The 70579-nt window shown below is 32.4% G+C and overlaps 7 protein-coding genes and 1 non-coding gene across 11 annotated transcripts in view; 6 read left to right on the top strand and 2 right to left on the bottom strand.

Moving 5' to 3' along the window:
• Positions 1-142: 142 nt before the first annotated feature.
• LOC110429287 (Protein kinase superfamily protein) lies at positions 143-2577 on the top strand. The gene is made up of 5 exons (XM_021445250.1): positions 143-681; positions 963-1168; positions 1270-1459; positions 1672-2063; positions 2206-2577. The coding sequence occupies exons 1-5, from the start codon at positions 552-554 to the stop codon at positions 2575-2577; spliced, it is 1290 nt and encodes a 429-aa protein (XP_021300925.1). The 5' UTR covers positions 143-551.
• A 1554-nt stretch (positions 2578-4131) lies between these two features.
• On the top strand, positions 4132-4229 carry LOC149527666 (small nucleolar RNA Z157/R69/R10). Its single transcript, XR_016350816.1, has one exon. It is a non-coding gene; the product is annotated as a small nucleolar RNA Z157/R69/R10 (small nucleolar RNA).
• Positions 4230-14969: 10740 nt separating this feature from the next.
• Positions 14970-18834, top strand: LOC110408792 (EamA-like transporter family). 2 transcript variants are annotated; one of them, XM_021417877.2, is made up of 4 exons: positions 14970-15054; positions 15354-16097; positions 16194-16620; positions 18289-18834. In XM_021417877.2, the coding sequence occupies exons 2-4, from the start codon at positions 15513-15515 to the stop codon at positions 18603-18605; spliced, it is 1329 nt and encodes a 442-aa protein (XP_021273552.1). In that variant the 5' UTR covers positions 14970-15054; positions 15354-15512; the 3' UTR covers positions 18606-18834. The 2 variants fall into 2 exon arrangements, with proteins under 2 accessions (XP_021273552.1, XP_021273553.1); XM_021417878.2 differs by having other exon boundaries at positions 14988-15054; positions 15697-16097.
• A 380-nt stretch (positions 18835-19214) lies between these two features.
• Positions 19215-22919, bottom strand: LOC110408793 (PPPDE putative thiol peptidase family protein). Its single transcript, XM_021417880.2, has 5 exons — positions 22768-22919; positions 22125-22207; positions 21856-21953; positions 20376-20692; positions 19215-19876 (listed from the first exon to the last, which is right to left on the bottom strand). The coding sequence occupies exons 2-5, from the start codon at positions 22131-22133 to the stop codon at positions 19476-19478; spliced, it is 825 nt and encodes a 274-aa protein (XP_021273555.1). The 5' UTR covers positions 22134-22207; positions 22768-22919; the 3' UTR covers positions 19215-19475.
• A 2234-nt stretch (positions 22920-25153) lies between these two features.
• Positions 25154-32538, top strand: LOC110429098 (transcriptional corepressor LEUNIG_HOMOLOG-like). Of its 2 annotated transcripts, none has more exons than XM_021444985.2 (19): positions 25154-25404; positions 25508-25564; positions 25838-25878; positions 26018-26115; positions 26381-26490; positions 26591-26883; positions 26992-27067; positions 27203-27314; positions 27931-27980; positions 28078-28344; positions 28867-28953; positions 29152-29370; positions 29706-29838; positions 29930-30039; positions 30513-30662; positions 30858-31013; positions 31138-31254; positions 31395-31592; positions 31992-32538. In XM_021444985.2, exons 3-19 carry the CDS (start codon positions 25847-25849, stop codon positions 32133-32135), a joined length of 2352 nt encoding a protein of 783 aa, XP_021300660.1. In that variant the 5' UTR covers positions 25154-25404; positions 25508-25564; positions 25838-25846; the 3' UTR covers positions 32136-32538. The 2 variants fall into 2 exon arrangements, with proteins under 2 accessions (XP_021300660.1, XP_021300658.1); XM_021444983.2 differs by having other exon boundaries at positions 25498-25564.
• Positions 32539-32785: 247 nt separating this feature from the next.
• On the top strand, positions 32786-36607 carry PRT1 (proteolysis 1). Its single transcript, XM_021444986.2, is given in 8 exon segments — positions 32786-32994; positions 33087-33115; positions 33196-33375; positions 33778-34134; positions 34229-34432; positions 34706-34827; positions 35646-35905; positions 35907-36607. Coding segments are annotated over 8 exon segments (1389 nt in total). The 5' UTR covers positions 32786-32854; the 3' UTR covers positions 36004-36607.
• A 27185-nt stretch (positions 36608-63792) lies between these two features.
• LOC110409220 (cyclin-dependent kinase inhibitor 3-like) lies at positions 63793-66974 on the top strand. The gene is made up of 3 exons (XM_021418493.1): positions 63793-64460; positions 66141-66344; positions 66499-66974. The coding sequence occupies exons 1-3, from the start codon at positions 64030-64032 to the stop codon at positions 66566-66568; spliced, it is 705 nt and encodes a 234-aa protein (XP_021274168.1). The 5' UTR covers positions 63793-64029; the 3' UTR covers positions 66569-66974.
• A 2340-nt stretch (positions 66975-69314) lies between these two features.
• Positions 69315-70579, bottom strand: part of LOC110409979 (BSD domain-containing protein) — a 3177-nt gene continuing 1912 nt past the window's right edge. Inside the window, exons 4-5 of one of the 2 annotated variants that reach the window (XR_002444627.2) lie at positions 70204-70546; positions 69655-69795 (exon numbers count right to left, since the gene is read on the bottom strand). Coding sequence is in view for 1 of the 2 variants with exons in the window: in XM_021419525.1 (XP_021275200.1) it covers positions 69657-69795 (139 nt within the window). In the remaining variant the exon portion in view is untranslated. Of the gene's footprint in view, positions 69796-70203; positions 70547-70579 lie in introns of both variants that reach the window. The other variant, XM_021419525.1, reaches the window with a different exon arrangement.

Raw genomic sequence — 70579 nt, 5'->3', positions numbered from 1 at the left:
GAAAACATACAATCTCCACAAACAAAGAGAGGATCCCACATTTCTCTCCATTTTCCACGGATACTTTCGTTTCATTTCTAACCAACAGAGACAGTAAATACGTTTTCTTGTTCGTTTCTATTAAATGGTGAATATTTAATGTTCCATGGAGTCTAATGATCTGGGATTTCTCCCTGGAACCTCCTACAGTTTGGTTTTGTTATAGTCTAGATGTTGACGTAGTTTTTGGGGTTTCTTATTTTAAATAAGGAGAGAGGTTTAGTTGATTTTGTTTTTCTTCTTTTATTTATTAATTTTCTATTAGTTAGGAGCTGGCATACGTTGAAGATGTTACAGAAATTGCCAAATCCAAGTCGATTTGGAGTTGGCTTTTGTAGGCCATTCATGTGATTAAATACAAGCATTCTATGGATTCCATGCAGCCACCGGATTGCTCTGATTAAATCATAAGTTTCAGATACATATTTATAGCTTTATACTATAGCAAGAAGGGGAAAAGATTTAGAAAAAGTTTCCCAAAGGAATTCCACCTGAATTCGGAATCCTAAGAAATGAGTTGTTTTTCATGTTTTTCTTCTCAAGACAAGAAGGCTAGAAGGCTAAACAATCCCAGCAGAAGGACGCAGACTTCTTATTATGCCGCCCCCCCAAGAGAAGCTCTTCCTCCCCAGCAAAGCCTCGGTATATATGCCACAATTCACCCCCTCCTGAATTTACAATATGGAGTCACCCTTTGTTTTTGTTTTTTGTTCTTGCTTCTATAGGTTTTTTAAGGTTTCTTTTATAGTTTTCTTGTTAGCTGAGGCCAAAAATATTTATTTCATGTTGAAGCAGTTAGGTGCAACAAGGAATGCAATAATCAATCATAATAGACAAATACTTCCTTTTTCTTTTTCGTATCTCTCCAACGCAAAGATAAGGAACAGAAATTGAATTCTTTCTTTCTTTCTTTCATCCTCCAGAGAATAATCCTAAGCCAAAGACCTCGGCACCTGAGCCTACAAAGAATACTGATGCCCCTAAAGCTACCGGTAACAACAACATTGCAGCACAAACTTTCACCTTCCGAGAATTGGCCACAGCAACCAAGAATTTTAGACAAGAATGTTTGATTGGGGAAGGTGGATTTGGGCGGGTTTACAAGGGAAACCTCGAAAAAACAGGCCAGGTAAAAGATTTTGCTTCATGTCTATTATATATGGTCTTCCGTGGCTTGTACAATTTTTTGAAAAGAATCTGTGTAGTCACATTTGAGTTACTTCGTTTTAGGTTGTAGCTGTAAAGCAACTTGATAGAAACGGATTGCAAGGAAACAGAGAATTTCTTGTTGAGGTGCTGATGCTAAGCCTGTTGCACCATCCAAACCTAGTCAATCTGACCGGATACTGTGCCGATGGAGATCAGAGGCTTCTGGTTTATGAATACATGCCATTGGGATCTCTAGAGGACCATCTACTTGGTACCATTTTTCTTTCATTTTCTTTTTTGAATGGTACAACATGTTGATGGATACGTACAGTTACACGAGGAATATAAATAAAGCTATAAATTATAGGAAATATTTAAATCTTAAAGGAAAGGATGCATTCAACTGCAATAGCTAGCTTTCAATATCAGTAAAAGAACTAGACGACTGACTGTTTTTATTATGAATTATGTGTCAACTTTCAGATATTACACCGGATCAAAAGCCATTAGATTGGTACGCCAGAATGAAAATAGCATTAGGTGCTGCTAAAGGTTTAGAATATTTGCATGATAAGGCGAATCCCCCTGTCATCTATCGCGATATGAAATCCTCCAACATCTTGCTGGATAAAGGGTTCAATGCAAAACTCTCCGATTTTGGGTTAGCAAAGCTAGGACCCACTGGGGACAAGACACATGTATCTTCCAGGGTCATGGGAACATATGGATATTGTGCCCCTGAGTATCAAAGAACAGGGCAGTTAACAGTGAAATCCGATGTTTACAGTTTCGGAGTTGTCTTATTGGAGTTAATTACTGGAAGGAGAGCCATTGACACCACAAGACCAAACAAAGAACAAAATCTAGTTACATGGGTAGGTCACTTTCTCCAAGCTCTTCAATCATGTTTCCTTTGTTCTGCTAGGAATTTGTTACCATAATATCTAGAACTGTTAGCGATTAAATGTTTTCATTCTTTTACCAGTCCTTCCTAACATAATCTTTGACCATTAACAGGCTGAACCATTGTTTAAGGAACCAAGGAGGTTTCCGGAACTCGCTGATCCACTTCTTAAAGGAGATTTCCCTGTAAGAGGCTTGAACCAAGCTGTCGCAGTTGCAGCCATGTGCTTGCAAGAGGAAGCATCCGTACGTCCCTTGATAAGCGATGTGGTCACTGCTCTCAGTTTCCTCGGAAATGGTCCAGATGCCAACACTGCTACTTCCTCTTTTCCTTCTCTGGAATCTGATCAGCAACCAATATTTGGAAACGGAGCAAGTTATATTGAAGATAGTAAGAAAGAACGCCAACGAGCCGTGGCAGAAGCCATAGAATGGGGTTCCTCTTCGAGGAACACACAATCACAAACTCATAGTTCGTTGTTGTAGAATTCGCCAACCATAAATACAATGTTGTCTCCATGATATGTATCTCCTCCCTATGGTTCATGTTCCTCGCGGCTTTATCCAACACCAATTTTTTTTTTCTATCCTTTTCTCATCCACCCGTAAGGATGTTGTTGAAACAAGATATTGAGTCAATATAAACGAGGATTCACAGATGAATGTGTATGAGGTTTTCATCAGATTTTTATGTTCTGATTGTGGGATGATCATGTTCTACTATCAATTAAATACCTATGTGGCAAAATGTTGCCTCTTCTGATTATCAGTCCAAGTGATTTGTTGCATAAAAAAGTTTTTTTTTTATTTTTCCTTTGAAGAGTTGTGTTGAGGTCAAAATGGGATGAGGGATGGATCTGACCAGTAGGAAGGCTTTCTGGTTGGTTAGATGGTTCTCCCAATAGAGTTGAGGACAAAACCTGCAAAAATGGGTTATCCTAGGTTTTTGATCATTCCCACAGTGCTGTGTATGTCAATAGGATTTTTTATGAGGAAGAATAAAACTGAGACAAAAAAAAATGAGATCATGTCCTTTGGGATATGCCTGGCGTCTGATATATGTATCTACTATTTTGACAGTACATCTTGCATTCTTATTAACAACAGGAAAAAATATTTTATCTAATATTTTTCTTCTTGTCAAGAGTGTCTACGTCTACCCTAGTGCCCGTAAGCCATTGAAGGAGCCTAACGGGCCTTCATTTGATTGGCCTTCAAGCCCTTGGTATAACAGGGTGCCTTCGGCCGAAGCTTCAAGTCAATACTATGATCTCGACCTGAAGAAGTTGCAGGTGATGATGAATTTCAAAGATCAACACCAAAGTATTTAAATAAATATAGTCATATTAAGTTTTTATAGAATCCGATTTGACCACCTTTTTGGCTAATTTTTCATATTAGTTTCTAACTATATAAGGGTTCTTGTGATTGGAAGCGAGTAGTGTTGCAAATAAGTAAAATAAGATTTACAAGAGGTGGCTGAAAGGACGAAAAGAGCAATCTTTGAAATATTGAGTATTGCGGTAGGTGATGATGAACAAAGGGTTGAGAATAAGTAAGTGATAGAGTAAGACAGAGAATAGGTAGGAGAAGGCTAAGCAGAAGAAGATTTGAGAGGGAATATTTAGAAAGAGAAAAAGCACTAGTAGTGAAAGTGTATTTGTTTTTGTCAAAACAATCTTGTTACTCTAGATGAATTGTCAAAGCGATATGGGGGCATTTGGTTCAACGGAAGTGAAAGACATTTCTTGTAATTTAAATAGTTACAATGACTTTATAGCTTTTGGTTTGTCAAAATTGAATTGAAGGACATTACAATAGGCGAAGGGAATGACATTCCCTTAGCTCAAGGAGGGAATGTTACTTTCCCTCAGCTGCGGGAAAGCTAAATTCTTTTTTTCTTAAATTATCTTGGCTTCTTTTTTCTTCTTTTTCTTCATTTTGCCTTCTTTAAGCCAATGTTTGTTGAAAAAGATGGGTGCAAGGAAGAAGGTGAGAAAAAAGAAAAGAAAAAGAAGATAAAAAAAGGGAAAATGGAAAAAGAGTGCGGTGATGAAGCAATTTTTTGTGGACTAGAGTTTTTGATCTGGGTTTTTCCCAATAGTTGAAGACTAACCCTTGGCTGTTTGAGTATCTTTCTTTTCTAGAAAAAAAAAATGGTGGAGTTTTGTGTAAAAAAATTAATTTTATTTGTTGAGTTAAATAACAAATAATTAAAAGATTATAAATTAATTAATTGACTAATTTATTTATAAAATAATTTAAATTAACTAATTTAATTCTTTACAACTTAACTAATTTATTAAAAGTAATTTTTTTATAAAATAAATTTGAAAAGAACAACTATAAGAAAAATATAGAAAAAAGAAAGTATTTAGAGGGAAAAAAAGTATTTAAAGAGAGTAAGAAGATCTTATTTAAGTATGTATTTACAAATAAAATGAGAGACCTATTTATAGGCCAACAACCCCTTGAATCATAATCCTAATCTAATTCTACTAAAGAGTTCGAATCATATTGCATTTCTTGTATCTTGCCTATTGGGCTGTTTGATATGGTTTGCACTTCTTGGGTCATAATATAATGGACATTTACATATTTATTCATAACACTCTCTCTTGAATGTCCATTATATTAAGAATATGCCTCGTTAAAACCTTATAAGGAAAAAACCTCATAGAAAAAAAATTCAAGTGAAGGAAAAAAAGTACATAATCTTTTTAAGAATATGCTTTTGAAATACTACCTCATTAGAAACATTATCAAGAAAAATTCAGTGGGAAAAACCTTGATGAAAGAAAAAAGTATAATGCATATTTTACTCCTCTGATGACTACATTATAGAGATCTTTAAAATGATACATGTCAATATTTTATACCAACTTTTCAAATGTTACAGTAAGAAAGGCTTTGGTGAACAAAATTACTAGATTGTCACTGGATTATATTTGTTGAACACTAATTTTATCATTTTCTTGAAAATCATGAGTGAAGAAGAATTATGGTGAAAAATGTGTTTTGTTCGAACACCTTTAATATATCCTTCCTTTAACTGTATTATGCAAGCAGTATTATCCTGATATAACATTATTGAAATTTCCTTCTTGGTTGACAAGCCACACGTTTTTTAAATATGTTAACTTTTAGATCTTAACCAGATACATTCATAACTTGCTTATGAGTTGCTAATATTTCTGCATGGTTAGAGGAAGTAGCAACTATAACTTGTTTTACAAAATACTATGAAATAGTCATACCTTTACCTATGAATAAGAAACCTGTCTAGGATTAAGCTTTGTGTGAATTAGATAAATATCCTACATTTGTATAACTAATTAAATTTTATTTTGATGCATTTGAATAATATAAGCCTATATCCATTGTTCTTCAGAGGTATCGAAATATATGTTTACTTCCATTCCAATGTCTTTGAGTTAGAGAAGAACTATATCTTGTTAATAATTTCACAACAATTGATATATCAATTTTTGTATTGCTAACAAGATATATTAGTGCTCCAATTGCAATAAGATATGGTACTTCAAGACTAAAAAGTTCTTATTTATACTCACAAGGTCAGAAAAAGTCTTTTTTTTCACATTTAGCAACCTTACAACCATTAGTGAACTCAATGGATATGCTTTCCTCATATAAAATTGTTTTAGCATTTTTGAGATATAATTTGATTGATGGACAAAGATTCTATTTGCCAAGTGTTCAATTTGAAGACCTAAATAAAACTTTATTTTTTGCAAGGTCTTTCATCTCAAATTCTCTTTTTAAGTAATTCATGGCTTTTGATAACTTTTCAACAGTTCCAATAATGTTCAAGTCATCAATATAAACATCAATTATAATAAATTCATATATAAACTCTTTTATAAAATACATGAGCATATAGGATTATTTTTATAGCTTTTTTTCAACAAATATGCATTAAGACGATTATACCACATGTGTCTGGATTACTTTAATCCATATAAAGATTTATTTAATTTATTCAAGTAAATTTCTTGAGAATTCAAATTTTTGTGCTTGAGACAATTTAAATCCTTTAGGGTTTTTCATATAGATATCGATATCAAATGAGCCATATAAATAGGCTGTAGTTACATTTATTAGAAGCATTTTAATTTTCTCATTTATTGTCAGACTATTTAATAGAGAATTGTAATTATATCCACAACAAAGAATATATCTCTTTATATTCAATATTAAATCTTTAGAGAAAAACTTGTGCGACATGCTGTGCTTTATATCTTATAATCTCATTTTTCTCATTTCGTTTTCACACAAATACTCATATATATACCCCACTAGTTTTACACCATTTGGTGTATGGACTACAAGTCCAAAAACTTTACATTTTGCAATTGAATTCATTTCCACTTTGATTGTATCTTTCCACATTGACCAATCATTTTTTTGTCTACATTCTTCAATAGATGTAGGTTCAAGATTCTTATTTTCTTTCATAATATTGAGCTCTATATTATATACAAAAATATCGTCGACGTTTATTTACTAATTCCATCTTTTTTCATCATGACATAATTTATTGAGATCTTTTTATTTTCACTGATTTCAAGGACTTGAATTTCTTTTAAAAAAATTTTTTATCAATTACATCAAGGGTCTCTTCTAGAGTTTTTACTTCATTTTTCTGATTATCTTAAGTATTTGCTCTTTTTTTTGTTCGAGGATTTTATCTTTGGAATTGATTGGTCTCAACGCTTCTGGCATGCTTTATCCTATAAGGACATTAATGTTAATATGAGCATTTGCAGTTGATATATAAGATTTAGTTATTTTTTTAGGTTAGTAAATACGTCTGACAACTGATTTACTATATTTTGCAAAAGAATTATCTTTTGAACTTCAAGTTCATATTAATTTGTACGATGATCAAAACTAGATAATGATAATTCATTTTAAGAAATTTTTTTTTGCAACTATTTATTTTTTTAGCCTAATGTTGAAAAAATTATTTCATTGATATGACAATTGACAAACTTTGTCATGAATAAATCTCCTATTTATAATTCTAAATATCTAATTGCAAATGAAGATTCATATCCAACATATATTCCTAACCTCCTTTAAAGACTCATCTTTGTGCATTGTGGTGGAGCAATTGAAACATATACCGCACATCCAAAAATTCTTATATGGGAAATATTTTGTTCTCGACCATAAATCAATTGAATAGGGAGAATTTATAGCAACTTGTTTGGCTTGATGCATACAAATGCTGCTGTATCCAAAATGGCATGCCCTCAAGTAAACATTCGGAGTTTGAATTGCATAAGTAATGGCCTTGAATCAATTGAAAGTGTTTAATAAATAATTCTACTAAACTATTTTGTGTATAACCATAAGCAGCAGGTTGTTCAACAGTTATTCCAACTAATACAAATTATTAAAAGCTTGAGATGTAAATTCACCAGCATTGTCAAAATAAATAATCTTGATTATATAACTAGGAAATTGTTCTTACAAACGAATAGTTGCAAATGCCAAATTGCAAGTTGATAATAAGCACATATGTGACCATCTAGTCGATGCATTGATTAAAACAGTAAAATATTTAAATGGTTTATATGGTGGATGTATGAATCCACATAAAACCTTGAATATTATTTAAAAAATGAGGGAATTAAATCCCAACTTTAGCTGGTGAAAACCTTATAATTGATTTGCCTTCAGAGCAAGCAGCAAATAAAATTCATTATATTGAAAAATCTTTTGGTTTTTCAATGAATGTTCATATAAATTTTCAATCATTTTTTGCATTATTATTGATCCGGGATGGTCCAACTAGTTATGTCAAACATTAAAATCATTAATAAACTTCTGATTTACGATGGGTTTCAATTATTCTAATATTTGTGTAGTTTAATTTAGAGAACCAAGTGAGTAATTTTTTTCAATACACACTTTCTACTTGAGATAATAAATATAATATAGAGGTATTAAGTGTTTCTTTCATTCGTTATCCCAATATGATATCTATCAGATAAATATTTTTAAAACTTAATAAACTTCTTTAAGACTTAATAGAAAATAATATATCCTCTATTACTTTATTCCTCAAGGTAGTAAAATATTAGTTTTTCTGAAACCTTCAATTAATCTTGTACTACCAAATATTGTATTAACATTGTTTTTTTTTTGTATTTTCAAGTGAGAAAGATATTTCTTATCTTTAAATATAGTATGTGTTATAGCAATATCTGCTAGACATATATTTACATTATTAATCTTAGATCCAACAAGATAAATATCTATATTTTTTTCAATAAAATATATACAATAAGAAATTTACAAGTTAATATGAAATAACATTAAATATATAAAACACATAATAAAAACATATAATTTAAATATAATAAGAACATATCTTCATAATGTAGTTATACTAAAATATACAAATTACGATTATGTTCATTCTAGAATATTCCCATTACCAATTAAGTGATCAATTCCTTTTTTAGGATAAAAAAATCAATAATAGATATTTCCATTACCAATCATTTAGTCAATTTCTCTTTTATGGTGAACAAATATCTTAATATGCTATATCAACTTGGCCATGATTAAAATCATCACTAGATGTTGTAGTTTTCGATGATGCTTGATAAAATTCAAGACGTATAACAGGTACGTAACCAATAGTCTTTCATGCCACATTAACAATAATACATTTTCTATATTCTTTTTATTCTTTCTATTTTTGTTTTTTTCATTATTCATCCATTTCTAAAGGATTAAAAGTATTCATCTACTTTTGGTAGGTTACAAGTATATATTCACTTTCGGTGGGTGATTTACATAGAGGAAATTGTGAGGAATAACCTTTCTTGATAAGAGTATTTCAAAAATAACATCAAAATAAATTTAACTGTTTTTAACCATATTTAGCCATGACTTGACGAAAATACCCATGAAACTATTTCAAATAAATTAAACCATTCATTAGAATTTTTTCTCATTTGTACTTTTGATTTCTCTCTCTCAACATCCCACTTTCTCTAATTTTATCGATTTCTCTTTTTGGCTTTCATCTTCTATGCCCTCGATTTCTCTCTCTCGCGCTTTCAGATTACTCTTTTCAACACTTTGAAGACACCAAACGATGGTTTTGATGTGCTTGAGTGGATGACTATTTAGAGAATTTGATTTTTAGGTATTTCGGATAAAACTAAATAGTAAAAATGATCACAGATACTTGAAATAGCTTTTAATCGGATCAATTCAAGATCTAGACACTAATAAACTCAAAATTTTAAAATTTATAAACCTAGGTTTTCAATGAAATTTTTTTTTCAATTTTTACTCAAAATAGGTGTTTTAGATAAGAAAATTTGTGTTTTGATTTATAAAAACATGTTAGAAACACTTTAATCGGTGCCAAATTATCAAAAAAAAAAAAAAAAATAAAGAGAGTTAAGAAGATTTGAAGTTTTGGTTTGTAAGTAACAACAATAGTTTAGGCATTAAAGTGAAAAAAAATGTTTTTGAATATGACGTGTAACAACAATATTTTTTCAACATGGTATGCAATAACAGTATTTTTTTTCAACATGGCGTATAATAACTTTTTTTTAACTATGGCATGTAACATGTTTTTGTACATGGCGTGTAACAACAGTATTTTTTTTAATATGGCGTGTAACAACTTAACAATGGCGTGTAACATGTTTATACATGGCGTGTAATAACTTAACCATGGCATGTCACACGTTTTTGTACATGGCGTGTCACACGTTTTTGTACATGACGTGTAACAACCTAATCATGACGTGTAACATGTTTTTATACATGGCGTGTCACACATTTTTGTACATGACGTGTAACAACCTATCCATGACGTGTAACATGTTTCTGTACACAGTGTGTAACATCTTCGCGTGTAATTTCATTAAGGGTAATTTTATCCAATTTGGTTAAAAATAGTTAAAATTATAAATGAGGCTATTTTTGAAAACATCTTATTTTTAAGGGTTATTTTTTAAAATGTCCCATTTACATATGATGGGTTATCCACTTCTGGTAGATTATCTATTTTCTTTAATAGGTTAAGGCATCCATTTACTTTTGATGGTTAAATTATTTATCCGCTTCTAGTAGTAAAATTATCCTCAGATTCTGATAGTAAAATTACCCATCCACTTCTTATAGTAAAATTATTCTTAGATTCTGATAATAAAATTATCCATCCACTTCTGGTAATAAAATTATTCTTAAATTCTGATAGTAAAATTATCCTTAGAATTAAAATAATGATAGTGTAAATTATTATAACGACCTCTTCCATATCAGGATCATAATTATTAAATAATGCTGCATTCACTTCAAGGAATAGATGGATTCATGTTTATGATCATAATTATTAAATAATGTCGCATTCACTTCAAAGAATGAACAAATTTATAATTTTTTTATTAGTAGCTCATTTGTCACATTCACTTCAGGGAATGGACATTATGATTTTTCATTAATAGCTAGATAATAGCAAATTCACTTTCCAATCAAGGGACAAAATATAATATATACAACATGATAGTAAAATTCATATTAAGGTTGATTTTTCGGGAATGAAAATGCTAAAGAGATATCAAGTCGCTTACTTGATTTTCTACTTAGAAATCAAAAGAAATCAAAGCCAAATCATTGAAATCCTTTTAAAGCTTGAAAATGATGAAAACATAATAATTTTAAAACTTGAGAGATTAGAGAATTATGCTGATAATGTGTTATAAAATAAATCTGAAAGGAACAACTATAAGAGAAATATAAGAGAAAGTGAAAAGAATGCATTTAGAGAGAGTAAGAAGATCTTATTCAAGTATGTATTCACAAATAAAGTGATAGACTTATTTATAGGCCAACAACCCCTTGAATCATAGTCCTAATCTAACTCTATCTAAGAGTTCAAATCATATTACATTTCTTGTATCTTGCCTATTGGGCTATTTGATATGGTCTGCATTTCTTAGGTCATAATATAATGGACATTCACATATTTGTTCATAACAATTTTAAATATTTTAATATCATTCTTTTCATGCTATTATTTATTATTTTAAGAAATAAATTGAAAAGTTAAAAATTTATATTAAGAAGAATGTAAATTTATTCAAATTTATATTTTTATATAGAAAGGTAATTTTGTAAATTTATACTACATTTTCAGTAAAGTGCTTTCAAATCAAACACTATAATGTAATTTTTTCAGTAATTAAATTCCTTGTAATCATCACTTTTGTTGACTCCATATGTTTTTTATGATAACAAAACATTCCTCATTCATTAATGTCTAATTTCACTATTTAAGTGTGCAAGATTTAATTTTATACCCCTAACAAAGTTGTTAATTAAAAACAAGTTAAGGAGCTTGTTAAGTTTAATGAAGAGTTAATCAGTTAAGAGGGAAAGAGCAAGTAATGAACAAAAATAAAACCTTAATAACTGATTATTAAGAGACCTTAATCAGCTAAGGCATGGCTGTGTGATAAGTTAAAGCAAAATAGAAATATGTTAATTGGTTAGAACATAAGGTCCTAGTATCTTCAAGAGCCAAAAACAACTTTGAAAATATTGTTGACCGTTGAAGAGAGCTAAAATGGAGAAGTTCAAAATTCGAAAATCTTTTAGTCGATTAAAACTAATTCTAACCAATTATGGCTAAAGGAAGTAAAGCCTCAATCTGTTAAAGGAAGTACTGCTCAATTAGAGAAAGACCATTGTGTAGAGAAATGAAAACAAAAAGTTTGTAATTAGTTAAAGCCTACCATAACTAGTTAGAGGAAGTTTGTTGAATAAGAGAAGTCTCAAGATAGAGAACTCTTACTCAATTAAAGCCTCATGTAATCTGTTAGAGTAGAGAACACAACAGTAGAACAGTGCAAGGAAGAAAAGCTGTAATCAGTTAGAGCTACGTATAATAGGTTAACTGAAGTTTATCTCTCTTTTTGAATTTAAACATTAAAGGATAAAATAACAGGTAGAAATGCATCAAAGTTGTTTCTAACATCTAGAAATTGTCATCAATAGAAAAATCTGACTCCCTAGGTATAAAAGGAAGTTCCAATAGTCAAAGAAAAAACGAGAGTTAAAGAATTAAGAAGAGAAAAGCTATTTTGAGCAAAAAGCCAAATATTTTTTTTACAAAAAACCACTTGTCTTTCATTTCATATCTAGAAAAAGTGTTTCAACTTGATTGTAATTTGGCCAGACTTGTAAAGGTACTTAATTGTACTTCTTTTTCTTTTCTTTTTTTTTTGAAAATTAGAGTATAGGAATCACTCTAAAGCTTGTTGTAAGGGATTAGAGCTTGGGTTAGAAGCTCACCTTGTAAAAGCTTGGTGAAAGTTGTTAATTCTACTGGTTTAGTGAAGTTGGGTTAAAAATCCTTGTTTTGGAGATCAAGGTACTGGATGTAGGGTAAGGGGACCGAACCACTGTAAATACTCTTTCATTGTCCACTTCTCTTTACCCTTCCTTTCTCGGCGTCTTATAATTTTAACAAGTTCTAGTCCTTCCCTTCATCTAGTTGATTAAGTGCTTTTCAATCTCTAAAGGGCTGAGCAAAAAATATTTAGTGCTATTCACCTCCTTCTAGCACTCAAATGGGACCAACAACTTTTTCATTCTATACCAAACACTGCAAAATTATTTTCTCAATAATCACATACCTAGCAATTACATTCCCAACAATCACATTCCCTGCAAAATACCAAACATCACCTATTTGTAAGACTAAGAAGAATCGATTACTCAAGAATAGTTATTGAAAGAACTTTAATGTATATATTTAGAGGAATGCATCGGTCGGTTTTGATTTTAGGAGAAATCAAAATCGATGAAATCGACAGTCCTTTATGATCAACTGAATCCATCTGGTCATAAGGAAAAATCACTCAACCAAAACTGACCTCAATTTCTGTTGATTGAAATTTAAGGTGTGCTTGGGCTTAAATGACTCAAGGTTGACAAAAGTTAAAAATTTGTGTTAAGCTTGGGCTTAAATTTGTGTCAAGCTCATATTTCTAATTGAAATCAAACCCATATTGTTTAAATAAATAGTTCAACTCATATGATTTATTTTCAATTATATAATTAAGCATTATATAATTTTTTAATTAAAAAACAATAAACACTATATTATTTATTTATAAGAATACAAAATCAATAATTTATTTTTTTAAGGTAGCAATAAACACCATATATTAAATTGGCTAACAAAATATTAAATAAAATGGAAAAAATTAGAGAAAAATGTTTTCATAAATTGTACATAATATGCAATGCAATTTAGTAATTTATGCAATGCAATTAATCTAAATGCAAAAATTACAACATAAATTAATAAATTGTACATATTACAAATCCATAAAAACTAAAAGTTTTTTTTATATATATAATTGAGGGAAGGGAGATTTGAACTCTACTCTTTTGGCAAGGGGATAATGCACTAACTAATGAGCCAAATGCTCAAGTACTCATAAAAAGTAGATGTTACATAACATAAATTACTAAATTTTAAAACGTAGATTTCATGAACCTTGAACCTTCAACTTCAATTCAACAATTTTTCAAAATATATTCCTAAAAATGTTAAAATATAAAATAATTAGTATAAATGATTGTGCTAAGATAATCTAAATAAATTATAAATGTAAATATGTATAACACGTAATGATATTATTACCTGAAAAGTGAAAATAGCATATAAGAATAACATCTTACTCAGAGTCATATTCAGACTCAGACCCAGCCTTAGTCTCATTTATGGGCTTCAACTTTGACAAATCTAAAAAATAAAATAACAAATATAGTAAAATCTTTAAACAAAGAAATAAATTGAGAAAAAGAAATGATACTATATTATGGTAAATTAAACAAAGAACTAAAACAAAGAAATAATTACTAAAATCAAGTTTATTGATTTCATTCAAATCATCCTTAATCTGCTCTAAATCACCATGTCTTTTCCCACTTAACTTATCTTAAGTACAAATAAGTGCTTGCATGACCTTAAAAGTGAAAGAACTTTTATCTTCTTATTGGACAGCGTTTTGCTGGTAGACCTTGCTTGACTACTGAAAGCAGTGTTAACAATTGCTGTGGAACAATGGTATTTCTTACTTTAATGCTTGGAAGGCATCTTCTGGTTGCAAATTCTGATGATTACCAAGTTGCTCTCTACCAAAAATGTGTTGCAGTTGAAATGTCTCAAGATCATAGACCTTCATACTTACCAGAATGTAAGCAAGTTGAGCAGTTTGGTGGCTACATTTACAATGGGTACTTTAATAGTTATTAAGTCACCTCTTCTCCAGCGACTAAGGCTTAAAGGCTGCAATCCCTCTAACGAGGCTCAAAATAAGTTGAAGAGCTTGTTAGAAGGCAATTGGATGTACATACAATACAAATTATTTCTTGTTTATTTACTATCATTCCTAATAGGAGAAATTGTTTCAATTTATTTTTGGCTGTTTGCAAGGTATTTTATGTTTTTTTTTTTGAAATTAAGAGAAAAGGGTTCGAATTTTATTTTTTAAATAAAAAAATCATATACTAACTAATGAGTCGAATACTAAAATCTGTATGTTTTATATTATTTCTGCTCATTGCGTGATTATTATCAATTGTAATGTTTCTTCGTGATCAAATCGTTCGGTAGCGTTGAAAATTATTATGTTGACCGGGGCAGGCCACGCCTCACTCTTTAGCATTTGTTTCCAACATCTACAAACCAACCAAAGACCAACAAATGGACAAAATCTATATGGGCCACAAAGAGCTAACAAGCTGGGCCCTAGCCTACAGATTTGGCCCAGTACAACCTGCCTTTCCCTCAGAAAATTTTCAGAAACGGAACCAAACTAAGAAAAGAAATTCCTTCAGATAGTGAGTGACAATATAAACATTCAATTTCAAGTCCATTCTCAGGGGAAGGTAATTTATTTATTCGCTAAATTTCTATATCTTATGGTTCTCATAGTTCTGCACTTAAAAAGTTTTTCAATTTTTTTTTCGTTTTTTTGATTGATTACGATTGGTATGGTTCTAATCTGTATCTCTCATATTCTAGCGTGATACGATAATAACTTACCCTTATTTGATGAACTTGCAAATGGGTTCTCTGTAGAATCTCTATTAATTTGCTTTCCTTAACATGAGGCTGACCTTAGGATTCATTCTGTTGCAATTTTTCCACTGTTTGCTTATTTTTTCTTTTCTTGTCTATGTTTTAGGCGAACTTCAAATTTTTTGACGTGAGTAATGACTTTGGTATTTGGATATTCCATTTAAAAGACATTCTCCTTTGTGGGGATTCTTAATTTGAAGTTTGGTGTGTACTGTTTTGATCTTTCTGGAAAGATTGAGATTTTGAGAGTTAGTTTGATTCAGTAATGGCTTCAAAAGAAATGACAAGTAAACTTTGGAGATGGGGTTTAGGTTTGCTATACATATTTGCTGTTGCAGCTATCTGGATAGCTGCTAGTTTTGTGGTACAGTCTGTTGTTGATGCAGGTGTTTCACCATTTCTTGTAACATACATTTGCAATTCATTATTCATTGTTTATATTCCCTTAGTTGAAATCGGGCGTTATATAGAAGATACTTATGGAAGTTTAATGTTCTGGAGAAACAAAAAGAACTGTGCTTTACGAGAGTTGGGAGAATCAGAGAAAGCTATCCTTCTTGGAGAGGGTGTTTCGGGTACAAAAGCAGATGGATCGAATCAATTCTCACTTGCGGAAGAGGGAGAAATCAGTCATGAGAAAAGGGGTGGTTCACAGTTGGATTATGGTTCTAATGAGCTTACTAAGACTTTGCCTGGTGAAGGTGAAGTTGATGAAGTGGCTAACATAGGCTTGGATGCAAAAGGGCGATGGACACGCACTAGAGTGGCTAAAGTTAGCCTGTTAATATGCCCATTTTGGTTTCTGGCTCAACTGACTTTTAATCTCTCATTAAAGTATACTACTGTTACGGTAAGCAAACGTGTTTTTGCAGTGATCACTTTAGTTCAGGTTTACAAATGTCTCATCATTTTGATCTTATTAGTTATTTTCCTTTGGTGTATGCAGTCTAATACCATCTTAAGCAGTGCCTCCAGCCTTTTCACATTTTTGGTCTCTTTAGCATTTTTGGGTGAGAAGTTCACTTGGGTAAAGCTTGTAAGTGTCCTTCTTTGCATGGCAGGAACTATTATTGTCAGCCTGGGAGACTCAAGTAACTCCAAGAATTTAAGTGTAATTGTTTCAAACCCTGTTCTTGGAGACATTCTGGCTCTTCTCTCGGCTGCTCTATATGCTGTCTATGTTACACTTATTCGTAAAAAGTTGCCTGATGATGATGAAAAGAATGGTCGTGCCAGCATGGCACAATTCCTGGGATTTCTAGGGCTTTTCAACGTATTCATTTTCCTTCCTTTCGCTCTTATACTCAATGTCAGCAAGCTAGAGCCTTTCAACACACTATCCTGGAAGCAGTTTGGCCTGATTATGGGAAAAGGTTTGTATTGAATTCATATAATTTTTCTTGACTTTCAGTTGCTTTCTTGTCTTGAAATGATGAGATAATTGTCTATAGTTACCTAATATGTCAGGCTTTTAAAAAATGAAAGGTTCATGACTTCATGTATCGGCATATATCAGTGACATTCTAGGGTAGTGTTTATTAACTAGAATGTAATTCAGTCTTATGAATGATTGTGTCTTAACAATTTGCTGTGTCACTAGTGACACCCAATTCCAATATAGTAGAAATCAGTGGCTGGGAAAGCCATGATGATTCTAATAAGCATTTATTTTGTCATTATCCTTCCTTTTCAGAAAACCCTTTTAGGGATTTGGCCCTTCCAAACTGCTATTAAGAAGGAGAACGTTGTTATTTAGCTTCAGGACTAGCAATTAAGTGGCTTAACTTGGCCATCATGGTTATCGTGTAATTTTTAATTCATCAGATGAAGTATGTTACCATTTCTTTTACATTGCCTGTTGTTCTGATCTATTTAATGTATCATTTGAATTTGATCTTGACAATTTTATGGGATCCGTCGTAAGTATATTCTGTTTTGATAAGTGTTTAAAACACACACACACACTCTAAAGAACAATCAGATCTAGGGTAAAAATTATGTGGGAGTTGATGGATCCTGGGGCATTGATTGCATGAAAAGCTGTGCGTAAATGGCAGAATTGTGTGGAAAATGATTGGATATGAAACTCTTTGCCCAATCAAATGTATAGCCAGCAGCATGATTGTTTAGAATCTAGCAATCTGCCTATAGTACTCTTCCCTCTAATCTGTGGATGATGGCTTCAATAGTTCATACTATAGTTTTGTGTCTATGAAGTCTTCATTGTCAGTTACACTATGATGCTAATTGTCACAAAAATGCTGTAATGCATGAATAATGTTGGAGATAGAAAGGAATTTTTCCTAAGTCCATTTTGAAATAAGTTGGATAATCTCTAAACAAAGGAAAGTGACTCTTCCTGCACATACTTGAAGTGAATTGTTGCTTCAAGTCTTTAATCATATACAATAGCAATAATTGGAAAGAGAAGCATAAACACTGTTGTTTGCCATATCCACACTTTGACATAATGTTGTGATCTATACATAGCATTCATGACTGCACATCAGAGGAAACTGCAGATGTTGCACACAACAGCATTTATGCAATAGATATAAGTGGCAGTTTGTTGGATTGGAGTTATATCATTTCATTTACTTGATGGGGAAGAAGTTTAACATTTAGTCAACATGATTTTATCTAGAGAATATTCATTCTCGAGATTAGGTTTCATTAAATGAAGAAGAAAAAGAAAGTGATACTATTTACGTTTTAATATCACCGTCATGTAGGAGAAAATTAGGTATCACTGATAGTGTTTGGAGCAACTATAATATGTTGCCACCTCAGCAAGGCTGTCTATTTTAATTTTTTACAGTTAAAATAAAAGAGTCAATGGAAATTTCCTTCACGAAGGAGACTCATAGAAGAATGTCATCGACTAGATGATGTCGATCTTTTGTACAGAGAACACTATGTCAGGCAATGCTTTCTCCTAGAAGATGAATCCTATCTTTCCACCACAAGCACTGGATTTATTGTTTGTCTTTACTTCGACGCCACTTGTGTGTCTTATTCTTTTATTCCTTCATCATACATAGGTTTGTTGGACAATGTGCTGAGTGATTATTTATGGGCAAAAGCTGTTCTTCTCACCACAACAACAGTAGCAACGGCTGGTCTGACTATTCAAGTGCCATTAGCAGCGGTAGTCGATACGATAATAGGCAATGCTCCGCATGTCATGGATTACCTCGGAGCTGCAGCTGTGATGATTGGTTTTGCAGGCATCAACATCCCTTCTGATGTTTTTGGCAGGTCTAAAGAAGCTACCCTTGAATTAGAAAATGAAAATGTGCGTTCAACTAATGAAGAGCATATCCCATCACTGAACCAAGAAACAGTTGCCATTAACTAACATGTTGCTGCTGCTGTAAAGTTACTACACGTTCCAAGTAAGTTAATTCTTTTGAGAATATATTTTATTTTTAATCAAAGTAGCAAAGTTGAAATAAATGTATACAAAAGGATCAGGGATTAATTATGGCCCTTGGCTTTGATGGGCTTTGTTTGATGGTTTTTTCATTGGACTGTGTACTTTGGTGACTATAAGAGGAAGACAGCGTGGAGAATCCATCATGGTGCTAGGAATTATGTTCTTGTTTTGAAGTAGGAAAATAGGTAAAAAACACGTTGAAATTCAAGCAGACATTAATACAAGACTATGGAGATTTTTTATTTCCTGCCAATGATGGACGACAATCATCACACAGTTGGGAAATTATTCCCTCGCAGAATTGTTAGACCTTGCACAGTTGCTGTGCAATATTTAATTATAAAATCAAAATCAATTAGCACGGCAAAATATGTGGTTTTTTAAACTAAGAAAATAAAGACTCATTTTTTTTTTAACAGAAAATCATATCTCAATTAATAAGTTAAATCTTATGATGGATATAACAAAATATGTGATTTGCTTTGTTTTCTTTCATTATTAGTAGCATTATTTGTTCAACTCGGTTCTAGCTTTTGGATGCAGTAACTAACACATATATGCCCTTCACTTTGCTCCAAACATCAATACAGTGTAAATAGTCTTAATAATCCCATCAATCCCAGCGGATAATTTTGGGTCTTTGAGACCTTCCAAAGATTTGAATTAGTTAAATTTCAAATCCTTTTTAAAATGAAGATAAAAGTCCAATGATAAATGATTTCACTTTTTCAATGAGTGTCCACATCCCAATTCCAGGATTTGTAAAAATCATTTTTCTTGTTTTCCCTGTTTCTAACTCTGCGGCATAGCAACATTCAAGTGTCCGTATTTCTGCATCACTTTCCTTGTTGCCACTGCCGCTGCCTCACTAGCACGCAACGTTCCAGTAGCCATGATTGCAGCAAATTCACGGCTTATCTCTTCTTGGACCTTGGCTCTAGCATCCCCAAGAGGGTCTGCTGCAGCTCTGTTAGTTGATGATTTCTCCTGTGCCCCTGCTGTTGTCTTTTCTGATGTCTTGACCTCAGCTCTCACCTTATTGTCAACCTCCTTTTCCTGAGCACTACCAGAGGAACTGTTCACCTTAACAGTTGAGGGCTGAGATGGCTGTGCAGATACGGAAGGCCTGAATTGAGGAACTTGAGGAACAGCACCAGCCTTCAAAGTTGTCTCCAAATTCTGTATCATGGGCACTGTATAAACAAACTTGTCATATTAGCACACAACATACTGAGCTTTATAGGCATGAAACAGAAACCTTTTATAGACACACAGACATATTCCTCTTTTCTAGCAAAAAGAAGAGAGCTCCTAAAACTTCAAATTAACCAGCCGGTCACCGAAGAGACGCTCTATCTAGAAAAGGACACAAAAAATGAAAAAAAAAAAAAAGAGGCTGTTTTTCCCCCTTTCTGCCAAATAGCCGATGGAGCACATTCATCAAGCATGCTATTTTAGTGTTATTCATGTAAGATAAGAAGAAAGTTTCTCTTAACAATATCATAAATCATCATATTGGATGGAAAGGACTAGCTAAGCCAATCTCACATTAGAAAAAGTACTAATCAACAATGATCTACCACAATTAGAATGAAAAATGTTAAAAAAGCTGTCTCTGCATCATATATGCCTCTGGACCCATCAAAGAACTGCAATAAATTGAAGAAAAAATTTAGGGCAGATATAACTTACTTAAAAGTGCACCCATTGGACTACTCATAACTTCATTAGGAAGCTGCAAAATATAGTCTGGAATGTTAGAACCCACTAGAAATTGGGCAACCTCATTGCTGAAGTTGTTGCAATTGTGAGTAAGTAAACTGTAGGTCTCAGCTGTGTAACGGGGACTAATCTCCTGCAAATACATCTCAAAGACATCTTTAGGCACATGAGTGACACCTAAATCGATCACTCTGATCGGTTTCCCATATGGTGTCGTCCCCAGAGGAGCCTGCTGGATTCCTCCACCAAAATAGTATTCATTACCATAAACCACAACTCCAGTGTGCCTGTCAAGCAAACATAGATGAATAAGCTAAGAAGTTGAGCATATCAAGCAGTGCATCTGTGAAAGCCTTCTATTACAATGGAAGTGGGGGTAGAACATCTTATGTGACAAAGAGAAGTACCACTTCAATTAAAGAAAGTTGGGGGGGAGGGGGGAATGGACATCCATTGATAAATAAACTTTCAAGCCTGGCTTATGTTAACATACCATAGGTGAGAAAAACCTCAAACAAAAAACTAACATTCAATCCATTGATGCAGTTCAACATAAAAACTAACAAGCCCAATATATCCCAGTATTGAAAGAAAGATGCAACAGATTACAATTCAAAATCAGACGTAGCTTACAAGTGCCTGACTCAAAAAGATAAAAACCACTGGGAAAGTACAAAACTATCTACCAACTCCAAACAATAATAAAAGAAATTTCTTCCAAAATTTGACAAATAGTACAAGAAATATGTTTCTTCCGGTATTAGCAACTAGCTTATTGGTTTAAGTTGTTCACTAGTTGACACTTTCCAATATATGCCGTTTAACTGTATCTGCTGATGGATGTTCTAACTGTTTATTCACTAAATCCTTTAATTTGTATGTTTCTTCCTGTATTAGCAATCAGTTTATTGATTTAAGTTGTTCATTAGTTTACACTGAGCAATAAATGCTTCTTAACTGTGCCTGCTGATGGATAATCTATCTGTTTATTCACTAAATCCTTTGATTTGTATGTTTCTTCCTGAATTAGCAATTAGTTTATCGATTTAAGTTGTTCACTAGATTACATGTGACAATATATGCTTCTTATCTGTACCTGCCAAGGGATGTTCAATTTGTTTATTTACTAAATCCTTTAATTTGTAGAGTTATTCACTCATTTATTGAAGTGGGGGGTATGTTTTGCAGTGTACAGTTCATTATAATAAAACAAAACTTCCGTGCACCAAGACAACATAATTTGCTATGTTTCCTTCATTGTACATGCATAACAAGTTTTATAAGGCCTGAATACACAATTTCTTTCAGAAGTGGAATACAATGTATAACCATTTGTGAGCTAAAATGTCAGATGCATGACAAAAAACATGCTTAAGAAAATGTTAGGCTTCAAAGAAAATCTCTCACATCTAGATACTACCATCTTTCCCCCCTCAAACTAAATGCTTACCATATTCCCTCAATAACCTTCCCTAAGAAGGTCATTGAAAGCTGCCGAGCTAGTCCTTGGCTCAAGTCATACACATACAAGGTAACCTTGTGACCCTCCTGTCACCAATCCAAAGTAATTATTAGTTCATTGACTTTCATAAACCCTTTATCATAAAATAAAGTCCCCGCAAAGCACTCTATAGAAACAGATGCAGATAGGCAAAGCAAATATTACAGAGCAAAGGAAACAATTAAACGGAGTTGAAATATTCGAGGAGGATTCCATACCTCAGCCATCCCTGCAGTTCAATATAAAAGAGCTCTTGCTAGAAAGTATTATTCCAACCTCTAATAGAACTGACAAAGACAACCTGTCAAAACAGAAATCGCAACAGACCAATAAGACCAATGTACACATAATTTTTCCTATTAAAACAATATATTCTGTCAAAAAAGAGACAAATATTTCACGCTTTTCTCAAGGCTTTCCATACATGTCATAACTTGATGCATTTTTAACCAGATTTCAGCACATTCGTTCGTGTTAGACAATGGAGAATATCCAATATTTACTTTTCCAAAAAAAAAAAAAAAAACTCAAATTTTTAAACCTGAAAATAGCTAACTATCCAGATAATCATACATATCAAATTAAAATCCCTAGCTTTTCACCCAAGATAATTCATTGACTCAACAATTGTCAATTCCTCACGACGTCCCTCATTACAAATCACGAAATTAGAAAACGAAGTTGACATTTACCGCTCCACTGCCAAACACGCAAATCTGAAGCGCAACAAAATCGTATCGAACAAAACCAAAAATACATTCAAAATTCTTCAAATTTCAACCAAAAACACAATCAATAAAGGGGATTGAGATTTCAAAACTTTTGCGCAATGGAACTGTACGAAGAGGGAGAGAAACGTACCTGAGAGGAAAGAGCGAAATCGCGAAAGTTTTGATCCCTTGGCTTTCCTTTTTTTTTTTTCCCCGTTGCGTGAAACCGGGAACTGGATGTAGATTTACCTCTGCTTTTATAGTTTTTCGGTTTGAGGGGCCCGAAATTGTCTACGACGACTTTGGAGGTTGGATTCCCGGTCTTCTATGACCTTCTAGAACTTACCATCCACTCCTTTTTTGCCACGTGTTTTTTACTGTTTTCGAGACAGTGACGGACATACGTGGCAAAAACAAACTCGTCTCCGGCGTGAGGTGTCAACGCTGTGTACAGGGCGCGCGAACGAGCGATCTTGCGTTTGCTTTCCGAGTGCTTTTCTTTTGTCCTTTAAAAAAAAACTGTATTTGTTTTTTCTTTTTTTAATGCTAAAATGTTGGTATTTAAGACGCATGCCATGCAACCATTATGTTTCCAGATTTAGAAATTTCAATTTTTCTACAAATTTAGTGAAATTCGGAAAAGCGTTAAAACCAAGGTAAATTTCACATAAAGTTCAATAAATTTGATCTTATTGCAATGTACTAAGTTTAATTTCAATCATTCATCAAAAGTAACTTGTAAATTAAAACAACTGTCTTAAAATCAAATAAATGTTTATTTTATTTTAAAGATATAATAAAAAGATTAAAATTCAAAAACATTCAACTTAATGTCTTATTACCATTCGTGAAATACTTAACTGATAAATAATGTTTTAATCACAACTCTTTATTTTTCTTTTTTTAAAATATTTTTTACATTTTATTAAAATATATTCAAAACTGTTACTTACATCATTCATCCATACACATATATGTATTAAAAAAATAATTCATGTGAAAGCATAAATTGCATGTTCATTCGTTAATGAAATAAATGTCCTTTAAATTTTTTTCTTGTCTTCTCTAATGATATAATTATCATTATCATTATTATTATTATTATTATTAAATAAATAAAAAACATCAACTAAATATAGCATTACTTCGAATCCAACAAAGGTTGGGCGAGGTGCAGAGGGGAAGAGAGAGGGCTACCAGTGGCCGTCCCTCTAAAAATTTAAAGAATTTTAAAACATATTTTTATTTTTTAAAAATTTTAAAATTTTTATAATATATTTTTATTTTTTAAAAATTTAAAATTTTATTTTTACAATAATTTAATAACATATCACAATTGAGCATTATTATCCAGATGATTTGTTTTTGATTGCTATTGATTCACTCTTATAAGAATTAAATTTTAAATTTATTAAAAATATAGTGAAATCGTTCATTTTTTACATATCTTTGAATCTTCAAAATGATTTCGAATCATTTGATGTTAAATATTATCTTGATGACTTGATTAAACATTATAAAATATATTTAAGCTATCAATTGAATTTATTGAAGCTTAATATTTTTTATAATTAAGTTTTGAAAAAGTATATTTACACTTTCTGAATAATGTTAAATGTTGAAGAAAATAAAAATACCAAAAGTTTATTTTTTTACTCACAGATTGATTTAGTTTGTTTTCACTCTTTCAATTTTTACAACATTAAAGTATGTATTTTTTATTATAAAATTTGTTCATAATAAGACTCGTAATAAAATATCTGATGAATTTTTTTAAATTTCATTGATTATTCTTATTAAAAAAATTATTTAAAAATTTGATATTGATTTAATGATAGGTATTTTTAATTATGTAAAAGATCGTCAGTTTAATTAAAAATACCCATACTCTACATTTAAGAATTATTAAAAAAATATTTTTATTTTTATATTTAACATGTAATTAAAATTATTTATATAATTTTTATATAAATTGTTTTAAATTTTTTATATTTTTATTAAATATTAAATTTTTAATATAACTATTTTATACCTATTTCCAGCGTCCAAACACGAAACTCTGACTCCATTATTGATGAGACAGACATGAAATGACTGTGTTAGAAAATAGAAAGCAAAAAAAATAGTTGTAACTCGTGGCAATTGTGTGGCCTCCATCTTGTAGCTCGGGATCCCGACACCTCTTGAGCGTTACGTGAATTCATACTTCATCCCCATGACACAAAAACCCCGGCAAACCATCCCAAATTTACATCCCCAATGCCACTCATTAAACCTCTAACACCTTCGCTACTCAAGTCTATATCATTTGCCAAACACGCGCGTGCACCATAAAAAACCTCTTCTCTGACAACTAAACTTGCTCGACACATAACCAGGCATCAACCCCGGGACCGACTTGGCCCACCCGAAGCAACCAAAGGTCGGTTACTTTTCACGTCGAACCAAATTCCAAACCAAACACAAAATAAAAGGAAACAGAATCTGTATCCGAGCCGGAGGTTAAGTTTCTTCAGACTAAGCTTTTCTTTTTATTTACAATATTTTCTCTCACTAAATATCTGATTGTGAAAAAAAAAAAAACCTCTTCTTTTCTCTTTCTCCTCTACTGTTAAAGTTCGAGCTGTTCTACTTCAGTTACACTCAAAAGAATCATTCACAGTTTTTTTGAAGAAATAAATTAATTCTTTTCTTCAGCTGAAATAATTCAGAGAATTGACGAACTCCTCAAGCTTGTATATGTCTATATGGTTTCAGTTACAGATCACTTTGAGCTCTGCATAATTCTGTCAGTTTTCATAAAATAACGATCTCAAAATTTTTTTATTCTGTTTTTGATCTTTGGTTTTGCGAAATTAGTTGCCTCTTTTAATTTTTTTAGATTGAATTAGTGTTTGCGAAGTGGAGATCTTGTTGAAAGGTTGTTTAAGCAGTGATCCAGTTCACTGGTAATGATTTCTTAGCTTAACTGTTAATTACGTTATTGAATTTTCTGTTTCGGTTTGTTTGGTTGCTGAGAAAGCTTGAGGGAAAGATAAGAAAAAGGTTTTTGGCTGTTATTTTGAAGAGAATGTAAAAAATCAGTTTCAGTTTGAATAAATGCAAGCTGAATGTTTTAAATTCTTTTCTAATATCTTACTTAATTTGTGTTTCTTTCAAAGTACCTATTAAGGAAAGATCTAAGGCAATGGAGTTCTTGTTTTTGTTTTTTCTCTTTGCAGAAAAATAAAATGGCGCAGAGTAATTGGGAAGCTGATAAGATGTAAGAATAGTTGTAAAATTTATAGTTACAGCTTTTGTCTTTTGAAGTGATTATTAGATTAACAAATTTTGAACTTGTTCACTGTCTTTCAGTAGCTTCAAGTAGTTATTATTTATTTGTTTTTTGGCTCATGCTACAGGCTTGATGTTTATATTCATGACTATTTGTTGAAAAGAAAGTTGCATGCTTCTGCGAAAGCTTTTATGACTGAAGGAAAGGTTGCAACAGATCCAGTAGGTAATGTTTGCAATCTAATTCGTTTAGTATATATCAAACTGTAAGCAGAATTGTTTGAATTGTTAGCTAATTCTGTTCTTGACAATAGTTTGATGATGCATGCCTTATTAAACCATTTAGTGGCTTTTCAAAAAAAAAAAAATTAAACCATTTAGTCTATGCTTGTTCTTCTGTTACTATTCTATCTTTTCATCTAAATCTATAGGAGTATTTGCTATTTCCATGTATTGTAAGCTTTGTCCTAAGATGTGAATTGTTTCTGCAGCAATTGATGCGCCAGGAGGATTTCTTTTTGAGTGGTGGTCTGTCTTTTGGGACATATTTATTGCAAGGACAAATGAGAAACATTCTGAGGCTGCTGCAGCTTACATAGAGGTGCCTCTATTTTGTTATAACTATACTTGCATTTACTTTCAACCTGGGTTCCTTTATCTCATTATGTCATCTCTGTTTTTTTTTTTTTGGTGAAAAACAGGCACAACAAATTAAAGCAAGAGAACAACAGCAACTACAAATGCAGCAGCTGCAACTAATGCAGCACCGCAATGTGCAGTTGCAGCGAAGGGACTCGAATCATCCTGCTCTCGGTGGTTCTGTAAATGCTATGAACTCTGAAGGAATGATGGGACAGCCATCAACCAGTGTATTGGCCATGAAAATGTATGAAGAAAGTGTGAAACACACTCATTCTGTGGATTCAGAGACATCATCAGCGCTGATTGATGCCAATAGGATGGCCCTACTGAAAACACAGGCCAATCATCAAGGGTATGATTAATTTAATCCTCTTGCGCACTTTCGTTCCTAGTTTACCACTCTATGTTCTAATTTGGACTGAATCTCTCATATTTTATATGGCACATTTTGTATATACAGCCAGCTGGTACAAGGTAGCCCTGGAAATATGTCAGCAGCCTTGCAACAAATCCAGTCACGAACACCGCTGAGCACCGTAACTGCCCAGATTATCTTCTTTGCATTCATTTATAGTTAATGTTATTTGTATCTTCTTCTTTTTCTTCTCTTAGTCTTCCATTTATCATTAATTCCTCTATATTTAAACTATACAATATTTGGATTTGTATAGGATATCAAAAGTGAAGTTAATTTGGGTGGAAGTCAAAAAAGCTTACCTATGGATCCCTCATCCATCTATGGGCCAGCAATTTTACAACCTAAATCTGGACTTGGTGGTGCTGGTAACATTACCTCACTTTTCTAATGCAAAAGAAATTTTGACAATGTAGTTTCATCTTTTTATATTGATGACATACTACTTTTTCTTTTTCTTCAGTTTTTAGTATGATAAACATAGATTAGATGCTAGATTTTAAATTGGCTGTCCTGTTCCTCTTATAAGCTTGCTTATTGTCAGAAGAAGGCATCGTACCTGTTATATTCATTGCCGGATTTTACAGGGGGAAATTGAGGTCACTTTAGTTTCTTTCTCTGAAAAGTTTAATAAACATTACCTAAATGATTTAATCCGGAAAGGTTACATTAGTTGCAATTCAGAATGTTAGATCAGCAAAGCTGGGATTGAATGTTGGGAAGCTAAGTATCTGAATAATATGACAACCAGTATAGCTGAGATGAAGATGCTACAACCAATGTCTGGTATACAAGAAAGATAAGAATCATAAGATTAAGATGGTTGAACATTGCTGCAAATTTGAGACAAAAATGTTCTAGTAATTGGATTTTCATTTTTCCCATAGGGCCTTTATAGTATTACTTAATATTTTGGATCTGCTAAAGCATTGTTCTCAACTTTTTACTGCTTTTAACCTGTTTACCTCAACTGTCTGCCCTCAGGGCTGAATCAGGGTGTCTCAGGTCTCCCCTTAAGGGGTTGGCCTCTAACTGTAAGTTTCACTCACCTGTTTGTGTCCTTGTTGTTCTGTTCGTTTTATGCAGTTCATAGGTACTTCAAACTCAATTGGATTTTGCTAAATCGTACAGGGAATTGATCAGTTACGGCCAAGTTTGGGTTTACAAATGCAGAAGCCTAATCTGCAGACTCAAAATCAAATCCTTTTGGCATCACAACAACAGCACATGTTGGCACAAGCTCAGTTACAAGGCAACCTTGGAAATTCAACAAACTTTGGGGACACTGATCCTCGTAGGTTTGGTCAATTGTCTAGGGGTAACTTGAATGCAAAAGATGGTCAATCTGGTAGAAACGATGGATCCATATGCTCCCCTGTGCAATCAAGTTCTCCAAAGGTTTAAATTTATTCTTGATATGAGAATGCTACTAATGAAATCAAGGTTCACTATTTCCAGAGATAGAGAAGCTATGTCATATGATTGAAAGTCAGTTTTTGTTTTTTAAAGAAGAAAATTAAATAGAATAAGGATCATAGCATATTCAATATCTCTAAGTTGTGTGTGAAAGCGGGGAGACAGTGGACCAGAGAAAGAACATGGGATGTGAGATATAAATAAAATGTGTATCATTAATGTATGAATGCACCCTATTAGTCTGTTGATAGAATGCATGAACTACATGTTTGTAAGTGCACAGTAACTTGTAGTGTATTTTGGTGTATGGACTGATATGCTTTCTTTAAACGCAGCTCTGAATTATTGGGTTATGTGTCTTACGAATTCTATATAGACATTGATATTTGTAACTCTCTTTGTTGGCATTGCTTTATATTCTGCTGTTTTGTGGAGGTACTTATCTGTTAATATGCAGTATTTGCAAATGCCTTGTGTCTGATAGTTTTGCTGGGTTCTTAACAGATGAAGATGGGTCAAATGTCACATTCTTCCTCTCAACAACAGGACCAATTGCAACAGCAGCAGCAGCAGTCGCAGCAAGTGCTACAGGTTGTACTTCAATGAGCATTAATTGAAGGATCTCATTCATGAGCTAAATTGTGAGCTACTTTACAAGAAAAATTCTTTTAGCAACTACAATATGACTCCCAATTAACTATGCTTTTATAAATGGATTTTTCTTATTTTTTCTTTTTTTAACTTCTAGTTAAACTAATTCACATTCCATGACTTTTCATTATGTTGCAGAATAACAGAAAAAGGAAACAACACTCTTCTTCTGGAGCAGCTAACAGCACTGGCACAGGAAACACAGTTGGCCCTTCACCAAATTCACCACCGTCAACTCACACACCTGGTGATGCAATAACTACTGCAACCAGTTTGCAGCATGTTAATAGTGTTTCTAAAAGCATGATATATGGTGCAGATGCAACAGCTGGTCTTACATCATCTTCCAATATGTTGGTAGGCCATCTACAAACTTTGAAATGACTTTTAAAGCCTGCGTTGGAAGTGTATCTATTTTTATTTACCCACAGAAGCATTCACATGCTTCACCAATGTTATCATCTATATTTTTTCTAGCAATCTATGAGATGAGATGTATCATTTGACCAAACTCCGTGTGGTAACTTTACCTTTCAGCTCAGACATGAAATCTTATTGGCTAGTGAAGTGATGCAGCTGATAGACTTATTTGTTAAGTTGAGCTAATAGTTGTATCAATATGTATTTGTTGAACACTTGTTCTCTTGTACAAGTTAAAAAATGCTGAAATTAATGCATCATTATTTATGCAGGAAGACATAGACAGGTTTGATCCATTGGATGAAAATATGGAGACACTACTTTCACATGATGGAGGTGATGGAAGGGACATCTATGGAACTGTTAAACAAAGTCCTAGTGAGCACCAAAAGGAGTCTGCTAAAGGTAAGTCTTATATATCTTCTGTCTATACACTATTTTCCAACAATTGTTGCATTTGGCTTTTTCTATGCTGACCTCAAATTCTCCATGTCAGGCTTTACTTTTGCTGAGTTTGGTTGTATACAGACCAGAAATAGCAAAGTTACTTGCTGTCATTTTTCTTCTGATGGGAAGTTGCTGGCTAGTGCTGGGCATGACAAGAAGGTGCTTGCAACACTTCTTTTCATTTTCCAACTTTTTACCCTTCGTGTTAAGTTATAAATATAACTTGCTTCAAGTGAATAACAAATGAGAACTAGAGTCCTTCACCTCATATATTCTTTGAAAATCCACTAAGTGTTAAAGCAATGGGAATGAACTTTATCATGTGTGGGTGGGCTCAAAATGCCGCAAAATTGAGGATACTTGGTAAATAGATATGGGATGAACCTGATTAGGCCTTATGGCAAAAAATTTTCCGAATAGTGTTGACTTAATAGAAACTTATCCAAAAGAGAAGGGAGTTGGATGAGAGAAAAGTTATTGTTCTTGTAGAGAATTTGTAAGCTGGCTTGGGAATCTCCACTATCTGGTTAATTTATTCTACTGGTAGCTTATGTATAAGAACCAGAGGTTGATGTAATAATAAGTACTTACAAGAAAGGTGTTGGGGTGACATGCATTTCTTTCTTCTTTAGGTGGTTCTTTGGAATATGGATACCCTGCAAACAGAGAGTACTCCAGAAGAACACAAATTGATTATTACAGATGTACGCTTTAGGCCAAATTCATCTCAGTTGGCAACAGCTTCTGTTGATAAATCTGTGCGATTATGGGATGCAGCCAATGTAATCATCTTTCCTCTTTTCTGCTTAAACCATGGATCTAACTCAGGCTTTTTGTAGATATTTTCAATAATGACTTTTGCTATTCTGATACCTTCTTTTTACTCTGTTGGTTTTCTGGCATTGTGAAAGACTTTCTTTGTGAAGTGTGTGTGAATTCTTTCTATGCTGCTCTGGTTGACAAGTTCATTGTTACAGCCAAGCTTTTGTGTGCAAGCATACAATGGCCACACTTCACCTGTGATGTCCCTTGATTTCCACCCGAAGAAGACTGACCTGTTTTGCTTTTGTGATAATGACAACGAAATTCGCTATTGGAATCTTAATACATTCTTATGCACACGCATGACCAAGGTTAGAAACTCTACATTTCCTGTCTAATCTTTCAAATTTGAGACAATTAAGGTGCATTAGGTTTTGTTTATTTATCTAGTCTTTGTTTTTTTGTGTCACTATTTATCTTTAATTCCTGATGCAGGGAGGTACAGCCCAAGTGAGATTTCAACCAAGAATTGGACATTTGCTAGCTGCAGTGTCAGATAAAGTAGTGTCTATCTTTGATGTTGAATCTGATAGGCAAACATTATCGTTTCAGGTATTGCTTGTTTAAGATCATACTTTCTTCCTCTCTTGAAATGCTTAGATGTGATAAAGAAATCTAAAACAAAGGCTTCATCATAATTAACAGCTACAGTAATACATCTCTTTTTCCTTCTTTCCCCTTTCTTTCCACAGGGGCATTCAGAGATGGTAAACTATATATGCTGGGATGCGAATGGAGATTATTTGGCATCTGTGAGTCACAGCTTGGTAAAAGTATGGTCAGTGGCTTCAGGGGAGTGCATTCAAGAACTCAGTTCTGGTGGGAACCAGTTCCACTCTTGTGTTTTTCATCCAAGTTATTCAACTCTTCTGGTGATTGGAGGAATTTCGGTAATTCTTTGTGCTCTATCAATGGTTTCTGTTTCTTTTTATGGAGGTTTGTTTTGAGAGTTGTGTAATGACCATAACATGAAAGCTTTCTTAGTGAGTGAGTGGTCTCTAACGGGAAACTTATTTTGCTTTATTTTCAAACGTTAATCTAGATTCAAATCCACATAGCTACCTCTAGATATTTTTTACCAGTCCTTAGTTTATGTATGAAATTCACCCATTGATTACATTTCTAGTTTATGTCAAGTTTTGGATGACTTAAGTTTATGGACTTGATACCAATGATATTTGAATAGCATGCACAAAGTTGAAGTTGCTTTCATACTTATTGTTGCATAGAGAATTTCTTACTGGCTTCATCTTTAGCTAATGTCTCCCTCTTTTGACCAATGGGTGCAGTCCTTGGAGCTCTGGAACATGGCCGAGAATAAGAGCATGACAATTCCAGCTCATGAGAACATAGTTTCAGCGTTGGCGCAGTCGCCTGTCACAGGAATGGTTGCATCGGCAAGTCATGACAGCTCTGTTAAGCTATGGAAATAAACCTTAGAAACGTGATAAAATGGAATACCTTGGGAGCAAAAAGCACTGCTTCCGGTCCCACGGAAATTGGGGAAGAAAGTAAGGTCAAAATGGTAATTACGAAGCGTGGAAGCTGTGTTTCAGTTGTAGCTGTATAAATAAATACATAAAGTGTGTAATTTATTTTGCGTATTCTTGGTGAGTTTAGCTTGTGGGCTTAGGGTGAGAATGGTAGCATAATATTCCTATTCATAACACCATGGTCAGATCCTTTTGTCAGTATTCTACGTAAGGTACCTCGATGTTTTTCCATTACTGATAAAAGGACTGATTTCCCAATTATTAAAATGTTATTGAGTTGGTGGTGCGATTGTAAGTAGCAGGTCACAGTCAAGACGATGTGTGAAATACAGATGAAATTCCAGCCAAATTGTGTAGCCAATTTTAAACCAATCCCGACCCTTCAAAGCGTCGGAGGGTTTAAGGTTTTACCGAAAGCACAGACCAAATTTGGAAAAACAAAAGATCATAGTACAGAAATTTTATTTTTTGTTCAATTAATCATGTATCAATTATTAAATCAAATATTCGGATTTCTTTTTTTCAACAAAAAAAAATTATATAAATTCATTGAAAGCCATTGTACTGAAGAATGTGAATAAAATGGTGAAAGTTAATTCCCAAAATGGGCAGTCCAATGTATCCTGCCCCAGTGGTATATAAAATACAGCATAAGGGAGATGGGTTGCCAACCGCCAAAATTCAGTGTGGAAGGAAATCCAGTGGATACGTCAGAAACTTGTCTCATGGAAAATCAATCTCCTGACGCTCTCCTCAACTCTGAAGAAATCCCAGACAATTTCGTTTGTTGCGTCTGTTTGTAAGTAGTAGTAATCAGAAACCACTTTTTCCAAATGTTTCTACCGATCTTGTCGATACTCAAAACTGTTTGCTCATTTGGTTGTTCCGCAGGGATCTTCTCTACAAGCCAATTGTTCTGCGTAAGAATTTTGCTAGAATTTTCATTATTTTTCGTTTTCTTTTATTGATCGATTAATACTTGTTTTTTGTTGATTTACAGATTGTGGTCATATATCATGTTTTTGGTGCGTTAAGAAATCAATGAGTTCTCGATACGAGTCCCATTGTCCAATTTGTAGAAATCCATATTCTCACTTTCCAGGCATCTGCCAAATGCTTCACTTCTTGCTGTTAAAGTTATTTCCCATTACGTATAAGAAAAGGGCAGACGAAATTCTGGGTAAGCTTGGTTTCTTCTTCTCTTCTCTTTCATGTTCTTCCAAATATGTTGTCATGCTTATTGTTAATTACCGGCCAAAGCTAGTAAGAAATTGTTCATTTCCACCAAAAGCAAAGTAAGACAAGTATCAATTCAACATACCCTTATCTGTCGACCAGTATTGCTTATTAGTATAATTTTCAAGAGCACAATTTATTTCATGAGACTATCCTTAGTTCAATATAAGTAATTTGTCACCCAATTCTCGCATTCAAATGCTCTGCTTATATTTACCTGACTATCCAGTCGTCGATCGTCTGTCAAGAAAAGGAAGGGACAGTTGTAGGTAGTTACAAGATTATTCTCACCATACCTTGTCTCATGTTCTGAAGCTTTGTATCTTGTTGTCTTGGTTTGCTCCAGATGAGGAAAAGAAAGCTGGCTACTTCTCGCCAGAATTCAACAGTCATGCTTGTGAATTACATGCTGACGGAGAATTTAATTACCTCAGAAATCCTGCACATTCTTCTGCCATGTGTTTTCAGTCTAGCTCGTATTTGAACTCTCACGCTACCAGCAAAGACGAACTTTGCAAAACTGCTGGGCAAGTAGAGCCTCATGATAATGACACAATTCATACCAACCAAAACTCTGATAGAGATCTTAGTAAGATAAAACCTGTTGCTGGCAAAGAAAAGGAACAGGTTTCAGTTGCGGATTTGCTTTGTACTGCATGCAAGCAATTGCTTTTTCGTCCTGTTATTCTTAACTGTGGCCATGGTATGCTTTTGAAATTTTTGTTTTTATCAATTAGCATCACTAAGTTTTAGTTTTCTGTTATCTATGGACTTGTTCTGATCTTAGTCTTTGTCAGTTTATTGTCAAACTTGCATCATCATCCCTGCTGATGAAATGCTTAGATGTCAAGTTTGTCAAGGTTTGCATCCAAGGGGCTTTCCAAAAGTCTGTTTGATGCTTGATCAGTTTTTGGCTGCTAAATTTCCCAAAGAATATGCATTGAGAAGAGATGCTGTTCAGCTAAAGCAAGTTTCTTCCAAGCATGAGAGAGCAACCACATGTATGTCTCAATGCTCAGTTGATTTATCTTATTTGAGTGCCCATCAAGTTAAGATTTGGTTGATTTAGTGGTTAGGTGGATTATAACGTTTGTTCCACCCCCTTTCTTGCTGTTATGTTTCTTGCCATATTTTTGAAGTGTAAAAATAAGCATATGATTACTGATATTGGTAAAATCCATCTTAAAAGAGTTTGATTGTGGTACTATTGTGTTGCATTAACTTTGAGTCCTGCACAATTTCAGACTACTTATTACTAGGCTGGAAGTTTTCAGGTTCCTTGGAGGCTGGTAAGCAAGATTTATCACCTCTCCAGTTGCCCTCAAGAGACCATCTATCTTTCTCAGTGCAGCCTGGTGCGAATATACATATAGGAGTTGGTTGTGATGCTTGTGGGGTAAATACTTTGGTCCCTGTCTCCTAAATGAGTGTGTGTGCGTGTCTGTTTTGCTGTCACACCAATTCAGTTGCCTTAAAAGTTCAATTGAGCTGGTTTTTTGCTTGCTCGTACTTCTGTTTTCTATTTTTTCTCATTTTATCTCCATAAATAACATAGCCCTTTCTAGAAGTTTTAAAAACTGTCATCCTTTTATTTTCTGTCATCACATTTTGACTAAATATTTTTACCTAATTAAAATTATTTGTATTTAGTCTAGTGGAAGTGCAGATTGCAAGTACATATGTACATGCTTGTTTTGGCCTGTGTCTTCTCTTCTCTTTCTAACACTTATTAGTTAATGTCTGTTGATTCATTCTGGACACTGTAAATTTGTAATGATAGCATTTTATTGCTTTAGGAGATCATAATGTAAGATAACCAGGCTCTCTATGTGCTTTAAGATTCAATTTTTGCTGGATTTTGTTAAGAACTTTTCAAGTAACATTTATGCTTGACCTGATGGATAAAGATGAGGAGTTCTATTGCTTTGAATTGCTAAACTAACTGAGTTACTTCTCTTCGTTTTCTATCTATTCGATAATCTTTGCTTGAATGTTATTTAGTAAGTTCATCATACTGGCAAGATATGAAAGATGTAGTTAACTTTGCAGTGAGACAGGAAGTTGTTCTTACATTTCTCAGTAGAATGTCAAGCTTGCATCCAGCTGTTGGCTGATAGAATGAGTTAATAAAGTAGGAGATTGCTAGTCTTTTTGTTTTATCAGTTTAAAAAAAAATCGGCGGTAAGCCAATAATACTTGAGTTTGTACCAGCAGATGTCTCCAATAGTTGGGGATAGATACAGATGCAAGGATTGTACGGAGAAAATAGGCTTTGACCTTTGTGGAGATTGCTATAATACTCGACCTAAGTTTCCAGGAAGGTTCAATCAGAGACACACCCCAGAACACAAGTTTGAGCTTATGAAGTGCGACATTTTCCGAAGGTTGAGGCTGATGACTGAACGTTTAGATAATGGTTCTACTTCTATTGTTATCTCTGATGATGCTTCGGAAATTTTGGAAAATGGACCAGCATGGCAATTCTCAGGATAATATTAGCAGTAATCTAGCTGCTTCATTTCTTCACATGGATAGCATGGGGGACCAAGATGATACCCTAACCACTGATTGAATACAGAAGTCCACAAAAACCCCCAAAGTCATTTTCTGGTGATACGGACAGGTGGATTACTTATGGATCATGGTTCTTACTTAGTTCTGTAAATTGGGCGGGAAAAGGCAAGGTACTATTCTAATCCCCGTTACATTGCGATCCAATTTTGTATATTTCATGCAACCCTGTGGAGTCGCTTTGATTATTGCATGTTTCTATGTATCTATGGCCTTTTGCATTCATTTCAAATTGAAGCTGCCCTTGGTCTGTGATAAGCTCAAGCACCTGGCTTGTTGGAAGCTGCTCCTTGTTTGTGATTAGGTGACCTAATTAAAATATCATTTTGGTTCTTTGCATCTATTTGTGGTGGCATGCCAACGTGAACCACGATGCTTTCTCTGGCTGAGCCTGGTACGTATGTCAGATGTGAGCCGACATGGTGGCGAGTACAGATTTGGGGCGTTGGTTAATAAGTATAGCTGTCTGTATATTCGGATATTCCTGGTGGACATTGTGTATATGTATAGAACTACTCTTTACATTCATGATTGGTTTATGTGCTTGGCATCTTGTGCATTTGCGAAGAAAGTAGAGAGTAACAGAATTTGTTTGTGAAATTGATTTGCAGCTTAGTCTTTGATCGGGCCTTATCTCTGTCCCAAAATGCGTTGCTTGTACCTTCTGTTTTCTCGTGTGAGTTTTTAAATTGTATAACCATATGCTTATTATGCCTATTAGTAGATCATAGTAAATGGAAAACTCTCATCATCCCAATGGGCTTGGGCTTTGATTATATTTACCTTCTTGTTAGCGGGTGTGTTTTCGCACGCGCTGTTGGATTGGTTCAAGAGAACCTGAGAGTAACTTGCAAAGCGTAAACTTTGGCCCGTAGGCGCAATAGCCATCAGATAAGCCGGCGGCCACCCGAGTCCAAAACCAACTTCTATCGCTATAATAAAGCGGGATTATTGGTCGGTGCAGTCCACGATCTATTTGCAGGCTTGGTCTTAACTGTTTTTTTGTCCCCGGTAAAAGGTTCAAAGAAGCGGGAGGACGTGAAAAAACGATTGTATGCAGTTAAATAAGGAGTCATGATTGGGGTGTGGTATTCACACGTTTGCCAATTGTACGGCTCTTTATCACCCTCGGGAGTTGGGAAGCAGCAAACCAGTCAGGGTAAAAAGGGGGGGAGGGATTGGGGGGGGAACACCGAAATTTGTGTTCAATACCCAAAAAAGAAATTATAGAGCTATAAACAAGAGAAAAAAAATGTGCGATTTGGAGGAGATGGGTTTGGGGTTTGCAGTGGCCCTAGGGCTTTAGGGTTTTCAAAATAGATATAAGGATCCAACTGGAGTGCCTGCACCATTATTCCATGCATCGTTGCGCATTGGGATTTGGCCCTTTGCGTATTGTTTCGATGGTCTGGAATGATTTCAATATGCATTAAAAGTGCCATAAAGATTATCAAAGAGATACACTTCTTACGATTTTGTTAATTGAATATGTAGGCTAGGCTTCCCATTGGTCTTGGTTTCATTAACACAGCCAACATCGACCTCTTCACCACAATGCCCTTGCCCTGCTAAAGCCCTAATGAGGTCAAAATTGATTTTTGGCGGGACATTTTTGCCTTGGAAAAGATTCCCCCGGCCCCCACATTACATTTTCTTCTGTTTTTAGAATTAATTGAGGATGATGCAATGGACATTGGTAATCGTGCGTTAACCTAATAACTCTTCCCTACTTTAATAAAGCCCTAAAATTGGCAAAAAACGAAACAAAACAAAAGGTGGGAATTGTTTATTAAGGGTTCCGGTGTGATAGACTTGTTGCTTCAAGACATCACCTTTGGTTTGACATGGCTTGCCTGCCGCTTAACAAAGCTCTTATCCACCCACTTCTTTGTGTCTCCGCCCATTTTTACACAATGATCATCCCATTCATGCAACTCTCTCAATAATAGTTTAAACTTTCCCATCTTGTATACAGGCACACCATAGATAAATTGTTCAAATCTTTGGGATCAATATATAATACTTTGTACTTTGTGAGAATACCAGCATTCAAAATTAACGTCAACCAAATATTAATGATATATATAGAGCTTGACCTCGATACCTTTTACTTTATAAATCAATATTACTTGATATATAGTGCACTGATAGTACACCATTGAATTAAAAAGATAAGCTAAAGAACATCATGTAACATTATCCCTTTTTCTCCTTAGTTTTTTTTTTTTTTGGATCATTTCCTTTGATGGACTCGGATATAGTAGTACTTTCCACCTGAGAATCACTACTTTAATATGTAAATCTATTTTGTGTCTGGGCACAAATTGATTATGATGTCCCGAGGTTTTTTCCTTTGGGGAAGAAGCAGGCGAGCAGCACAAGAAACACACTGGAACTTTTCATGTCTCACTCCAACTAAACATGAAGAACCTGCACCATATGGCTAGCCCGAGCTGGGTGGTCCAATGTCGTTCAACTTCAGCAGCCTGGGTGTGGATCAACAGCATGATGATTATACCCAGGCTTTATTAATTTATGCTCCTCAGCTCCTGTTGTCTGTTGATGATTAAAAAATTAGTATGCAGTATGATATTTTAAGGAAAGTGAGAATCTCTGAATAGTAGAGCAGGAGCTTTTCCTTTTATATGCTTTTTTTTATTATGTGATTTCAATGATTGATTAGAGATTAAACTACAGACTACTTTTTGTTTTTATAAACTTGTGAAATGATAACTTAAGTTGTCCTATTTGCACCTTTGTAAGGTGAGCATGTAAGTTGTTATTTAACTCTCTACCAAAATCAACAATGGCCTTTTAACATATATGTGTAGCTATTTTCTTTTTCTTTTTCTTTTTTGGTGCTTACAAGTTATAACATATAGAATTACCATATGTTTGATGAGTATTAATTTTTCTATACCCTTTATAACTATGGAAAGTGACCACTTTCATATATAAAGGCTTCTATTCTTAATTATTCTTCATAGACTCACTCTTTCTCTCCTTTTCTCTCATTACTCTCCACTTGTTTACTTACTTGATCCTTCCAAGAACAACTCCAGCCCTTTTCCATTGTTGTTTGTTTTGCGGTTACTTGACCTGAGCACCAACCCTATACAGTAATACTTGATTAATTAACTATATATGAAAATAAAAGCTATGTTCTCCGTACTATTAGGTGGTAATTTGATGGATTAATTCGGGTTGAATTGTTTCGGAATTAGATTATTTTGGATTTAGGGTTAATTTTATGTTTGGATTATTTTGGATTTGGGTGGATTTCCGTAAATTTTGGATCATTTGGAATTCATATAAATTATAGACATTTTTGTAAATTCGAATACAATAAATAACTTTTTTTTTTGGTAATAGATGGCAAATTGATAAATGTTAAATCGATAAAATTGATTAATTTAACAAATTTAAACTAAAAATGCAATAGAAAAAGTTTGAAATTTGAAATAATTAATAGATATTTGGGTGATACTATAGTTTTATCTATATATACTTACTATTAGTATTTTTTTGGTTTGCTTTTTATTTTTATCCTTTTAGTCATTCTATTTTTAGTAGTATTTCAATTATTCAAGAATTACATCTTATATTTATTTATTTATTTTGATTTGGTCATAAATATAAATATTAACACTAGATATAATTATATAGACAAATGTCTGATTGAATGAATACTGGATATTATTAAAAGAATACCAATTCCCGTTCATAAAAATATTAACTAAATAAGAATATATAAACATATCATTCTATGGGTCAATTAATTGACCTAAAATTAATACTTAGAAATAATAAGATATCCAAAATATCATGATAATTAAAATTAAATGATATAACATTATTCTAGTTTTAACATTTGACTATTTTCATTTTTTGGCATTAATGGAAAATAAAATTGTCTTGACTTGACAAATAACATAATATTTTTTTGTTATAATTGGGGGAGGGGGGATTCAAACCCTATTCTTTAATTAGAGAAATAATGCACCAACCAATGAGTCAAATGCTTGGATGCAAATAATAACAAATAACATACTAAATTTAATCAATAACTAATTCTCATATTATTGATTAAAGTTTGCAACAATAGGTAATTAATAATCATGGTATTTAAATTAATTGGTATAATGTTAATTTATTTTAACATTTGATGATTTTGGCACTGGTGAAAAATTAAGAATTAAGAGGTCTATATTGTCTTGGTTTGAATTAACTTAATAAGTCTAAATATTTAATTAGTCAATTAATTCATTAATTTGTTGAAGCAGTAACCTTATTAATTATTATTTATATATTATAATTTATAAATTAGATGAAACCATGATATTTAAAAGTTAAAATTAATTGATATAATTGTTTGGATAATGATGAAAAACAGCAATTATTTTATTGATTTAAAATTTTTAGACTTGAGTGTTTGAGTATTATATAAAGTATTTTAATATCATTTAAAAAAACTCACTAAGTCTAATTACTTAAATATAATTAACCTTAAAAACAACCAAACTGATTCTATTAGTGACAAATGATATCAGACAGGCTTGTTTACCAGCAATCCCATCTAAATGGTTTCAATGTGATGAAACAGAGACATGTATATCCAACAAGACAATGCAAAGCGATACATATAAAAGAAAGGGGAGAACCCCATTAGAGAGTGAAGCCTGTGGTTAAATCAACCACCAAATAATTTAGATTTAAATGTTTTTGTAGAGCAATTCAATTTCTTCAATACTAACACAATTGATGAGCTAATCCATGCTATTGAGAAATTTTTCAATGAATTTCTGGCAAATAGTCTACAAAATACCTATGATTGAACTCAAGTAAGGAAAGTTGCCATATAAATTGCAAAAGGATGGCAATTTGCCTTGTATGTACCCTTCACTACTTGTCTTTTGCAATTGTCCATAATGCTTCACTAGAATTATCATCAAAGACTTGGCCCCTTGTAAACTTTTCTTGTTTTTACTTTATAGACTTAATTTCTTTATTTCAAAATTAAAGAAACAAAATATACTTGTTATTGGACTTAGTCTAACTTTTGTGTGCAGTTATGACTTTTTAATTATTTCTTTTAAATTTTGGTTTTTTCTTTTATATATTAATGCCATGAGAAGGTTGTAATCCTTAGGGACGGAGCTAGTCAACTTTTGTTGGGGATTAAAGATAAAAAAGAATAAAAGTTAAAATTTTTAAAACTAATATGATGAACTTAATTATTAACAATCAAAAGATTCATAAAGATAATAATTTTATATAACATGTAAATAAAAAAATAGAAAAAGAAAAACTTATAATAGTCTTCTAGGAAAGTTGTGTTTGACGATATTTCTTGAATTTAAACTTATCAATTATTGACTCTGTGCTAAAAAAAAATAGTAATGTCTTTTTTAATATAAACAAGTAAATTATCTATAAAGAACTCATAATCCATTTTGTTTCATAGTCTTGTCTTTCTCAATATAAACAACTAAAAAATTAAACAGTCAACCTCCAATATTCTTATTTTATTTCTACTTAAACTTAAAATACTAAATATAAAACTATATTACATAAAATATAATTAGTTAAATACAATATATAGAATTAATAATTTTCTCTTATATAATCAGGATTGTTTAAAGACTAAATATTCAAGATAATTTCTTTTTAACTAAATATAAAACATAAAGCACATAAAAATAATATACTTAAGATAATTTCTTCTTATATAATCACGATTAATAAAAAATAATATGTTGGTGAAATTTTAAGCAACAACCAATAATACAACCCTACAACTTATATTTGAAAATTACATAATTTTCTCTTATATAATCAAGATTGTTTAGAGACTAAATATTCAAGATAATTTCTTTTCAACTAAATATAAAACATAAAGCACATAAAAACGATATACTTAAGATAATTTCTTCTAATATAATCACGATTAATAAAAAATAATATGTTGGTGAAATTTTAAGCAATAACCAATAATACAAACCTACAACTTATATTTTTGAATCACATAATCATTTGTTAATTTTTAAATACTAAAATCATTGAAAATAAAATGCACATAACATAAAAAAAGAAGAACATAACAAGTAAAAGATAGAACCCACATAATAAAAAAGAAAAAAAATTATGGTTAATGGTTCATAAAAATTTGGAGAAGAAAATTTATAGAAACTTAGAACATATAAGAAAATAGAATAGAATTGAAAAACTAAATAAATATAAATAATAATAATATAAATAGAAAAAGAAAATTAAAAAAATTTATCTTACATAATTTCACAATGAAAGGAGAAAAACGAAAAGAAAGAAAGGGAAAAAGCTGTGGAGAAACTTAAAAAGTTCGAGAAAAACTCAAGAGTTAGGGTATAGTTGAATGGAGCTTGTGTAGTTATTTTTTTTATTTTTTATTTATATTAATTATTCAATAAAAAATTATTTTAAAGAGATCATTTATATATATATATAGAAAATTTTAAAAATTTTGGGAGAGCCACGTGTCACAAGCCTAGAACTTTAACCAAGATCCACACGGTGCTTAAGGCTTGGGGATTGAAGGCCTAAGCAAGCCAAACTTAGAATTTTGCACAAAGATACAGAAGCAAAAACTCCATAAACTTGAAGAAAAGACTTTGCAAAAAAATAATTATATTATTCTTAAGAGAAAACAAATACTTAATATTTTAAGTAAATAGCTTATGAATACTAGAATGCTTAAATGAATGACTACTAGGGAAATTGATTCTAATTACCTTTTTCTCTAAACCTAAAGTAGCTTTTTATAATGTGATACACTTTTTTCTAATCAAACTCTACTTCTAGTTGTTTAATACAATTAAAGTAAGTAACAAAAGATTTAAATAAAATTAATATTTTATCCCTAAATAGAACACCACTAGTCTAAAGTCCTAGTACAAGTAAAATAAATAAATAAAAATTTTAATCCCATTAAAATTACCTTATACGAGTAGTCCTACTTGAACTCAAGCTCTTCATGTAAACTCCTTGCGTAGTCAGATGTTTAGAAACTCCCAATCAATGGTGGCCCTATGCTGGTTATTGATGGGCCCATGAGTGATGTCACCACAAGCCTAATTTATGCCCTTAGGAACTGTGTAGCACAAATGTGTGCTGTTAGTTTGAGCCCTGCATGGAGCTGAACTAGTCACGAGATCATGGACCATGAAATTCTCCCTCACTCGATTTAGGTAGCACCCTTATTGCTTTGTGGTCTCTCACCACCATAAGTCTCCAGTAGGTTCCCCACGATTGGTGTGGGCTAGATTGAGGCAACCTCCCCATTGGCTGCTTCTAAAACACCTCTAAGTTTGGATGTGTTCCGCCATGTAGATGTCTGGCTCATGGTTGGCTTGTGATGTCTAAGTACGCGGCTCCCATGTGCAGGGTGTCTCTGTTTGCAGCACACATTGGATATGGGTGGTTTGAACTTGACGTTTGGATCGTTAATCTAGTGCCAAAGCTCTGTTGTTCAAATTGCCTACTTTGGAAGTCACGTTGTGAAACTTCTTGGTATTTGTTAACTACATGCGCAACTCTTTATTCGAGACCTTTGACAACCTCTGTCAATTGCCATTGTTATTGCTGCGTAGCTTCCATCAATTCATTTAACTCCACATCGCAGCAACTTAAATTGGTCATTATGTTGTGCCATTTCTTGTAAAGCTTATTGCTATTAGACTTTAGCTAATCAATGTTGTCTTTAATACATTTGAAGTTGCTCCACACTTTATAGTTGATAATCATCTCAAGGCGAGATACACTAATATCCAGTGCTTGCAAAATATCTTCAAACTCGTAACACTTCGTAGTACGTGTGTGCATCGTTTCTATGTTTGTAATGCTCACATTATCTAAAACGAAGGTGTTTAAGTGTGATGCGGGCTAATTACCAATTGATGTCAACTCTTTTTCAAAACTTTTCATTCTTTTCCCAAATTTCACGACTTCAATTCTAAATAAATTTCTCCTTTCCTTATGGCCTTTAAGGTTTAGGAAAACTTACCTTAAAACCTTGTTTACTGAAAATTTAAGGCTTCACAATATTGCAAATTCTTTAGGATTTATCGGTCCTAACTTACCCTTTGGATTTGCTATAGGCTTTAAAATTTTCCTAGGATATGGGAATGTGATCTTTACCTAGCTCTTGAAGGCGTTGCTTTAATAAAGTGTGTACGTAAGTCTAAAAAGCGTTGCTCTGATACCAACTATCATGGGTTTAGGGCTTTAGCTAAGATTCGCACGACGCTCAAGGCTTAAGGATTGAAAGCATAAGCAAGCCTAACTTAGAATTTTGTACAAAGATGTGGAAGCAAAAACTCAATAAACTTGAAGAAAAGACTTTGCGAAAAAATAATTATTTTATTCCCAAGAGAAAAGAAATACGTAAGATTCTAAGCAAATAACCTATGAATACTAGAATGCTTGAGTAATTGACTACTAGGGCAATTGACTCTAATTGCCTTTTTCCTTAAACTTAAGATTGTTATTTATAATGTGATAGCACCCTTTCTAATCAAACTTTATTTCTAGTTGTTTAATACAATTAAAGCAGGTAACAAGAGATTTAAATAAAATTAGGGATAAAATACTTTATCATGCCTAACTTTTAACCATAATTACATATGGGTGTACTAGTTTGTAAGATGGACACTTTGCCCCAAATAGTTAAATAGGGTTAATATTTAAACAGAAATGTCTAAATGCTCTTTATTTTTTTTTTACTTTTTTCTTTTTTTAGGCCTCTCAGTGATATTCCTATCCTGACTGGCCACCCCGTGGCTAGATCTGGTTGGATTTCTAAAGAAGTACAAGATTTGGTGCTCTCAAGACCACTAAGATCGATGCTCCCCAAAAAGCACTAGATCTATGCTCCCTGTGGAGCATGCAAATGTTGCTTCCAAGGAGCACCCAATTGTGCTCTCTAGGGAACACATGAATGATGTTCCCCTAGGAGTAGTAAAATGATGCTCCCAAAAAGCACTAGATTCAAGCACCCACATTAGAGAGCACCCATCAAGGAACACTATGATGGGTGCTCATTTAGGGATCTCGATCTAGCTAGATCTAGCATTTTCCAACCAGATTTGGTAATTGGGTGGTCGAGGGGCTGAAGGTAAGTAGAAATTTGTTTTTTGAAAAATTATAATTTAGTAATTTTTAAAATTAATAAAAGATAAAATTATCCTTTTAGTAATGCCACATCATTAAACTAATAGCAATATTAACAATTGACTAATGATTCGATTTATTTGTCCAGTGGCAGATATTCTTTTAAGATGAAATGTTCACGTTGAAACTTAATGGATCTGTATGTAAATATGATTTAAAAGTTAAGAGTGTTAGGGTATTTTTCGCTAAAATTAATGTTTTATTCATAACTAGAGTACCACTAGCCTAAAGTCTTAGTGCAAGGAAAATAAATAAAAAAGAATTCTAGCCCTATTAAAACTACCTTATGCCAGCAATCTAACTTAAACTATGGCCCTTCATGCGAACTCCCAGTGTAGTCGGGTATTTGGAAATCCCCAATTGATGGTGGTTTGATGCTGATTATCGATAGGTACCTAACTGATGTCGCTCCAAACTGAATTTTTGCCCTTAAGACATTACGTGGCATAAATGTGTGCTACTGGTTCGAGCTTTCCATTGAATTGGACCAGTTATGGGATCACAAACTGTGACACATAAGCTCCCATAATAATGGGATGCTTTACCTTTAGTAATCATAAAAGTTAAACTTGCATGGATCTTGAGATTATTTTCAATAGTAATAAAAAAAAAACCCAAGCCAATTACATTTTTGTCTCTTTTTCTAAAACCTCTATTTTCTTCTTGTTTTGATGGAATTTTATTGTTGGCTTTTTTGGGTTTTTCTGCAATGATGTTAATTGATAATAAACAAAAAAAAATAGTAAGAGTAAACTCAAGTACATTTATTGTTTAGGGTCGAAAATATTGAGACTTCTTAAAAAGGAAAGATGAACAAAGCAAAAAAGACAAAGGAGGTAAAATTTTTTCTCAAAAAAAAAAGATTATCATTGATTTATTTAGTCATTTTGGACAAACTCATTTAATTATAATTCAAACCTTTTGGGGTTATAAATTCGAGTTCTTATAAATTTCATATCAAATGGATCTTGAAGTTCACATTGTTGCAAGTTTGGTTCATTTCGAATTTGATTTTTGTTGGGTTTGAATTTTTTCAAATTCATATCTTTGACTTTTTTTTTAATAAATTTAGATCTTATCGAGTTTAATTTTAGATTAATTCAAACAAGTTTTTGAGTTCTTTCCAATTTTACAACCTCCATATACTATGTCATATGGAATAAATTACTTTTTTGATTACCTACTAATTTGAGATTTTTTATTTTCATTTCCAAATTTTGAAAAGTATCGTTTTTCTCCTTAATATGTATAAATAATATTATTTTAATTCTTTAACTTTTAAAAAATAATGATCCTCTCAGGTAATATTTCATGTCATCATTAACATGAGTTGCTCTTATCAAGTGAATATAATCATTTGAATAAAATATTTTAGAAAGATATATATAGAAAAATATTTTATTTTTTACATTTTTTTAAATAGCAAACATAGATGGTGACGTGAAATGTCACTTAACAAGAAAGAAGCCACGTCAGAAGTTACATATAAAATGGCTGCCCATATGCCTTAGTCGGTGGGCAGTAATAATGGCCTATGCTTTGGACAAATGTCAACTTCATTTCTTAGATAACAACACCAACTTGTCCCTCTTCTCACCCCAAGTAAGTACCACATATATATGCTTTCCTCCTTTTCTCTAGATAGAACTTAATTTATATATATAGTATATTTAAAAAAAAAAACTCAAAAGGATTTTCTCTTCTAACCATATGAAGAGTATAAAAAAATAAAATAAGTAAAAAAAATTATAAAAAGAGGCTCATGTACAACGCACGGACCATAATCTAGTATATATAAAACAAAATTTGATGAAATTTCTGGACTACGTCGAACCCAGAGTTAAACTTGTCAAATACCAACCACGAATAACCTTTTTGTAGGGAAAAAATGCCTTTCTGATTTATTCAAAACAAGAATACCTGATTCCTATTTGTCATTCCAACACTACCTCACTTCCACCTATTTCTGACTTTGGGAAATTAGAGCTTTTGAGAGGTATTTAAAAGGGCTTTTTCAAGGGATTTAGGGGAGGCATTCAGAGTAGCTTTTCTAGAGAAAACGAAGTTGTTAACAAAAGAAGAAAACAAGGAAAATCAAAGAAGATTTGATATTCGAAAACTAAAAATCTTATTTTCTTTCTCTAGTTTTGTTTTTCTTTCGCTTTCTTTGACCTGGATTGATATTTAATTTTCTTTGGATGATGTTTTTACTAGGTATTATGAATTAATTTTCTTTTTGTAGGATTTTGATCGAACTTAACATGTAGATTGAATTCTTTATCTCTTTTTTACTTGTTATCAATGGAATATAAGTTTTTTATTCCAATTCTATGTTGAATGCTTCTAATTGGTTGATCACCAATTGCATTGATTTGAATATTTAAATACAACTTGACAAAGGGCGTTTAGATTAGGCCATAAATGGAATAGTAGTTTAAATTCACTTAATTGATTAAGTGATTTGATTTGCATATAAGATAGACATTTACCTATATGTCGCATGTAGCTAAGATTAAAGCACAAACTTAATGAATTTTGATTTAGTTGAATTTAAATAGATATATAGTAAATTAATTAAGAGAGATATTTTTATAAGAACTCAACAGAGACTTATAAATAAATTGAGACTCTAAGTTAGCAACTCAATCTATTGAAGAATGTTTAGAGAGAGAAAAAAGATTTAGATGAAGTGTTGAGGGATATTGTAATCCTAGGCTTTTATTAATTGGTTTTTTTTTTCTAAGCAAAGTTTTGTCAATTAGCTTTAGATTTAATTTAGTTATTATTTAGCTTTAGTTTTGCCTTAATACGATTGTTTGAAAAAAATTAAGTTGTGTTAATTTTAGTATTTAACGAAAGTTGGTACACCTTTCTATAGGATTTGGCATTCTAGTTATTGTTATATTACTAATTATGATACGTACACTTACATGATAAAATTGACAACAACTGGTAGAAACATCTTTCAAAGAAGTCTAAAAATAGAAAGTTTTTAATCGGTTAAAGCCCACTTTAACTTGTTAAAACAGTGACAGAGACTAAAGTAGACTTCCAGATAGAAAAGCCTTTATCAGTTAAAGCATATCCTTAACTGATTAAAGGAACATTGCTAGCACATTTAAATTTAATTGCTAAAAGACAAAAAAAAGGGCTAAAAGCTACCTCTAATAGCAAGAGTCTATCTCTAGCAGACAAGAATAGTCTCTCAAGTATTTTTGGCTTCTCCAATGGTCATTAATGCATAAGAGAAGCTACCAAGAGTTTGAAAGAGCTTAGAAGAGAAAAAACCTTCACTTTTACCCTTGTATTCCACTCCTATCTTCATGAAAGTGTTTGAGCTGAAGTTTTTATAACTTAGATCAGTTAGGTGATCATTATACCTCCTTTTATCTTCTATTTCTTATTTACATAGAGCGTACAAGATACTTTAAAGGGTAGTCTAAGCTAAGGTAAGTTTAGGACTTGTTGTAAAAGGGTTGGAGCTTGAGTTAGAAGCTTACTTTGTAAAAGCTTGTTAATTCTACTGGTTCTAGTGAAGTTGGGTTAAAAATCCCTAATTGGAAAGATCAAGGTAGTGGATGCAGGTCAGATGGACCGAACCACTATAAATATTGTGTTTTCGCCACTTCTCTTAATCTTTCTTTACTTGGTGTTTGCTAACTTGAGCACATTTTCAAACCATCCATCTTAAATTTCAAGAGCTACCCTAAAATATATTTTTCAATGTTATTCACTCCCTCTAGCACTCCTTTTGGGACCATCAAAACTTTGTATCTATGTGTAGTTAAGGGATTACTCCCTCTTAATACGTGCACACACAAAAAAAATTAAGATTTTCCTTTAATCTCCTAAGTTTTCTCCCTGTACAAAATTGATGCATATTTATATGCAGATTTCTTAACACAAGCATAGATATTTATTGTCACATCAACCACAATTATATAGATATTCATGAACAACCATAGTTGAACAAACATAGATATTCATAACAATAACCAACTGGTAATTGTTCAGCATTAACTGATCAACTAACACACAAACATGTTACATCTTAACTTCTATAGCTTCTCCCCCTCTTTGTCATCAATAAGTTCTTCTAAAAAGGTTCCTGCAGAATAACTCTTGTAGACTCTCCCTTTAGTTAAAGTCAACTAACGACTTATTTATTTCGATATTCATGGCTATGGGTTAGACATGTAGAGGCTCAAGGATTTCAAGTTCAGATGATGTTGGCTCAAAGTCTAGGGATGGTAGTATTTGAGGCTTCCTAATAGACTTACGCCTTTTAAAAAATTTGGTTTTGGTTACCATTGTTTTCTTACTTTTGTTTGCAAGCTTTTCTTGTGTAGGTTCAAGTTATAATACTTTCCCCTTATTCTAATGCTCTTCAGTTTCATCACCCTTTTCATTTCTTTTTTTTGGTTAAACCTCTATCTTCATGCCTGTAGTTACTATTTCTGCTTCTTGTCCAGCTTTAACATTCATGGCAGTAATTTCTTTCACAAGTTCAGTAATGAAGTCAGAGAGAAGTATCTCTTTAGAGGAGTTAAGAGTTACCACTCTTGCTGGTCTCACACCTTTAAAGGGGTTATCATCTGTTTCCTTATGCTCTAACTTTATTTCATCTTTTTTTTTTTGTGTTTCATTTTCTTTTCCTATTCAGTTTCTTAATCATTACCCTTTTTCATTTCAGCCTTAACTCCCATTCCAAAATCTTCTTTACCCATTTTAGTCATTGGTGCTTGTTCTTTTTGAGGATTTACTTCAACACCTTTTTTTGTAAACTCAACCTCAAAATCAAAAGTATGTAACTTAATTTTTTCAGTTGTTGTTCTCTCTTTTGAAGATGTAGAAGTCTCAGCAATTGCTTTTCCTTTTGAAGTTATGATTGGATAAGTTTAAGTAGCTTTTCTTTTTCCTTTTCCTTTTCCTTTTCCTTATAGAGAAAGTTCTCAATATTCTAGAGTTTTTCTTCAATTTTCAAAACCCTTTCTTCCATTTTTTTAATCTCTTTTTGCCATTTCATTAAGTTTCCCATCAATTCTTATAAGTAAATTGAGAATCATCTCATTGGGGATAGAGGGCTAACTTCCTCTTGATAAAGGTGTTGAAGGAGTTTTTAGCACCTAGTGTTGTTGGTGTACCTTTAAGGAATTTAATACACTCCTTATCAATAAGTCTATATCCCATATTTTTGTATGATATTTAAATAGATCCCTTCATCCTTGCTTTTCATCCAATTAGCCTGGTAACTATTGCTCTATATTCCCTTTTGCTTAACCAGAAAATAGATTATATTTCCATAAAGTAGGTTAGTTTTATCATTTATGCATGATCCTTTCATTTTTTCTATCATATATCTGGCAACATTCAAGCAGGATTTCATTTACAACAAATTCCAATAGCTAGAGGTCTTAAGCATTGACATAGCTAAAGCTGCTATTTCTACAATGAAGACTAAAAGCCAAAAAGTAGTGGAAAGTCCTCATTTGGGTTTTTTTTTGTCACTGGCATAACTTTTTAGAAAGTACTTTTCTTTCTTTCTAGTGATGGTTTCCCAAATGGGAGAAGGGTCATATTCTTTTGGAATTTTAAACTCTCATATTTGGTACTCTGTTTTTAAATGTTTTCCCATATCAACAGTTGTAATCTTGAACTCTTTCCCATTCATGTACACATTTAATTTATTTTTATCAAAGTTAGTAAGGTTTTCTAAATCTTTCTTATCTAAGGCAATTTTAGAGTAAAATTTCCTAACCAAGGTAATACTATAAGGTAGCGTTTGGTATGAGGGAAGTGAGAGTGCATTTCCTGCAATGTGCCGAATTAAATTATATTACAGTGTTTGTTTTGTAACAGACCACTGCAATGTAAGATTGTAATGCAATCACATTACAGCCAAGGGACGTAATGTGATTGCAGTCCAAAACTAATGCAATCACATTACATCGCACTCTGTAATATTTTTAAAGATATTTTTACCCTTCAACTTTATTACCTTATTAAAAATATTTTATAATGTTATAATTAAAATAAAAAATATTAAAATAAAATATATAATATAAGAATCAAAATTTAAAATAAAATTTAAAATTTAAAATTTATATCATATAGGTAAAAGAAATTAAAATAAAATATATAATATAAAAAATTATATTAAAGAAATAAAAATAAAATATATAAGATTATAATAATAAATAAAAATAAAATGTATGACATTAAAAATATATTTAAGAGATGATATTATATAAAAATTAATAATAAAAAATATAAATATATTGAACTTGTATTTTAATAACTAAGGGTAATTTTGAAACTTAACATTACATTCCTAGAAAAATACTTATAAACCAAACGCTGCAATATTATCTTCTTTGCATTTTAATTATTATTTTGCTTATATACCAAGCACTGTAATGTTATTTTCCCAACAATCACATTGCTTGCAATTATATTACTTGCAATCACATTACCTGTAATCACATTGCATTGTAAAGTACCAAACGTCACCTAATTTCTTTCTCTAAAAGTACTTAGCCTTTTCAATTTCAACTCATCAGAAAATTTTGACAATGAAAGTTGGAAAGTGGAAGCTTCATTAAAACTAGGCCAATCAAAGAACTTAACACACGAGATTGTGAAATTCTCAATTTTTTAAATTTATCAAACTGTAAGCCATTCTAAACCTAGAGGATCAAGAATTACCTTTTCCAATCTGAATCTTGTTTGTCCCAAATCCCTTATATTTCAAGCCTTTTGACTTCATCCTTGAACCTTTCTTCCTTGATGACATTTCTACACTTATTTTGCTTCTTTTCTGAGTTGGAAGAACTGAAAACTCCTCAATAGGTCTCTTCCTTTTTCCTTTTTCAGCCATTTTGTTAGGATATTAAGCTTTCTTAAGTGTTTCACAAGTTTGAGGAAGTTAGGGTTTCTCAAGTTGTTCAAGGAGTAGAGATAGGTATTGTGGAGATGAAACCTAGGGTTTAGACGTACATGTTCAGAAAGAGAATGTTAGTTTTTTTTTTTAAGAAATTGAAGAGCCTTAATTGTGGGTAACTAAGGTATAACTGGTTAACCCACGTTTTAAGTGGGGAAATGATAGGTTCTCGTTCCCTCTTTTTCTCTTTTTTTTTTTTGTTTTTTTTTAAAAACTTCAACAAGGCATGTGATAGTTTTACTTTTAACTTTAGTGCTTTAATCAATTAAAGGATTTTTAATTGATTAAAGCCCTATTGGTCTTGATTTACATTTTGTACACAAAGTCGTCTTAACTATTTAAAGGAGGTTTTAACTGATCAAAGCAAGTTAATCACATTTCTAAAATTCCTATAACGCATCAAATTTAATCTTAACCAATTAAAACATGAAATTAAGATAGATTTCACACAATATATCATCAAAAACATATTCATATCAAATTAATTAGAGTTCATTCACATCAAGCATTCTTAATTCTCTTCTAATTTTACATAATTGATCTTCACTTAAAGATTTTGTGAAAATATCAACGAATTGATACAAGGTATCCACAAATTCAGCTTTAAGATCTCCTTTAAGCACATGATCCTCAATAAAATGATGTCTAATTTCAATGTGCTTAGTTCTAGAGATGTTAATGGCGTTGGTGTTCTCACAAAAGATAGGTTGTGCATGGAGATGCCATAGTCATTCAATTGTTGCCTAATCCATAGAATTTGTGCACAATAACTACCTACCGAAATGTATTCAGCTTCAGTAGTGGATAAAGTGATAACTTTATTTCATAGAGTTAAACTTGGCAATTTTGGATATGACATGAAAAAACATGAAGTTAAACAGGTTTGGGTTTAACCTTATCATGTTTCATGTCTTAATCGTGTCGACATGGTTAATAGGTTTAAATACGTTTAATTAATCAAGTTATCATGTTTAAACGTGTATAAGTGACATGTTTAATGTTAATGATGGATTTTATTAGTATGATAATGAATTTTATGCATGTTATTTTTTTTAAATTTATTATATTTGATGTTTTTATTATTTATTAGAATTATTTTTATAATTATTGATATAATAAAATTATATTTACTTATAAATATTTTAAGTTAATCATGTTAAACAAGTTAACCATGTTAGAAAAATATTATTTTAATCGTTTAATCGTGTTTATTAATTATGTCGTGTTGTATAAAAAATCCAAACACGTTTAATAAATGTGTTAGTCATGACGTGTTGTATCATGTTACATTATTATTAAACATATTTGTGTATGTGTTTTAGATACTGATATGAATAATTAGTTATGTTGTGTTCATATTTAGTCTTATCATGTTTTGTGTCTTAATAGTGTCAACATGATTAAGACACAAAACACTAATTGCTAGGTGTGCATAGAGTTATTTGGTCACTTTTTGAACATTAAATTGGTTAAGTTCTTGAAAGATAGGTTAGGAATTATGTATTTTTAGTTATTTATTTTATTTTTAGTAAATCTTATTAGGTTCAATTGCTTTAAGTTATTTTGTGATAATTTACTTTAAATTTAATTATTACTTAAGTTATTTTGTTGCTTTTGTAACTGTGCAATTGAAAAGGCCTAAAATGATGAAGAAGCGTGGTTGCAAAGTCTATGCTTTTCTTGCATATATTCGAGTATTTTTAGTATAACTCTCATTCTAGAAGTCCAATTGATGTGTTTGTTGAGCCATTGGAAAGCTAAGAAGTAGGACTACAACTTTTATGTTTATCACTTTGCCAAGTTTGACCTTGATTAAGGAGAAAATCATGTTGCAACTTGGAGGAATGTAGTAGGCAGGACAAGGCAAGTCAGAACCTTAGGTGTCGCGGTGTTGACACAATAGCATTTCCAAGCAAGAATTTTGGAGTTTAATTTAGGAAGGATTCTAAGGCATATTTAATGGCACTTTTAGAGCACTTGAAAGGAAATAATGTAGCATGATGTGTTACTAGCTTCAACCTAAAAGTACCTAAGTAATTTGTTTTCACATAAAATAGTTCTAGCCATTTCTTTTAGTGTTTTATTTTTTCTCTCAACCACTCCATTTTGTTGTGGAGTTCTAGGAGCTGAAAAATTATGACTATATCCTTTCCATTGCATAATTCCTCAAAGCTTATGTTTTCAAATCCTTTTCTATGGTAACTTCTAACACTAGTTATTGTATATCCTTTTTCATTTTCAACCTTCCTACAAAAGTTAGTGAAAGCATTTAAGGCCTCTATCTTTCGTTTCTAAGAATAATTCCCAAGTATATCTAGTATAGTCATCTACAATCACAAAGCCATAAGATTTTCCTCCTAAACTAATGGTTCTAGTTAGTCCAAAAAGATCTAGATGAAGTAATTGCAATGGCCTAGAAGTTGTAACTTCATTCTTGGATTTAATAGAGCTTCTCCTATGTTTGCCCTTGGCACATGCATCGCAAAGTCTATCATTCTCAAAGTTTAATTTAGGTAGTCTTTTTAATAAATATAGAGAAGATACTTTTGAAATTGTATGCATGCTTGTATGCCCAAGATTTCAATGTTGTAACTAATTATCTTCATTTTTATTAGCCATAAAACATACATTACTTGAGCATAAATCTTCTAGATATACGGCATAGAAATTACCTTGATGACTACTTACACATAAGATTTTATTTTTTCTAATGTCAACAATATGGCAAAACAATGCTTCAAATATAACTCTTAAACCTTTATCACATAGTTGGCTAACGCTTAACAAATTATGTTTAAGACTATTGACAAATAAAATGTTTTCAATTTGAGATAAGGTATCTTTACTTATTGTACCAATACCTTTTGTGTGACCTTTTGAGTCATCTCCAAAGGTCACATTTCCTTCATTTTTTGGTTTCAATTCTTTGAATGACTCTTTGTTTCTAGTCATGTGTCTAGAGCATCCATTATCAAGGTACCACATTCTTTTTCCTTGTACCCTTGACTTCAAGCATGTGTGTTTAGACTATAACGAGAAATTTCAAAACTTTGACTTTGGTACCCAAACTTTCTTGGGTTCATATGAGTTTGTGCATTTTGGGCCTTTTGGAACCCACTCCAATTTAACTATTTTGCCATGTAAAAGTTTCGTTCCTTTCAAAACCAATACACTCTTGAAAACTTTTCCTCTATATGTAGAGATTCGCAAAGGAGAAGAATTGATGAAATGCCCTACTTTACGATAACAAATGCATCTAGTGAATGGGCCAAGTTTTCATTTTCTTTAACAAAGAAATTATTTAAATGAGTTTTTTTTAATACCATTATAACCTAATCCTTCTTTATCAAATAATGCTCTTTGTGTTTTTAGCATGCCATTCAATTTTTGTTGACTCATATGAAGTTTTGAAAATGAATCATGCAAGTTATCATTTTTCTTCTTCAACTCATTTCTCTCAATTTCCAAATCCTATGCTTTCTAGCTCAATCTTTGTTTTGATTAAAAACTCATTTTCTGCTTTAAGTTTGGATATGACATTTTTATATTTCGATGTCTTTTCTTCAAAGTCAAATACTATATCATCATTGTATCTTGTAATTTATCAAATGAATATGAGTTCTCATCAAAAGCACATAAGCTAGAATCATAGGAAGTAGACCATACCATAGAGTCTTCAAATACCATGAAACAAAAGTTGGTAGCTTTTTTTTCTTTTTCATCTTGAGAATCATCATTATCGCTCCATGTGGCAACCATTGCTTTCTTTTTAAAGCTCTTTGAAGTGTTCTTCTTGTTTGGGCACTCATACTTAGTGTGTCCTGATTTTTTACAATCATAACATGTCAAGTGATCCTTGCATGTTCTCCTTTGGGCATATCTTTCCCAAAGGGTCTTCTACCCCTATAGTTTCTTCTCATAAGTTTGTTAAATTTTCTAGTTAGCAAGGCTATGTCTTCATCTTTCTTACTATCATTTCTCATGTTTTGCTCTTTTTTTTTTTATAATTTTGGATTTTAATGCAATGCCCTTTAAATGAGTTTCTTTTATTTCTCATGCTTCTCTCTCACTTTCATGTTTTAGGGTTATTTCATAAGTGAGTAGAGATCTTATGAGCTCTTTTAGTTTAAAGTTGTTTAGGTTTCTTACTTCCTCTATGGCTGTCACTTTTGGTCTTTATGATTTTGTTAAGCTATAAAGTATCTTCTTAACTAGTTGAAAATTTGGGAAGTATTTTCCTAGGGCCTTTAATCTACCAATTATTTTTGTGAATCTATCAAACATTTGGTTTATAGCTTGACCTTCTTTCATTTTAAACAACTTATAATCATGTGTAAGTAATCCTATTTTGGATTCCTTAACTTGATTTGTTCCCCTATAGGTGGTTTCTAAAGTGTCCCAAATTTGTTTTGTGGTTTCACATATTGCTACCTTGTTTAACACAATAGCATTAAGGAAGCATAGAAGAGTGTTGTATGCCTTATAATTTGTTTGTATCAATTTCTTTTCTTTATCATCTCACTCTCTCCTAATTTTAACAATAATCTTTCCATCGATTTCCTTATAAGGGACATGGGGACCATCTAAAATGACATTCCAAAGCTTAAAATCCATGGATTGAATGAACATCTCCATTTTCTTTTCCCAATAGGGATAGCTTGTACTTAAAAATATTAGAGGTCTTTGCATTGAATGTCCCTCACCAAGAATGGTTGCAGAGATATCCATCTTGATGTGTCGAGCTTTGCTTTTGGATCACTCAAGGTAGCAATATGTGAATATATGTGAATAATTTTGGATCCTTTAAAATTATTGTAAAATTGAGCCTTAGCTTTAATACCAATTATGAGTACAACAAGCTCAATATGAATATATTCAAGAAGGGGGCAAATTCGAATGTTTCTAATTTTTGAAAATTTCTTTTCTATTTCATGAAAGTAAATTTCCTTCAAGTCAAATCCTTTTTTTGAGAGTAAACAAGAAAGTTGATTTCTTATCAAATAAGAAAGGTTAAAAACACATATGAAATTAATGAGTGAGAGAGAAATGTCAACACAATAATTTTAGAGGTTTAACCTCTTTACCTATGCCATTTCCCTTAAATTTACTAAAGAGTTTAAAATTCACTATTGAAAAAGATTCAATACAATGCTTTTTGTGGATCAAGCACAACCTTTCAATACAATGCCTTTTTATGATTAAAGCACAATCACAATACCTTTTATCTTGGTTAAGGTATAACCACTCAAGTGAATACAATGAAAGAAATTTTAATGCAGCTAAAATGTCTCTTAAAGGCTGAAAAGTAGGCTAAGTACAATGTTTGTTGAAAAAAAGAATAAGCAATTAAGGCTAAATAAATGATACAATGGAAGACTTAAATGCTAGAAAACAAGTACAAAGAGTAATAAATGATTTAAGCTAAAATCTTATCTTGGAGTTGTGTTTGAGAGTCTTCCAACCTTCATAAATATGGTGGGAGAATGTATTTATAGTTACTGAAGCTTTTAAGGTGATTGGAGAAGCATTTAATGCGAAAGTAGTCATTTTTTTCTTTATTCTAAGCTCCAACAGTCATACTGTGTTGATATATGTATGGTTGTATCGATACATTGTTGCTTTTATTTTTGAATTCCTGTTAAATGTATCGATACATTTTAGGATTTATTGATACTTTTGAATGTATTGATATTTTTCAACTTGGTTGTAAGGGTTTGAACATTCTATTGGAAATGTATCGGTACATTTGTTAATTTATCAATACTTTTGAGGCAGTGAGCATTTTATTGAAAATGTATTGATACACTTGATTAATATATCAATACTTTTGAGATAGTGAGGTTTTCGTTGAATTTCTATTAATACATTTTGAGAATGTATTGATAGATTGAGTTTGATTTTGCGAATATTGACTTTTCTAAAGAAAATGTATCAATAGATTTCAATTTTAATCAATACTTATCCAAATGTATCTATATATGAAGAACATGTATCAATAAATTTAGACCAAAAAGCAATTTTCAAAGTCCTTTTTCATTGTTCTTATTCCTAAACTCATTTGAAAATGTTAAGGGATGTCTAGGCTTGATATTTCAAGACATAAATAAAATTTTGAGCATTTTCTTTTGTCATTTCAAAACATGGAATTAATTTGAAAGTTATAGAGTTAACAACTTTTCCAAGCTTATGGAGCTTATTGACTATGTTAATAAATTGATCATACATTGCAATTATGTCCTCACTAGGTTCCATTTTGAACATTTCATAGTTGTGGGTGAGAAGGATGATCTTGGACTTCTTAACTTGAGAAGTCTCCTTACGGATGATCTTAACTTTTCCCAATTTCCTTGGTTGTAGTACAACTAGAAATTTTATGAAATTCAATAAGGGTTAAGGCACAACGAAGAATGATGATGGTTTTGAAATTTATTTAAAATGTTCTCATTTCAACTTTAGTCCTCTCTTCTTTAGATTTTAGAAGTTTCTTACTTGTGATCAAATTTGTGCTAGTGGGGATGAAAGGACTATTTGTGATTACATTCCACATCTTATAGTCAATAGCTCTAATGTAGATAGATATCTTAGTGCTTCAATATTGGTAATTTGATCCATCAAATAAAGAAGGCTTATTTTTAGATTGCCCCTCAACCACATTTAAGTTTTGTGTAATCATTGAATCTCATTTAAATATGTTAAGCCTTAAATTCAAGGGTTAGGTCTAATACCATTTGTTAGTCTCAAAAAAGCAGTAGAAGGGGTGAATAAAACTAAAATTATTTTGAAGGAAGTTCATAAGTTTTGAAATCTTTTGAACAATTTTGAGGAGGAGAGTTTAAAACTTGTTAAGGTTAAAACACACCAAGTAAAGAGATGGTAAAGAAAAGTGGACAAAACACAAGTGTTTATAGTAGTTCGATCTTCTTGACCTACATCCACTACCTTGATCTTTCAATCAAGGATTTTCAACTCAACTTCACTAAACTAGTGGAATTAACAGCTTCCACCAAGCTTTTACTAAGTGAGCTTCTAATCCAAGCTCTAAACCCTTACAACAATCCCTTAAAGTGTAACACACACTCTAATTAATCAAGAACTAAGAAAAAGATGAAGTACAATGATCACTCAACTAATCTAATGTGTACAAGCTCAAGTTTAAACAAGTTTACAAAGAGTAGGAGTGAAATACACTTGTGAAGAGAAGGTTTTTGAAAATTTTAAGCTCAAATACTCTTTTGGTATCTCCTTTATGCATTTTTGACTGTTTGAAGACCATTAAATACTTGAAGGACAAATTCTAAACACTGGAGATAGTTTTAGTCAATTTTAGCTATTATTTTGTCTTTTAGTAGTTAAAATCAAATTCATGGTAGCAATTCTTTAATCGATTAAGATGAGCTCTAACTTATTAAAGACTCTTTAACTTGTAGTCTACTTCATAGCATTAACCAATTAAAGGTACCTTTAACCGATTAAGAATTTTCTATTTTCAGACTTCTTCGAATGTCATTTTTCATTAGTCTTTCTCTAATTGATTAGTCTTCTTATTAACTAATTAAAGCTTCTCTTTTTTCTTTTTTAACCGGTTGAATTAAGCTTTAATCGATTAGAAGTTCTTCAAAATTGAATTATTTCATTTGTCACCTTTCAATGGTTAACATCATTTTGAATTTAAATTTTAGTGCTTTTAGGTATTCTAAGTTTGACCTTTAATTGATTAACCCTTTTGGTTAACTGATTAACATGCTTCTGCTTTGCATACAGTACCCTCTTAACCGATTAAGCTTATTATGCCTGACTTTTGTGTAACGCCTAGTACTGCCTTAACTAATTAAAGATCCTTGATAATTGGTTAAGACTAATCTATCTCTATTAAGTACTTTATTCTTAATATAATTGATTAACTGATCTTACAACTGAAAAAGTTTTTTACCTTGCTTTCAAATCACAAAAATGTTAAAGAATTTAATTTGTCTCCTATACACTCAAATGATATAATTAGATACTAATGAATAAGGAATGTTTTGTTATCATAAAAAACACATGGAGTCAACACGAGAAAGTTTCCTCATAATCAAATTCTAGATTTTTGAAAATAATCTTTAGCCATTAGCCATACTTTATAGGTTTTTACCTTTCCATTTGGTCCTAATATTCTTTTGTAAATCCATTTACAATTGATTAACTTACCACTTTCTAATTTATACATTCGAGTCCATACCTTATTAGAATACATTGAGTCAATCTCTAATTCCATCGCTTTTTGCCACTGAACAACATCTCTATCACTTATAGCCCTTTCGTATGTAAAATGACCATGATCTGGTTCAACTGGTTCCACTTGATTAATCTCATTCTTGTGATTGCATAGGTTCAATGGAAGTCAGAATAGGTTCTTCATTGTTGTCATTCACTACTATCATTGGTTGAAGAACTTGTTCTTCAAGAATTATTTTAGCTTTACTTTTTTTAGACTAAAGTCCTTTTCTAAAAATGTAGCATTTTTTCACACAAAAACTTTTTTTTTCAAAGGATTATAGAAGTAATAGCCAAAATGTATTTTTGGAATCCAACAAAAAAGCACTTATCAATTCTTGAGTCCGACTTATCTACATTACTTTTTCTTACATGTTTAGGACAACCTCATATCTTTAAATGTTTTAAACTAAGAACTTTTCTTGTCCACCCAATCACCACAAACAACCACCTTAAAAGTCACATGTCATTCAAAAGCCCTATAGACACTCAAATTTCTCAGTCACCGTCACTCACACAACACCAAAATTCACTCACACAACACCAAAGTTTACATTTGCATAAAAAGTCTCTAGGTCTGTCCTATATCGAAAAAAATCACAAAAGAAAAGAACTACCATCCTAGCCATCATAAATAACAACCACCGTTAACAAAAAAACTTACACCAATAAACACACAAAAAAAACCAACAAATACCCAAGAAAAGTAAGTAACAAAAAATGAAAAATGAAGGGCAATGGAAGGCATGGGTTAGGTTTTAATCTTTTTTAGATTATGAGAAGTTTCTTATACACTTTCGATTTAGGGAAAAGAAAGAAGGAAAGGAAAAAAAATCAACGAGACGATGACAATGATGGCAGTGGAAGGTAGTGAGTGTTTGGAGATGGTAAGGTTTTAGTTTTAGTTTCTTAAGGAGCAAACAGTGAAAAGAAGAAGTGAGGGGAAAAGGAAACCAAGATTGACAATAACAAAATTATATTGACAACAACAAAAAGAAACCTAAACGTAGATTGATTAAACAAAAAAAGAGGTTGAGAGGAAGAAAAAAAATTTCTCTAGGTGAAAATAGATGTTGACGAACAAGACCATTAATAGTGGACGATGGTCAATGATAAGCCTATCGCTTGAAATGTGGCTTTATGTAAAAGTTGAGAGAGAAGTTGTTAGGTTAGGGAGAGGATGAGGAAGAAAAAATGGTTTTGGGGTTTTGATTGAAGATTTATATAATGCTTCCAAAACTGTCATTTTGAGGAAAAAGAAAGAAAATAAGAAAAAGAATGGGTTGAAGCTAACTCGATCCTAATCAAGAGACATACTAGCCCACTACCCAATGTATAGTAGGCCCAAACAAAGTGGGTCCTTTGAGGTATATTTCTTTGGGCTTGTCCTTTAATTTACCAGTTATTTAACATGTTAGATTATTTAATAAAGAATCATGAAGAATTATAACAATAAATAATTATTGACATAATACTTAAAAAAGTCCTTGAATTATTTAAAAAAATTTCAAATAAGTTTTTATTTTTTGTTGTATTTAATTAAGTATTCATACTTTTATTTTGAGTCAAATAAGTTCTTGTGACTAATGGTTGATTAATTATTATTAGTCAAAATGTCATTTATCATTTTATGCCACAAAGAGCTAACGTGGCATGTTAACATGTTAACAAGTCATAATGGATGATGACATGATATGTTGATATGGTAATGTGGCATTTTCACCATCTACATCAACACAATGTCAGTGCCATATGGACATAAAATGATATATGATATTTTAATTAATGACAATTAGTCAGCTGTTAGTCAGACTAATTTCTAAAATAATAATACAAAGACTTGATTAAACACTTTAGAAGAACAAGAGTTTATTTAAATTTTCTTAAATAATTAAGTGACTTTTTCAAGAATGATTATTTGATTAATTCCCTATTATGAAGTTTTATTTCAAATATGTAGCAACATGTCAAAAGTAAAGTTACTCTATAAGTCTCCTAAGACAAAATTTTCCTAAGGAGTATTTCTTTCTTTCTTCCTTTTTTTTTTTCTAAATTCTTGATAGAGATAAAGCTCATGAACTTTATTAAGGATATTTATTTAAATAATCTTATCAAAGTCTTAAGTTTAATTGTTTTATCCATAATTCTCAAGTTTTACCTTTAAATGTTTTGAATAAAAATTCTCTATCCTTACTTGGTGCCCCCGTTTGAAGCCTGCTTTATAATTTTGTATCATGTTTTTAGTCTTTTTAATCTAAGACTATTAACCAAAAACTTTAACCCATAAATCCTAAATCTTATACCTTAAACCTTGAATCATAAACCTTAATAGTAGAAACAAATAACCTAACGATAAATATAACTAGAATGTAAAAAGTTTATTAAATACGTGACGTAAAATTATATAAGAAGCACTAAGCTGGGATTGAGGACTTCCATTCAAATGTTCTACACAATTCCCAATTATAAACATTTATTCTTCTTTTTATTAATTGTAAATACATTTTCCATCATTAAACGTTAGAAACATAGAAATAATTATTGCTAATATAAAATGACAAATGGTATAATATATAAAATAATCCATCAACTATTTAGGAAAATTCATATAAATTTTTATTATTTTATTTTGAGTGAAATAAGTTCTTGTGTTTTTATACTGATCTAAATAAATCCTTATAACTAATAATAGATTTAGTCAAAACGTCACTTATCAATTTGTATTTCATAATACTAACGTGACGCGCTGATATATCATAATAAATGATAACATGGTATGATGAAATGATCATATGATATTTTTACCTTTCATATTAATATCATGTCAATGTCACGTGATAAAATTTAACTAATTGTAATTAGTCATCTATTAATCAAAAGAATTTATTTAAGTTAAAATAAAGTGTAATGGTTTGATTGAACTAAATAGAATAATAAAAACTTATTTGTATTTTTTTTTAAATAATTCAAAGGTTTTTTCGAGTATTACACCATAATAAATTACATACTTGAAAAAATTGAAGACAAAATTTTGTGAGGTTATTATGTGAATTATAAACAAGAAAGTTGACAAAAGAGGTTTAATAATGACCTTGTTTCCAAGAAGAAAATTGTATTTAGCTCCATCATCTGCCTTTGGTATTTACAAAATCATGGATGAAAATGAGGAGAGTAATAGGAAGATTTCATATGGAAGTGCTGATAGCACTGAAAGTTTAAACAAGTCAATTGTTTTTCAAGAAAAAGTAAAAATAACAAAAGCCCTTTTTTTTTTTTCTAATTTTTTTATTGACAAAATTCCAGAAGGATTTAAGTAGTAGTATTTATAAATATCTGAATGGGCCAGGCAGCTAATAAAAATATAATGAAAAATTAAAGGGTCGCTGTCCCCATAATCGCAACCCTAACTTTTCTCTCTTCTTTTCATTTCTCCTCTTCCCTCTCTCCCTCCCTCTTTCAGATACAAAAATTGGTCCCTCCTTTCCCTCCCTCCATTCTTCTCCCTTAAAACCTCTGTTCAATCTGTTTTTCCCCTGAAGAGAAAAACAACTTCTTAGATACCCAATCTTGGCATACATAGCAGTAGTTAAAATCAAAACCCTTTTCCTCAGAGGCAGAGGGCAAAACAATATGGGAAAGTACATGAAAAAATCCAAGATAACAGGGGACATAGCAGTCATGGAAGTATCTCATCAGTCAACCTTGGGTGCCCGAACCAGGGCTGCTAAAACCCTAGCTTTACAAAGACTCCAGAAAACAACCCCCTCTCCTGCACCTGCCCAAGTCGTTGCTTCAACCCCAGACGTCTCTTCCTTTTGTTATCTTCAGCTAAGGAGCCGTAGGCTGGAGAAGTTGCCTTCCCCTGTTTCGAATGATACCAAACAGAAACAACAGGGGAAAGAGAGTGGTTGCAGAGAAGAGAAGAAGAATAAGGATGGTGAGAAGATAAGTGAAGGGTGTTTTGGTAAAAGCAGGAAAATGGTTGAGGGAGTGGGGCTTTGCTATGAAACAGAAGAGACCTCTTTTGGGGAGAACAATTTGGATTTTGATCCCAGAGACAGGTACTTTTTCTTTCTCCTCTGCTTTTCTTCTTCTTCTTTAGTTATTTTCTTCTAAAAAATTTTCCTTCTTTTTTTTTTTTTGGGCTTTCAGGCTTTGGCACTTTTCAGCATTGCTTTTTTGGTTCGGCTGATAAGATTTTCAAAATATGATCTTTGAGGGTTTTTTTTTTTCGTTTTTCAGTTGGCGTCCTCTTCTTTTTCCATCATTCTTTCCCTTTTTCCAGTTCTTTTGTTAGCGTCACGTCCTTTTACTTATGTTCTTTTGGGGGCTTTCACATTTCTCTTTCATTGCCAGTCTTTGCTATTTGCTTTGGTTAGTTTTCTTCCCTTGTTTCTTCTATTTGACACTTCAAATGAGATGTGTTTGCATTTTTCAAAGATGGCTTTTTTTTTTTTTGGGGTCTGAAAATGGACTTTTATTTTGTTCTTTCTAGTGGCTGTTATATTGGACATTTTGTAAAGAAGAGAGTTATGAAGTGTTTTTACTCTTCTGTCTGTTCTGCTAGTTTTCTTGGGTTTTGATAGTAGGCTGCTCCATGGACTAAAACATTACAAAAATAGTAAAAGAAACTTCACTGAAACAATATCTCTGTGTTTCTACATGTTACCTGTTCATTGAAAGTTGGTACATCATTAATTTTTTTTAACAAACTTTTAACTTGTTTTTTTGTGTTTTTCCATTTCACTTTCTTGTGATGCATACAAGTCATTACGTAAAAGTTTACTGAATGCTTGTGACTTATGAGAGATTATTTTCAATGAGAAATAGACAGTGTTTCTGAAACCGTCTGTACCTCCTCAGCAGGCTCATTATTGTTCAACTTGCATTTTCCCATATGGTAAAAACTGCACTAGAAAATAAAATAAAATGCTTCATTTTACGGGTGTTGCTTATGAAAATAATAAAAGAGGTTGAGATTTGATAAGTCTTGACCCTCAAATAATTCAGTAGTTTTAGCTGCACGGAATATGTTAATAACTAGAAAAGATTAGGTTCTATATGGGAAATCGGAAGTACCTTTGTACCAGAAGAGAAAAACCAGTGTGTTTGATCTTCCGGGTAGGAAGTCTTTGTAATTTTTGGCTTTTCTTGTCCTTTTCCTGTTAATTAATAAAGTGAAAAGAAAAAAAATAAGAAAGGTGAACTTTTGGCAATACTGGGCAGCAATAACTGTTCTGCCTCATTTGTGTTAGCAATGATATATCATCTTCAGGGGGCCTAGTTTCAGACCCACACATGAATGTGGGATTCTCTGTTTTGGGTCTATCTGTAAGTGACAACAAGTTGCAGATTTCTTGCTTTTTATCCTATTGTTGCTGCTCCTTGCCAAATGTAAGCTTGTGTCTTTTAAATGCCCGTACCTTCATTATATGAGTTCCTCTTCCACTCTAATGCGAATATTAATTTTTTTTTTTGTTATTAGTTAAGAGATTTAATTAATGTCTAAAATAGCTTTTACTTTGCTGAGCACAGAAAAGAGGGGGTAGTTTTTAGTTGTAGGGCAAGTTCTAAGCATGATCGGAAGTGAATATTGTATGGCTTCAGTGCATCTTTATTCTGGTAACTGATAGTATAAGAAATTCTTTGTGCTTGTGCTGGTATTTTATAGTGATTTTTTTTTTTGTAAGGTAAAAGTGATGTTGTTTCATTCTTATAGATAGTTTGTTGATTTTATACAGGAACACTAGGGAAAGCACACCATGTAGCTTGATAAAGGACTCAGAAACTGTTGCAACTCCCGGTTCGACCACAAGGCGGAGAAGCTCCCCTTCAACTCAACGAAGAGGGTGGAATGAGATGCAGAGATTTATCCCAACTACGCATGAAATGGAGGAGTTTTTTGCCTGTGCAGAACAGCAACAGCAGCAACAATTCGTTGAGAAGTAAGCTTCTTTCGTTGTTTTTAATCATTTAAGGTTACCTGGCGTAGATCTGCTGGGTGATTACAATTTAGCAATGCTGCTTGTTTCCACTCCGAATGACTTTGATGCTTGGCTGAGCTGACTGAGTCTTAATGAATATGCTTGGATTCTGTAGGTATAATTTCGATGTTGTGAAGGATATGCCCCTCCCAGGCCGCTATGAGTGGGTGCAAGTGACTCCATAAGCCGAGCCCACTAAACTCTACTCCCTGCAACTTGCTGATTAATTTTATGCTCAAGATTTCAAAGCAAGCAGTGTGGTATAATACTACCATTGCTCTTCCGAGTTAATGTAAAGATTGATTGAGCCTGAACTAAGGTGTGTAATTTAAAGATCTGTAACATAACAGAGCTGATGAATTACACTAGCCAATTTTATACCCGAAATCCTTTGCTCAAAGGAAAAAGAAATAATTTGTTAGGAATTTGCTGCTTTTTCCTTTATTGTAATTGATTAGGAGGTACATCATGTTTCTAGGTTTCTTTTTTTTGTTCCTGTCTCTTGTCCATGTAGCTTCACTTTTGTGTATACACAGGTAGGGATGAACATGGATGGGCTCTGGAAATAAATGCAAGTCATTTGTCATTAAAGTGCCTTTTGTCTTTTTCCATGTTTTGCACCCCTCCCCCTCCCCAGACCCAACCTTATTCTTTTTTCTTTTTAATTCTTTATAGCATCATGAGATGAAACAGCGTTACTAACCTGCAATTAATCGGATATATAAGTTTGGCTGTTGATATCTCTCAGTGACTAAGTCCATGTATGTAGCACAAGATTGTCTTCAAAAAAAGAAAAATATTTCATTCAGCTCCAAATGAATGTTTCAAGACTATTGGACAGGCAAGTTAAGATTGTAACTACTAACCAGATTTTGAGGCTCAAGTGGGTTCAGTCTCAGAATGGTTTCAACCCCAGAAAGAGATTAAAAGCCCTAGCAGCCCAATTTGGTGAATGCCGGTTCTGATTGATGGACAAGAAACTCGCAGCATTATGTTTGGAGATTTGGGATTCAAGAACACTGGTGGTAGTGGGCCATTGAAGTAGCATATGCTATGGATTGTTCTGTAGTAGAAGTGTATCTTACTGGAGAGCTTCAGGTCCTCTGCCATTTCTGACAGTAATTTTTTATTTATTTATTTCTTATTGGTGTTCGTTTAATTTTGTTTTCTATAATAACTTTGTTTGCTTTTTCCCTCTGAAATTTGTGGTGAAGCAATAAAGCTGCTCAGGTTGTCAAGTGAGCATTAATTGAATGTACATGAATGCAAAGACCTTTGTGTGAGTGAGTGTGCCCTATTCACATGGGATACTGTACGGTTCGACAGAGCTTTTTCTGTAAGAACCGTAACAGGTTCCAACAAGTTCAACGTTAGATTTGATTTGGCGATGTTCTCTTTTTCTCTCATCTATTGGTATTTCCATTTCTGTGCCTGTGGATGCATTAGCATTCATTCATTACCTTGTAGACGACTGGAAGTTGAGAACTTTGTTAGGCTGGCAGGTGAACCAAAATTCATGCTTTCGGTTGCAAAAGAAATGGCAGAAGGGAGCAAGACAAAGCTTCTTACTCGTAATTAGCAGGCAAATTTCTTGAAATGTTGTCTTTAAAAACATTATAAGCTTGATTAGGAAGAAAAGATGGCTTATGAATATTTGTCATGCATTTTTTGCCTATAAAAATCTTCTGGTCTGCTTGCTTACCAGTTCTGCAAAGAGTACAGGCCATGCCTATTAACTCTTTCAGGAAGTACGTAAATTGCATGCTGTGTCCTAAAGATTGCACTATATGAGTTCATTGCAGTGGCATTTTCAGAACAAATCTATACATCTATAAAACTGAATTATTGCTTACGAAATATAGAAAAAGGGTGGAGACTACTACTATTTGACATTGATGTAGGCACTTATGGAGTTGTCATCAGTGATGCTGCTCAGATTTGGCATTGACTGGTAGAGGTCGGTCTGAGGAAGGACGATAAATGGAAGAGAAAAAAAAAAACAGTTTTTTAGTCCTTTTTTCAGGACGGACAGGGTAAGTATACAAGTGTTGAGAGGACGATCACCACCGGCAATTTAATGTTGGAGTTGACAAGAACATGAGCCAAGAAAAGCATGCACCTACACGCCATGCTTTGTGGACTGTGCAACAGTTCTAACACCATGCTCCAGAATCCAGCCAATAAGGTACATGTCAGTTGGGTCCCTAATTGGGCTGACGCCAATCCCGTAAGCAGGCTGCTTTTCTGTTCAACACAAAAAGAAAAGAACAAAAAACCCAAATCTATCTACAGGAATTAATCAACCAGGGGTGACAGTTTGTTTACTGTCTCATTTGCATCAAGCATAACCAAATACTGTAGATAGGTAACAGATTCTCAGTGAACTGAAAGTTAAGCATTCAAATATGTAATGTATAATAAATCAGAAAATCCAAAAACCCATGCACTCCATGGGAGGTAACAGTAATGTTCCTATTCCTATGAATTACCAATACATTAATGTTCCTAATCCTGTGAATTACCAATACATTTAATGTTCCTAATCCTGCGAATTGCCCAGCTTTCGGATTGTTTAGTTCTTTTTAGAATTCCCATATCAAAGGTAATTTTTTGGTAAAAAGAGTTCCAAGTTTTTTGGATTTTTTTCATGGTTTTTACAGGTAAAAAATCAACATGGGCAGTGATCTAAGCCTCTTTTTGGTTCTTTCTCTCATAACCTGCTTACAAGCAAAGGTTTTTCTTCATTTTTTCTCAACAAACGAGAAAAAAACCTGGCAGACACTTAAGACAGTTGTTTATTAGAAGCTCCTTTTCTTTTCTTTTTTTTTAATTTTATTAGAAACTTACAATGCAAACCAATAAAGATACACTGATAAACTGCTTCATGCAAATATATGCAAAACATGATGAGTTATTAAGTGAACGCCAACAAGGAACAATGCTGCAACTATTTTGATTTACAAATTAAATATATAACTTAAGCTGCCAGCACCTTGTGTCTACAAACAATAAAAAAAAAAACAGAAAATGAAGAAAAGGCCTGGCACCGTTTTCTATGTGTAGAGTGAATTATCAGATCCCTTCAACAAGCGCATGTAGTTGTTGTACCATTTCATGATCTTCCATTAAATTTACTTCAGTTGCGGTCAAAATATACGTTCATATCTCAATGAAAGCAATTTTAGCACTGGAAATGAGCATACATGACCATGCTTTTTTTTCTCGCTGAATGGTCTCATACCTGCTCTTCCTCAAAAGGAATGCAAGTTGGACTCATGGAGTTGATGGTGCAATACTAGCTGCTTGATTTCTTTCTGCCATTTCAACTTCATATGCACTGGTATCCAATGTTTTCTCATTCGACATAGAATTCCCTTTTAGTTTAGCTAGTAGTACAGCTTGCAGCTCATATCTGATAAACAAGAAGAAAAGCCTCTGAACTTGGATATATTGGGTTTGTGGGTGCATGCATCAGTGATTAACAACAATTAATAAGAGGATACTCAAAATCTTAAACAACTGAACCAGTAGGCAACAAAAAGAGAGGTAAAAATCATGATTAACAAAGACAAAATGTTCACAATATAATGCAATTGAAAGAATAAGCAATAGTCATGGTTTCTATTCAAAGCAATTTGCTTATTTTCTAAATCTTGATCATGATTTCATAAAATATAAAAAGAAGAAGAAAATAAGTATAGGGAAAAATCACCAACGTTGTGAGCCAGCTAGAGCTGGTTCATACATGTGGGCCAATATGACGGAGCCAAAAATCCTCATATGGAAAAAGAATACTGCTAATTACTGAAAAGATTCTTACAGTGGTGCTGTCAAGGCATGTGCAACCCAAAAGATTCACTGTGAGTCTGTGACACTTGATGGTGAAGAAACTTTTCCAATGCTAAAGCATTTTGGGCTCCTTTAAAATGAATTCTCCAGGTAAATATAGGTCAGATGTTAGTCCAGAAAAGGAATTGAACTTTATGGGGATGTAGCTGCTGTGGTAGTGATAAAGTTGCAGAGATGATGGTAGGTCAGCAAACTAGAAAAAAGAACATGGTGCTGGCCATCTGGTAGTAGCAGTGCAGCAATGGCGTTGTTCTTGGTCCAGTGCCGCTGTTAGCAGGTTCTTTGCGTGGTGACATAAAGAATAATGGTGAAAACTGGTGGCCAAAATGTTTAAATTAATGAAGGGA

Source organism: Theobroma umbraticum, unplaced genomic scaffold (assembly GCF_002168275.2).
Source record: "Theobroma umbraticum cultivar Fairchild unplaced genomic scaffold, ASM216827v3 scaffold_44.0, whole genome shotgun sequence".
NCBI lineage: Eukaryota > Viridiplantae > Streptophyta > Magnoliopsida > Malvales > Malvaceae > Theobroma > Theobroma umbraticum.
This window is presented reverse-complemented; position numbering and strand designations above follow the sequence as displayed.

Excerpts from the sequence above, each read along its gene's own strand:
- LOC110429287 (XM_021445250.1), top strand. The coding sequence starts at position 552 with ATGAGTTGTTTTTCATGTTTTTCTTCTCAAGACAAGAAGGCTAGAAGG. Across the intron at positions 682-962 it reads TCCTCCCCAGCAAAGCCTCG|AGAATAATCCTAAGCCAAAG; the intron begins GTATATATGCCA and ends TTCATCCTCCAG. Across the intron at positions 2,064-2,205 it reads AACAAAATCTAGTTACATGG|GCTGAACCATTGTTTAAGGA; the intron begins GTAGGTCACTTT and ends GACCATTAACAG.
- LOC110408792 (XM_021417877.2), top strand. The coding sequence starts at position 15,513 with ATGGCTTCAAAAGAAATGACAAGTAAACTTTGGAGATGGGGTTTAGGT. Across the intron at positions 16,098-16,193 it reads TAAAGTATACTACTGTTACG|TCTAATACCATCTTAAGCAG; the intron begins GTAAGCAAACGT and ends TGGTGTATGCAG. Across the intron at positions 16,621-18,288 it reads TGGCCTGATTATGGGAAAAG|GTTTGTTGGACAATGTGCTG; the intron begins GTTTGTATTGAA and ends CATCATACATAG.
- LOC110408793 (XM_021417880.2), bottom strand. Across the intron at positions 20,693-21,855 it reads AAGGTTATTGAGGGAATATG|GCACACTGGAGTTGTGGTTT; the intron begins GTAAGCATTTAG and ends TTTGCTTGACAG. Across the intron at positions 19,877-20,375 it reads TCCAATGGGTGCACTTTTAA|TGCCCATGATACAGAATTTG; the intron begins GTAAGTTATATC and ends TTGTTTATACAG.
- LOC110429098 (XM_021444985.2), top strand. The coding sequence starts at position 25,847 with ATGGCGCAGAGTAATTGGGAAGCTGATAAGAT. Across the intron at positions 27,068-27,202 it reads CACGAACACCGCTGAGCACC|GATATCAAAAGTGAAGTTAA; the intron begins GTAACTGCCCAG and ends GGATTTGTATAG. Across the intron at positions 31,593-31,991 it reads TGGTGATTGGAGGAATTTCG|TCCTTGGAGCTCTGGAACAT; the intron begins GTAATTCTTTGT and ends CAATGGGTGCAG.
- LOC110409220 (XM_021418493.1), top strand. The coding sequence starts at position 64,030 with ATGGGAAAGTACATGAAAAAATCCAAGATAACAGGGGACATAGCAGTC. Across the intron at positions 64,461-66,140 it reads GATTTTGATCCCAGAGACAG|GAACACTAGGGAAAGCACAC; the intron begins GTACTTTTTCTT and ends GATTTTATACAG. Across the intron at positions 66,345-66,498 it reads CAGCAACAATTCGTTGAGAA|GTATAATTTCGATGTTGTGA; the intron begins GTAAGCTTCTTT and ends TGGATTCTGTAG.